General features: G+C 49.7%; 2 protein-coding genes and 1 long non-coding RNA gene across 4 annotated transcripts in view; 1 reads left to right on the top strand and 2 right to left on the bottom strand.

Annotated features, from left to right (window-relative positions):
- Positions 1-13,101: 13,101 nt before the first annotated feature.
- BMAL2 (basic helix-loop-helix ARNT like 2) lies at positions 13,102-42,372 on the bottom strand (the record flags this gene model as incomplete). The annotated part of the gene is made up of 9 exons (XM_084766851.1): positions 13,102-15,033; positions 16,939-17,061; positions 18,503-18,601; positions 23,845-23,931; positions 24,557-24,636; positions 25,387-25,544; positions 39,105-39,261; positions 40,035-40,149; positions 42,340-42,372. 9 exons carry the CDS (start codon positions 42,370-42,372, stop codon positions 14,860-14,862), a joined length of 1,026 nt encoding a protein of 341 aa, XP_084622977.1. The 3' UTR covers positions 13,102-14,859.
- LOC311588677 lies at positions 32,759-34,470 on the top strand. Its single transcript, XR_014776293.1, has 3 exons — positions 32,759-32,906; positions 34,041-34,395; positions 34,450-34,470. It is a non-coding gene; the product is annotated as an uncharacterized lncRNA (long non-coding RNA).
- A 2,572-nt stretch (positions 42,373-44,944) lies between the features above and the next one.
- STK38L (serine/threonine kinase 38 like) overlaps positions 44,945-71,067 on the bottom strand; it is a 52,138-nt gene continuing 26,015 nt past the window's right edge. For both annotated transcript variants that reach the window (XM_084766584.1, XM_084766583.1), the window contains exons 2-14: positions 63,206-63,350; positions 60,938-60,989; positions 54,246-54,368; positions 53,924-54,007; positions 53,393-53,516; positions 52,256-52,410; positions 51,665-51,767; positions 51,455-51,516; positions 49,300-49,417; positions 48,805-48,928; positions 47,866-47,961; positions 45,936-46,027; positions 44,945-45,831 (exon numbers count right to left, since the gene is read on the bottom strand). In XM_084766584.1, the coding sequence (XP_084622710.1) occupies positions 45,704-45,831; positions 45,936-46,027; positions 47,866-47,961; positions 48,805-48,928; positions 49,300-49,417; positions 51,455-51,516; positions 51,665-51,767; positions 52,256-52,410; positions 53,393-53,516; positions 53,924-54,007; positions 54,246-54,368; positions 60,938-60,989; positions 63,206-63,339 (1,395 nt within the window). In that variant the 5' untranslated portion in view covers positions 63,340-63,350 and the 3' untranslated portion in view covers positions 44,945-45,703. The remainder of the gene's footprint in view (positions 45,832-45,935; positions 46,028-47,865; positions 47,962-48,804; positions 48,929-49,299; positions 49,418-51,454; positions 51,517-51,664; positions 51,768-52,255; positions 52,411-53,392; positions 53,517-53,923; positions 54,008-54,245; positions 54,369-60,937; positions 60,990-63,205; positions 63,351-71,067) is intronic.

Genomic DNA, 71,067 nt, shown 5'->3' on the forward strand with positions numbered 1-71,067 from the left:
CAGCTGGTACTTCTCCTCCCATTGCTCATGTGGCCCATAACCTGTCCACACCCACCAGTGGATGCCAGAAGAGGAGCTCAGAGCTGAGTTCTGAAGCTAAGACCTACTTATTAAAGCATCGTGTTTCCCCCAAAACAAGGGTCTGTGTAAAGGAGTCCTGGTGTGAGAGGTGGGGAGGCTGCGGGAATGCTTGGAGTGGAAGAGAGCCTCAAGGGCGGTGGTTGGCCGTGGAGAGCCCTATCAGCTGGCCTTGATCAGCGCCACAACACGGCGTGGATCACACCCAGCTGCTGAAGCCCACACGTGCTGAAGTCAACAGAGATGCAAAAAAGTTTTGCTTAGTAACATTGAGAAACGGTGTGGTTGCTCATGCTTGCAACCTCAGTGCTTGAGAGGGTGAGGCCGGAGCTATAAAGGACCCTTGCTCAGAAAAATAGAACAAAACTCAGGAAATTATATTTGCTGGGTGTGGTAGTTCACATCTGTAATAATAGCCTTGGGAGGAAGAGGCAGGAAGATCAGGAATTCAGAACTAGCCTTGGCTAAGTAGTGAATCTGAGGCCAGCCTGCGCCACCTGAGAACATGTCTCCAAAAATTCTAAATCATTATCATTGCCACCCATCCCCACTGCCACCCCCTCCACCATCACCACCCCCTCCACCATCACCACCACCACCTCCACCACCATCACCACCACCACCTCCACCACCATCACCATCACCACCATCACCATCACCTCCACCTCCACCACCACCATCACTACCACCATCATCATCACCACCATCACCTTCACCATCACTACTACCATCACCATCACCACCACCTCCACCACCACCATCATCAATCATCACCACCATCACCATCACCATCACCATCACCACCACCTCCACCACCACCACCACCATCATCACCACCATCACCTTCACCATCACCACCACCACCACCACCACCATCACCACTACCACCATCATCACCACCATCACCATCATCACCACCTCCACCACCACCCCCATCATTACCTCCACCACCACCACCACCGTCATCACCACCATTACCACCATAATCACCACCATCACCACCATCATCACCACCATCACCTTCACCATCATCACCACCACCACCACCACCATGAGATCCCAGTTTGAAGAGTGACTACAGTACAGTGTACCTAACGGCATGGCCCCTGAGGCCACACTATCTAGATTTGGGCGTGAAGCACAGATCCCTCTCCTTGAAGAACTGTTTAGAAAATTAGCTTATATACATACAACACAAAGAAGAATAGCTGACATATTAGTGAACATTCAGAAAGCGTTTGCTATTATTGTGGTGATTAAGTTAGAAGAATTGTGTGGGTTTTTCCCTTAAAGAGCCATGGAGTGCTGGGACACTAAGAAAAGGGCATAATTTGTTGTTGTTGTTTGTTTAGGTTTTTTTGCTTTTTCTTTTTTACTTTTTTTTTCTTTTCAGATTCTCCCTAGGAGACGCTGTCTCCCTGAGGGTGGGGCACATTTAAGGACACACATTAGTGGCATTGGACATACAAAGCCAGGAGAATGGCGCCACCTACAAAGACTGAGCTTACCTGGACGCTCTCCTGTTTATCTCATTTTTATGTGACACGTTCGTTTGCTTGAAGTTCATCTTCATCTCTCACAGAGATTTTTATTGCACTTATGTATGTAGAAGGGGCCACGCCGTGTATATGGAGGGCGGCTTTTGGAGGGGGTTCTCCTTCCACCCGAGGAAGCTCAGGTGCCAGGGTTGGCGGCAGGCGGGCGCCTTTATCCGCTGAGCCATCGCACCTGCCTGGTGGGCGTTGTCTCTCGCAGCACCTAACTAATTAGAGGACTCCCAGCTTGAGACTTGGCTGTGGCCTGGCAGAGCTTCTCCGTGAGAACTTTGGCTCATGGTAATTCACTCCCTTCGAAGAATGGATTGAGTGTTCCTTTACGGCATCACCCTCAGCAGTAAAGTAATGCCTCCACTAGGTTATAAATTCCCCGTGGAGCAAGTTCGCAAGTGGGGTGCTTATTATGCACCGGAAGGCCAGGCATGTGCTGCCCCCTCAGCCAGCACAGGGTGAGTAGGCGTGTGGAGAAGGAGTACGGAAAAACAAAACAAAACAAAACAAAAACCAAAAAAAACCCTCAGTGCTTGCCTCAAGCCCAAGGACAGGATAGGAAGGCTGGAATCGGGGCCAGCCACCAGTTATGACCCTCAGCACAGCACCCACAGGCTGGCTTCCGGGGAGATGACCTCCATGGGCCTGTGAGACCTGGCTTAAGTACATGTCCCTGCTCATGGCTTCTGGAGGTGATGATAAGATCGGCTTGAGAAAAGGCTCTCTGGTCAGCACCAGGGTCATGACCTAAGATGGCCAACGCTGAAAGATGAGAGAGAAAAAGCCCCATGCTTTCAGATCTCTGCAGAAGTAGAGTCTCACTGAATATCCCAGACTTGCTGGGCGGTGGTGGCAAACGCCTTTAATCCCAGCACTTGGGAGAGGCAGAGGCGGGTGAATCTCCATGAGTTCGAGGCCAGCCTGGACTACAGAGCAAGATCCAGACAGCCAGAGCTCAGAGAAACCCTGTCTTACAGTGGAGGGGGTGGGGTGGGGGGAGAGTATCCCAGACTGGCCTTTAATTTGACATCTCCTGGCTGTGGCCTCCCAAGGCACACACCACCGTGCTTTGGCTACAGACTTTAGACACAGGTAGCCAGGCAATGAAGCTCAGGAAGTTGGTTCACGTTGGAGAACTTCCTTCTCTTGACTCTTGTGGGAGCAGCACAGGTCCAGGCTGGGAACCCGAATGTCACCGAACCAAGCCAGGAGTGACGGGCGTTTGTGTTGCCAATGGACTGCTCAATTGATTTATATTATATAATTTTTACTTATTTGACACAGCGTCTTATGTAGCTCAAGATGGCCTCAAACTCACTTTGTAGCCAAGGATGACTTTGAACCCCTGATCTCCCTGCTCCCACCTCCCCAATGCTGAGACTACAGGAGTGCTCCACCACACACAGTTCCTGCATTTTATTTATTAATTAATTTTTAAGACACGTTCTCACTATGTGGCCTGACACTCATAGCAATCCTCCTGCCTCAGCCTTCTCAGATTCGAGCCGTAACTCCATCCGAGGCACAAGCCCTTTTAAGGTAAGTTCTCCTCTGTGCAGAAAAAGTTTCTACAAGGAAGAGGAGAGTTCATTCGTCTTGTAACTAACTCACTGATGGCTTGATAGCTGGCTGACCTGTCCCTCACTTTGCTTTCCGGAAGCCCAGAGCGCAGATTGCCTCTTATCCAAGTGTTCATGCAGAGACCCACGCAAAGCATGTGCTTGGATTGAAGTTACAAGAAATATCTTTATGGCAGCGGCCTTGGCTAATGACGGTGGAGTGCAGGACACACATCATAATAAAAGTCTTCAGGGTAACAGGGCGCCTGAGGAGGATGTAACTTCAGGTGGGGAGACACAGCCGACTAACCCACAGGGCTCTCGCAGGGCGGCTGGGACCTGGAATCACCCTGGGACCTCAGGGTGAAGGGTCAAAAGACTGGAAACCTTTCTCTGTGCAACTCTAGCCTGAGGCTGGTTGCGCTAACCAGACTCTTCTGTTCAAAGCTCATCTGCAGACCTGGGGCTGGAGCTCGGTCAGCACTGTGCTTGCCTAGCAAGCGTGAAGCCTTAGGTCCCTACCCATCCCCTTAAGAACTGGGCGTGTGCACCCATAATCCAAGCACTTGGGAGGCGGAGGAGAGAGGGCAGGAGGAGATCAGAAGTTCATGGTCAGCTTCCGCTAGGTAGCCAGTTCAAGGCCAGCCCAGGCTACGTGAAAACAAACAGATAAATGGATGACTAGTCCATTGTTTGCCATGAATTCTATAGAGGCTGGGGAGAAGATTAAAAATATCAATTCCAGAGGCCCTAGGGCCTGACAACTGGCATACGTGCCCTTAAGAGCACACCCGGAGCTCAATGGTCTTGTCACCCTAACCCAGAGAGAAAGCATCGAGCTCCACTCTCCTCTTCCTGTTTTTCCTTCCCTGCAGAGAGAGGACAGCAGGGTGGGGGACGGCTGTGGACTCACAAGCAGCACCAGCTGAACGCTGTAGAGTCTCTGCGTGGGAACCCCGAAGGAGGGGCACCTTATAGTGACCTGCTGGCGTGTGTTGTCCTGAGTCCCTACTGTTATGACACTAATCCTGATGTGGTGAGTTAGAGCATCATGCAAACCTCATGCTGGGGCTGGACAGACTCACCGTCCCGGCAGGGTCCATGAGTCGGGGCTCTCTAGCAGCTCAAGTGAGTGTGGTGAGGCAGCACCCCAGCTACCCTGGGTGAGTGTGTTGCTCCTGACTTGGTGGTGAGAGTTGGGTCAGGCATGGCTGATGTTGGCTGGCTTTCTTGAGCTTGTGGGGTCCAGGCCTGGTTGTGGCAGTGGTGACGAGGGGCCTGAAGCACTTTGTCCTGTCCCCAGTGTACAGGCTCAGGTGCTTCACAGGAAGAGGGTGGGTGGCAACCGTGACGCCCACTGTGGTGCTCACACAGGCCCCGATAACACTGGTGGTCAGAAGAGGTAAGCAGTGGCAGGGACTGCAAAGGAGTCCAGGCAGTAAGACCTGTGCTGTCCCTTTCTATGGCTACTGCTGTGGCACCTGCCTGGGAACAGGACTTGAGGTGACTTCTACACCATGCTTGGGGATGCACCAGTGGCTGGGACTTTTTTCATCCCAGCTCTTAGCGAAATGTCCACAGGGAAAGAGAGAGAATAAGAGTTGGGAAGAATTTTGCAGAACTTCCCTTGGTTATGGCTTCTCGGAGTTAAGGCAGCAGCCCAGCTTGCTTCCCTCAGCTCCTTCAGGCAAAGTGTCACGATGTTCAGGTGTCACAATGTCACAGTGTTTATGTGTCACAGTGTTCAGGTGTCACAGTGTCCAGGTGTCACGGTGTTCAAGTGTCACGGTGTCCAGGTGTCACACGTGTTCAGGTGTCACACGTGTTCAGGTGTCACAATGTGACAGTGTTCAGGTGTCCAGGTGTCACACGTGTTCAGGTGTCACAGTGTTCAGGTGTCACAATGTGACAGTGTTCAGGTGTCCAGGTGTCACACGTGTTCAGGTGTCACAGTGTCCAGGTGTCACAGTGTTCAGGTGTCACAGTGTTCAGGTGTCACAATGTGACAGTGTTCAGGTGTCCAGGTGTCACAGTGTTCAGGTGTCACGGTGTTCAGGTGTCCAGGTGTTACGGTGTCCAGGTGGCACGATGTTCAGGTGTCCAGGTGTCACAGTGTTCAGGTAAAGTGACAGTGGTGACAGCTGGCTGTATTTGTCAATGGCTTGATTGGTTTTTCTGAGGCAATGTCTTGCTCTGTATCCCTGGCTGGAACTCACTGTGTAGACCAGGCTGTAGGCCATCTGGTGAGGAAGTAGAGGCAGGAACTTCAGTCCTGTCACTCCACAGTCAAGAGCAGAGAGATGAACATGTGCGCGCTTCCTGGTGCTCCCGCTGGATTTGTCCCTTGTGCTGCTCACACCTCCCTGCCTAGGGAGTGGCTCTACCTCAGTTAACTAAGAAAACCCCTCGAGGCACACCGGCTGGCCAGTCCTGTCAAGGCAACTCCTCTTTGGGCCTTTCTTCTCAGGCAATGCTGGCTGTGTCAAGCTGACAAGTAATGCTGACCATCACGGGGGACAGGTGTGTGTGTATGCTGGTGTGTGTGTGTGTGTGTGTGTGTGCGCTGGTGTGTGTGTGTGTGTGTGCGCGCTGGTGTGTGTGTGTGTGTGCTGGTGTGTGTGTGTGTGTGTGTGCGCTGGTGTGTGTGTGTGTGTGTGCGCTGGTGTGTGTGTGTGCTGGTGTGTGTGTGTGTGTGTGTGCGCTGGTGTGTGTGTGCTGGTGTGTGTGTGTGTGTGTGCGCTGGTGTGTGTGTGTGCTGGTGTGTGTGTGTGTGTGTGTGTGCTGGTGTGTGCGCGCTGGTGTGTGTGTGTGTGTGCTGGTGTGTGTGTGTGTGTGCACGCGCTGGTGTGGGGGAGAAACCCTTACTTGACCCATTGAGTCCCTGATGTCACAGCAGGTTGGTCCCTGGCCTTGCTCCTTATCAATTACTTCCTTCCCCATTTCTTTCTTCCCCGGAGCAGGAGACTCCTAACCTCAGATGCCAGCCCAGTAGAAAAAGACTTCCATCCTAGGGAGCCATGAGGAGGGCTGAGAGAGAGCGAAGGGGCAGTAAGGAGTGGGAGTGAGGTGAAGGAAGTGCTGTGCCCCCCCCCACCCCCCACCCCTGCTGTGTTCCACAAAAGCAAGCAAAGGCTTCACGGTAGTGGTTCCACCCCCCTCCCCTCAGGGCCCTGGGCAGCGTATAGAGGCTTGTTTGTTTGTTTGTTTGTTTGTTTGTTTGTTTTGGGTCACCACACTTATTTGCTAGTGACATCTGGTGGCCAACACCTCTAGGTGCCCAGGCCAGATTTCCACGCCACAGCAGGACTGTCTCAAACGCTCACAACATGGAAACCCCAGACTGTCATGGCGACCTCAACACCGTGAAGTATCCCCAAGTGGAAACCTTGCCGGCAAAGCTTACACTGCACAGCAGGGCAGCTGGGCTGGGGAACAGGTGCAAGGTGGTGGCTGTGACTAGCTAAGTGTGACTAATGGCCTGGTGCCAAGCACCACCTCTCTGTGGCAGGCACCCTCCTGCAGACGCCCACCTCCTCTGCCCTAGAGTGTAGGATATGCCCAAGGTGATGGTGTCCTCTTGTGCGACTCCAGGCAGCACCCACCTCTCAGAAGGCATCTGTTTTTATAAGCTTGGACTGGGTCACAGCTGGGAATGGCTATATTGTTTTTTTCTCCCCTTTAGCTATCACAGTCATTAGCCCTGTAGTTAAATCTTTAACCCTGCTGTGCCTTTAGTGTTATTTATAGGCAAAGTGTCTAATTCTAGAGGTAAAAGAGAATGCATTTTAAAGTTTATTTTCCCAAAATGCCAGCCAGTTTTCTTTTTCTTAGTCTAAAAATACAAAGAGGACGTGTGTGCTTTGGCAAGGGGGTCATCATTGCTTGCCAGTGTGTTCTCTGTGGGAGCTCTCTCTCTATTCTGATGCTCAAACTGTGGGGGAATTATATTGTTTTTTAAATTATCTATCATTTATTTATGGAGGCCAGGGCTTGCTATGGAGCCCAGGCTGACTTTGAACTTGTGGGCCTCCTGTCTTGCCTCCCAGGCATGAGAGGATCTCAGGCTTGCCCTCCCACGTCCCATGGGAGAAGTCCCTGACTACCAAAGTCCCTACCTCACGTAGGAGGGTCCTGGAAGGAGAAGCCTTGGTGAGCTCAATAAGCTGTACCAATCTCACTACAGAACCAATCTCACCACAGATGCTCCTGTGGCCTGGAGGGGGTTGCTGGGCGCTGGGTTCTGCTCGTCAGCCAATGGAAGAGTCCCATGTGTGTGTTTCTGAAGTGATCCCATCGGACACGGATGGCACAGTCCTGGGACCACAGACAGGGTCACTATGGCTTTTACATCCCTTTCTCCCTCCGAGCCACCCTGTAGCCCAGGCTGGCTTCAAACTCACCGTCCTCCTCTGAGGCACAGGCACACCCACACCTGGCCTTACATTTCTTTTTGATGAGTTCTGTTCCACTGTTAAATATGTTTACTGTGACTCTTGCTCTTCAGCAGCACACGGTACATGCTGGAAGGAAGGAACAGCCAGCCAGGCGTGATGGCCCAGGCTGTCATACATACTACTACCCAGAGATAAAGGCGGGGGGGGGGTGTCAGTATTCAAGGCCATGCTCAGTTACAGACTGAGTTAAAGGCTGTACAGGGCTACATGTGAAAAAACAAAACAAAACAAAACAAAACAAAACAAAAAACAGTCAAAAAAGGCTGCAGTAACTTTTAAATAGGCATTTGTGTGAACTTAGGTGAGTGAGTGGAAGTCCTAAGCGTAAAGATGTCTTCCTGCCTTGCTGGGCGCGTAACTACTGGTGTCACTTTTAGTGACTTGTCTCCTCTGAGCTCTGAAAAGGACCAAGCTAAGAGATGCTCTCCAGAGCTGTGGGAACACACAGACATCAAGACCTGGAAGAATCACCAGGCCATGGTGGAATATGCCTGGGGTCTCACAGCTCAACATTTTTAAATAAAAAGAGGGGCTGGAGAGATGGTTCAGTGCTTAAGATCACTGGCTGTTCTAGAGGATTCTGGTTTGGACTCAGCTGTAGTTCCCAGTGACCTGATGCCTTCTTGTGGCTTCCCTGGGCAGCAGGCAGGCATGTAGTACACAGACACGCATGCAGGCATGTAGCACACAGACACACATGCAGGCATGTAGTACACAGACACACAGGCAGGCATGTAGCACACAGACACGCATGCAGGCATGTAGCACACAGACACGCAGGCAGGCCTGTAGCACACAGACATGCAGGCAGGCATGTAGTAGACAGACAAACATGCATGCAGGCATGTAGTACACAGACACGCAGGCAGGCATGTAGCACACAGACATGCATGCAGGCATGTAGCACACAGACACGCAGGCAGGCATGTAGCACACAGACACGCAGGCAGGCATGTAGCACACAGACACACAGGTGGGCATGTAGCACACAGACACGCATGCAGGCATGTAGCACACAGACACGCAGGCAGGCCTGTAGCACACAGACATGCAGGCAGGCATGTAGTAGACAGACAAACATGCATGCAGGCATGTAGTACACAGACACGCAGGCAGACATGTAGCACACAGACATGCATGCAGGCATGTAGCACACAGACACGCAGGCAGGCATGTAGCACACAGACACACAGGTGGGCATGTAGCACACAGACACGCAGGCAGGCATGTAGTACACAGACACACATGCAGGCATGTAGTACATAGATACACAGGCAGGCATGTAGCACATAGACACGCATGCAGACATGTAGCACACAGACACGCAGGCAGGTGAAATACTCCTGCACATAGAATAAACACTGTTAAATACAGTGAGCTCCAAATGTCGTCAGAGACCCTGAAGATGTATTTATTTCTCCAGAGAATGTAGCCCAACGGCAGCAAGCATGGGAAAGACTCTCATTAGATTTGCACAAATCAAAACCACAGTGGAGAAGTATTAACAGCCTTCAGGACGAACCCTGGTGGGGAAGGAAGTCAATACCAGAGTCGGCACGACCCTGGGGGATGGGCAGCCTTACGTGCTATTGTCAGATAATAAAATAGGGAAACCGTGTGGGTCCCTCAAAAATGTTTACAATGGAACCCCACCTCCCTGTCTCTATAGATAGAAATGAATAGATAGATTATCGATAGATGACATAGAGGGTTAGCTAGATAGATGATAAATAGGTTACAGATAGGTGATTGATAGATAATCAATAGATAGATGATAGGTTGATGGATGATAGGTAGATAGATGATAAACGATAGACAGACAGACAGACAAGATTCAGGTTTGGACTCAGCACCCACATGACAGCTCACAACCATCTCTAGTTCCAGGTGACCTGATGCCCTCTTGTGGCTTCCCTGGGTACCACAGATAGATGATGGATAGGTAGTGATAGACAGACAGACAGACAGACAGACAGACAGACAGATGATAAATAGACATGGATAGAGGTTGGTGGATAGAAAGGCACGCACGCACTGAAAGCAGGACCTGAGGCGATCTCTCCACGTGCTCCTTCATCACCTTCACGGTAGCCAAGAGAGAGAAGCCCCGACTATCCACCAGCAGATGAGTGGGTGAGGTGGGATGTGCACGCAACACAATGTTACAGCCTCAGAGAAGAGGGAAACCGGGTCACATGGGACAACAACAGACCTTGAGGTTTGTGTGCTAAGTGAAATGAGCCACTCAAAAAAGACAAGCACTTCACACGACAGGTTCGTAGAGTATCTGACAATAGCCTGACTCATAGACACAAAGTAGGGGTCACCAGTGCCTGATGGCAGGGGTCACTCAGAGCATAGACACAAAGTAGGGGTCACCAGTGCCTGATGGCAGGGGTCACTCAGAGCATAGACACAAAGTAGGGGTCACCAGTGCCTGATGGCAGGGGCCACTCAGAGCATAGATACAAAGTAGGGGTCACCAGTGCCTGATGGCAGGGGTCACTCAGAGCATAGACACAAAGTAGGGGTCACCAGTGCCTGATGGCAGGGGCCACTCAGAGCATAGATACAAAGTAGGGGTCACCAGTGCCTGATGGCAGGGGTCACTCAGAGCATAGACACAAAGTAGGGGTCACCAATGCCTGATGGCAGGGGTCACTCAGAGCATAGAAACACAGTAGGGGTCACCAGTGCCTGATGGCAGGGGTCGCTCAGAGCATAGACACAAAGTAGGGGTCACCAGTGCCTGATGGCAGGGGTCACTCAGAGCATAGATACAAAGTAGGGGTTGCCAGTGCCTGATGGCAGGGGTCACTCAGCATAGACACAAAGTAGGGGTCACCAATGCCTGATGGCAGGGGCCACTCAGCATAGACACAAAGTAGGGGTTGCCAGTGCCTGATGGCAGGGGTCACTCAGCATAGACACAAAGTAGGGGTCACCAGTGCCTGATGGCAGGGGCCACTCAGCATAGACACAAAGTAGGGGTCACCAATGCCTGATGGCAGGGGTCACTCAGCATAGACACAAAGTAGGGGTCACCAGTGCCTGATGGCAGGGGCCACTCAGCATAGACACAAAGTAGGGGTCACCAGTGCCTGATGGCAGGGGCCACTCAGCATAGACACAAAGTAGGGGTCGCCAGTGCCTGATGGCAGGGGCCACTCAGTGCATAGACACAAAGTAGGGGTCGCCAGTGCCTGATGACAGGGGTCACTCAGAGCATAGACACAAAGTAGGGGTTGCCAGTGCCTGATGGCAGGGGTCACTCAGAGCATAGACACAAAGTAGGGGTTGCCAGTGCCTGATGGCAGGGGCCTCTCAGTGCATAGACACAAAGTAGGGGTCGCCAGTGCCTGATGACAGGGGTCACTCAGAGCATAGACACAAAGTAGGGGTCGCCAGTGCCTGATGACAGGGGCCACACCAACACGCAGCCAACTCTCCACCTAGGTCTGGCATGGGCCCCAGGGACACAGGGGACTCAGGAGATGTTGGCTGGGCCACACCCCAGTGCTGAGCCCAGAGATCCTGCAGACTGGGATGGACAACTTATTATTTATTCGGGTTTCAACGAGGCATAGCCTCATTGTGTAGCTCAGACTAGCCTCAAACTCATAGTGATCCTCCTGCCTCAACCTCCTGAATACTGGGATTGCGGGTGTGGCTTTTTAAACGAGACACTACCAAAAAAATCCCCCCTCTTTACCCTACCAGCTCCTGTTCCTTCTGTGTTTCCTGCTGTCTTCCTGTCTCCCAGTGCATTCCTGTGTTTATTGACCACATGGTAACAATATTGAACTCAAGTTTCATTTGACTTCAAGGTATCAGCACATAATAAAATCTCACTCTGTAGCCCAGGTTGGCCCAGAATTCTCAGAGATCTTGACTCAGCCTCTAGGGACCGGGGCTACAGGGGTGAATCATCTCGTCCCTCAACCTTTGGTCCATGTTCATAACACCCACCGAGTGAATGTGCCAGTGTGGTGCTGCCCAGTAGAAACACACACTCACCAATATGGCAGACCGAGCCAAAAATAGCATAAAGCTTAAAGGCTGCAGGTACAACAAATTTTAGTTTTTAAAAAATCCCATATATTCCAAATAGCATTTGAATAGTGAATACAAACTTGTTAAGCACCAGTGTCAGCCACGGGCACAGTCCAAAACCACACACGGCAAATGGCAGCAGGGACGGGCCTTGGCCTGTGTCCACCTTTGCCTCCACACTGGGCCAGGGTCACAGAGACCAAACTTCTCACCACGAGGATGCAGGCGGTCTGTAGAAAAATACTTGGTGAGCTGAAGGCATCCACAGAGCAGGGACACAGCCCTGTGCTGACAGGTCTCAGGAATGGCCTGTTCTCTGGCTGAGAGAAAGGTAGTCACGGCCCTAAAGCTCCTCTCAGACCATGACGGTTTGTTCCACCCACTTCTGTTTTGAGACAGGGATTCATCCTGTAGCCCAGGATGATCTAGAACTCTGAATGTAGCCCGGGCCGACTTCAAAACTCACAGCTGTCCTCCTGCCTCAGCCTCCTGGTGCTGGGATTACAGATGTGTAACACCCGCTCTTAAGGACGGTCACCGTGACAGCTTGTCCTCAAACACTGGCCAAGACAGGCTGCTGCGAACCTGCCTATGTGCGGCGCCCTAAGGAGGCGTGTGGGCAGACCCTCTCCGCTGGACCCCACTGTCTGCATGAAGCGTTTCTTCAAGGCTCAGGCTTTCGCACCCCCAGCCTTGGGTGGGGTCGAGTAGAGCTCAGGAGGGGTGCCAGCGCCTCAACATCAAGGACACCGAGTCAGCTCAAGTGGACAGTGTGCCAATGCACCCGGTCACTGCAAAACTGCACACCGGGGACGCTGGCAGGCTGCTGCCACTTGTCACCGAGGGAAGGTCCACTTGATCATCTATACAGTTGGCCACTAGGGGCGCTAGGGTGAGGGGCTCAGAGGGCCATTCGCTAGGAAGATGTAGCACCACAGAGAAAAAGGGATCTGAACCTGCGCGAGAGCCAAGGGCTTCCCTGCTCCTTCCCACCCATCCGACTTGTGTCTGTAAAGCAGAGAAGCGGACATACGTGAGTGTACGCAGCAAAGACAGTTAACGCACAAGGTGATAGGTATGGCCTGGGTGGGTGGGGCCTGAGGGAGGGTGGGGCCTGGGTGGGTGGGGCCTGAAGGAGGGTGGGGCCTGGGTGGGTGGGGCCTGAGCAGAGTGGCGCCTGAGGGATGGCTGGGTATTAGGAGCTTCTCTTCCGGAAGATCCCTATTGCAACTCACAGCTGTCTGTAATTCCAGTTCCAGGAGATTTGTCGCCCCCTTGTGGCCTTCACAGGCACAGGCATGCAAGTGGTGCGCGGACACATACGCAGGCAAAACACCCATATGCATAAAATAGGATAAAAAATGATTCTTCAGAAAGGCAAACAGGGAGAAATTTAAGTACTCTTTTTATTTTCCTTACTTTTAAAGACAGGGTTTTATGGATCCCAGGCTGACCCCCAAATTGCTATGTAGTTAAGGCTGGCCTCGAACTCCTGACCCTTCTAAGTCTTTACCTTGTGGGTGCTGGGATTACAAGTGTGTATGACCACATCTGGTTTACCATGCTAGGAACGGACCCCAGGGCGTTGTGTGTGCTAAGCAAGCCCTCTGCCAGCTGAGCTACATCCTAGGCTGGAATTTTAAATCATCTATTTGAGCTATCCCTGGGTTAACTACTGCTTTAAAATGCCTTCTAAAATTTAAATTATTACTAGGAAGCTGACTTATGAGTGATTTCTCATTACCTCATGATTAAAGGACTGAATTTAAGCTGGGAACTATGGTGTATGGCTTTAATCCCAGCACATGGGAGGCAGAGACAGGTAGATCTCTTTGATATCTATATGGGGCCAGCCTGGTCTACACAGCAAGTCCAGACCAGCTAGTGCTACATAGATTCTGTCTCAAAAAATAAACAGCAGCAGCAGCAACAACAAATAAAACCCATAAACGAAGCCAGTAACAAATAACTGTATTTGCCATTGGTTTCATTACTTTGGCTGAAGGTGAGTGGCAACTACCCAGCAATTATCCAGCAGGCTACCACGGCCACCTAAGTCTGCTCGTTCATCAGGGGCTGAGCAGTGTGTCGCCTTCACACGTGCAACTGGCTTGTATACGATGAACGTTAACAACCTGTGAGTCTAAGGTGGACCTTCCACGGGGCATTTAATCTGCATAGGCCTGTTTTATCCTCCAGGGTGACTGTATCGCTAAGCCATCTTCAACACTAGCAGCCAGCAAGGCAGTTCTAGCTGCAGTGGAAACCCTTGGTGCTTATGGTGCTGTCTTGCAAAGATTCAGCCAAGATCAAGGGCTCAGCGTCCAGCCTCCTCGGTAACCCAAGCTGGAGCTTTGGCTTTTTCTGTGTTTTGAGAAGTCCTCTCACTCAAGTGAGCCTCAACATCCGGGAAACTCTTGCCAAGTCCTACAGAGGCTGAAGGTACTGTGTCCAGCATTCTGGGAACATAGGCTGTGCTGTCCCTTTAAATATTCGGGTGCTCACCACATCCCAGAAGCACCTACCTGGCTCTTTCCTCAGTTGAGGAAACGCTCAATGTGTGGGCATGTGCCGCAGCCCACAGCCCACATTATCAGTCTCTTAGACCACAGACAAGGAAATGTCAATCTATTAAAATTCCCAAACTCGCCAGGTGGGTGGTGGCGGCACATGTATTTAATCTCAGCACTCAGGAGGCAAGTGGATTTCTGAGTTTGAGGCCAGCCTGGTCTACAGAACGAACCAGGGCTACACAGAGAAACCCTTAAAAAACAAACAGAACAAAAAAGCAAAAGCAAAAACAACAAAAAAAGTAACACAAGACAAAACAAAAATTCCAAGCTCAAAAAACAAAATTATATGCAAAACCAGAAACAAAGCCCAAACAATATGGTTGGTAGCAGTTTTTGGTTAGAATATTTTAGCAAAAAATATGGCATCCTGACACCCACGCTACCTCACAGTGTAAGAGAGGGATCAATAAACCTGGCCGCTTCTCTTGGGAGGAAAATGTCTTATCCCCACCCCCACATCCCTGTGAGAATAAGGTGAAGATATATACAAATTAGTTGACTATTAATTAGGTAAACACTGTCAGTCAGTGCCGCAGAACAGGGCGCTCTGTAAATGGAGCGCTCCGAAGTGATTCTCACTTTAGAGTTCAAAGGTCTAGAGTGTCCACTGGGTGTCGCTGAGGTCCCCGGGGTCGTCCAGGCCCCCCTCTGCTTCGAGGTAATTCATGAATGCAGCCACGGCTGTGTCATCATTGTCACACAGTACATCAACATCCAGCTGGGCACCGCCACCTGCAGGTTGAAACAGGAGGATGTACGTGCTGGGAAGCTGGGAAGAAGCCATTGCTAAGTAGCTAGTCAACGAGGCTGGAGAGACGGCTCAGAGGTGAAGAGCGCCGCTTGCTTTTGCAGAGACTGCACATGGGGGTCACAACCATCTGTGACTCCAGTTCCAGGGGAGCCATGCCCTATTCTGGCCTCTAGACACTAGTGGGCGCCAGACACACGTGTGGTGCACAGACATACATGTAGGCAAAACACTCATACACATAAAATAAATATAAACATAGCTGTAGTCAAGAATAGCAAGGGCAAACTGGCAGGGGCGAGTGCCTTGCCTAGCATGTAAAGTGCTTTCCCAGCATGCATGAAGCCCTGGGTTCGATGCCCAGCACTGCATGACTCAGGCATGGTGGTGCACACCTGTAATCCCAGCAGGAGGCTGGGGGAGCCAGAAGTTAGGACTGACCCTTAGCCCAACCTGGGGTAGGAGAGGTCCCGGGTGAAGTTCAGCTGTAATTGTCACCTTGCTACAGTCTAGAGCCTGGGAAGGCCTCAGTGAGGATTGTCTGGACCTGTTGGCGGCCTGTGAGGAACTTCCATTTCACCGGCTGAGTCCTGCATTGCGTAAGCATGAATAAGCAAGCCCAGCAAGTGCATGCCAGGGAGAGGCCACGCAGTGCAGTCTGTGAAGGTGAGAACCATGGGTCAAACCACAGAAGCTGAATTTTTAAAATGCTATTTTACATATTTAGGTGTTTTTCCAGAATGTATGTCTGAGTCATGTACACGCGGTACCAGAAGAGCTGCCACGTGGGTGCTGAGAACTGAACTCTGGTCCTCTGCAAGAACAGCCAGTGCTATTAACCACTGAGGCATCTCTCTAGGGCCCTGACATAACTTCAGTGAGCTAGTCTCATGCATTTCCTAGTAAAAAACAAAGTAGAAAATCACACTGCGGAGTGAAGGGCAGACCCGCAGATTGTTGGGAGCTAGAAGCCGGGTATCCAGGAACTCAGAACACATTTGCTTCATCTACACTGTGAACCAAGCTCTACAAGTTAACGCTGAGACATGAAGCCGGGCACAGAGCAACACATTCTAAAACGCTGACGTTTTCATGTGAGAAGCCAGAGATTGAAGAAGAAAATAAGAATCCAGTGTGGAGGCGCACGCCTTCAATCCCAGCACTCGGGAGGCAGAGGCAGGCGGATCTCTCCGAGTTGGAGGCCAGCCTGGACTACAAAGTGAATCCAGGACAGCCAAGGCTACACAGAGAAACCCTGTCTCAAAAAACCAAAACCAACCAACCAAAACAAAACAAAAAAACCTTGCTTCTTCAGAAATCTCCTGTGTTTAAGAACACAGTGATGGCCCAAGGCCTCGGGTGCCTCGAAGTGAGCAAGAGGAAGCTGCAGCCCACACAGGCGACTCTCACAATGACCCCCTCAACTGTGAACAAGATAAAACAGCTTCTTAAAGACAAGCCGGAGCATGTGGGCCCGAAAGTTGGCGTGCGAACCAGGGGCTGTAACGGTATCTTATAGCCTGGAGTATACAAAGACAAAAGCAGTTTCTAATGAGGAAGTTATTCAAGACGGAGTCAAGAATGTTCATTGAAAAGAAAGCACTCTAACACTTTTAGGAACAGAGACGGACTGTGTGGACGACCAGCTATCCAGTGAGTTTATTTTCAATAAACCCAACATCAAAGGTAACATGTGCTGTGGTGGAGCTTTAACATGTGAAACCTCAGGACTCCAAGCTCCAGGAGAGCCGGGATCCACCTTTGCAGCTTACTGAAGAAATCACGTGACTGTCACACGCTCACAATTTATGTTTGGCTGCCTTGTGGGGAAAAATAAAGTGATGCATTTGGAAATTAAAAAAAAAAAAAGAATACAGTGATGAAGAGGGAACGGTCAGGTAGTGGCCAGCGACAGGGCCAACTTACTGAGGAGCCGTCCCTGTGAGGAGCCATCCCTGTGAGGAGCGGTCCCTGAGAGTCGGCAGCTTCAGGGCTCTGGTGCTGGCCGGCATGCTCCAGGCGCTCTGTTTCAGGACACAGTGACAAGTCCTGGAAGAGCAGGACAGGAGCAGTCAGCAAGCGTAGTGAGAACCATGGGGTGGTGTCAGTGGACCGGCATCAGCACCTCCATCCCTAGGTGCAGGAGCACCCCGAACTGCATGTCCCGCACACCAGGTGCGCCTTCCATTTCTGAAGCTTAGAGAACCAAGAGCCGTTCCCTCTCTCCACCAGATTCCAAACCAAGGCCTCTGTCTCCAAACCTAGAGTCACGTGCATGCCTGTGGGGTGTGTGTGTGTGTGTGTGTGTGTGTGTGTGTGTGTGCACATGTGTATGCACAGCTATGCACATTTGAAGGCCAGAAGATTTTATTATAGTGGCTTGTATGGCATTTCTATGAGGTTATTTTATTTACTATATAAATAATAAGATAGGAAGCCCACTTCTATTTCCGTACAAGTGTCATGTGGTGCTTGTACTCTTGGGTGCCTGATCCCCTCGTCACACGGCATCTTCTTCTTCTTCCTTTATTCTCAGGACGCACAGCTGACTCGCCACCTCACGCTGTTTGCTCTACACCACACTAGAAATATCACTTATTTCAGACTTTGAGATAGCACCGCAGACCCCAGCTATGAGGATAAGACCCAGCTCCCCCCACATGCCAGCCAAGAGCCCTACCACTTAGCTACAGATCCATCCCTTTGGATTGTTTAATTTTTAAAACCTTTTTAATTTTGAGGCAGGGGCTCACTAAGTTGCCTAAGCCAGCTTTGCAGTTTCTCATTATGATGCCTGCCAGGCCTGAGCCCACCAGGCTCCGTCTCTCCTGTTGTGGGATGGCAGGTGTGCGCCGCCAGCCCACAGGTGTAATTATACGTGCGCCATGTGCTTCAGCTTGCTGGTGTTCATCGATTTAATCCAGTGGCCTCCAGGACTTACTTCATGGCTTATTTCAGTCTCTTTCTAACTACGTGAGTACTCAAGCTACTGAGTTAGACTCTGTGACATTCACAACAGCTCCCACTCTCGGTGGTGACCACCATTTGGAGAGCTTGGGTTTTATCTGGTGAGGTGGTAAATGCCTGTGGTCCCAGGAGTTGGGAAGGGGAGACAGGGAAATCAGGAGTTCAAGGCCGGCCTCAGCTACACAGTGAGTTTAGGGTCAGCCTGGGCTACATGGGACCCTATCCCCAAAATGGTTTTTACTTTGTATTCCACCAGCTAAGTCTCACATTCACCTGGGGATATGTTGTTATTACATCTGCCTTACAAGTGAGGAAACTGAAGCAGGGTTCAAATTTGGAACCCAGAGTTACACAGATTAGGTGTCTGAGCCACACCCTGGAGCCCTTCCGTGGGCCTCTAACCTTGTCCCCCGTAACCACTGACCTACTCTGCCCCTTAAGGCCACCAAGGCAGCAGGAAGGTCTGTTTACTTTTATAGAATGGCCCCTTTCTCAAAGAGGATGATGAACAATAGATATTTACTTCACTCGCAGGCACGCTGGCATCCTGCAGCTCACGCCGCGGCAGTGATCTCTCACCATTTCTGAAGGATGTGGTTCTTCTGCGGATGAAGGGCGTGACCTAAGGAAGGAATCAGAGAGATTCATTGCTCTGACAGGATTTTAGAAGGAATTTTCTCCTCTGAATGCATCGTAAGTGACTGGCTGATAACGGCAGCAAGGAACCCCACACTGAGTACCCCAAGTCTTCAGGAGCAGCTGACTTCCTAGTCCAAGTAAATAGAAACTAGGGGGTGGCTGTGGGGGAGCAGGAGAGTGGGTACGCCTCAAGATCAGGTAGTAAGGCCGCACCACAATGGGAGTGTACTGAGTGCTGCTGAGCTGTGCGTTTCAAGATTTTACTTTTGTTTATGTATTTATGTGTGTATGCGCATGTGTGTGCAGTGCCTCCAGAGGCCAGAAGAGGGCGCCAGCTTTCCTGGAGCTGGAGTTACAGGTGATTGTGAGCTGCTGACGTGGGTGCTGGAAATACACTTGCTTGGGCCCTCTGAATGATCAGGAAGTATTCTTAACCACTGGACCATGTGTATTTTAAGATGGCAAATGCTGATATGTACATTTTATTATGCTTAAAAGTGAAATGCAGAGGGCTGGAGAGATGGTTCAGCAATTAAGAACACTGTCTATTTTTCCCGAGGTCCTGAGTTCAATTCCTAGCAACTACATGGCGGCTCACAACCATCTGTAATGTGATCTCTTCTGGCAAAAGGGTGTACATGCAAATAGAGCACTCATATACAATAAATAAATAAAAAATTTTAAAGTTTATTTTAAAAAGTGAAATGCAGGCCAGTGAGATAGCTGCCACCCATCCTCTGCCCCACACTGTCACACGCTTGTGTGCATGCATGCACACGCACGTGCACACACACACACACACACACACACACACACACACACACACACAGAGGAAAGATTATTTGCAGTAACAAAGCCTTACCTCTGTAAACTCAGAACCTCATTTGCAATATCAGTTCCAATACTCCCAGCACCAAGTACGGTGGTCCCCGAGGACCTGCCAGGCACACTGACGCAGGATTCCTACACGAGTCTAGGTGACAGCACAAGAGAAAAGCCAACGGAGGACAGTAAAGAGTGCGCGGCCTGTTGGTGGTTTTCTTTTTACTCAGATAATTTCCTAGTTTTCTCCTGAAAAGAAGTTTATGAGGCAGAAAGACCCTATTTTCTGCCTCATAAACCCCAAGTTACTCGGCCAATAAGTCGTCCTGTCTAGGCTGGGTCTGCTCCACTGGGCTACATCCTGTCTCCGTGTGTGTGTGTGTGTGTGTGTGTGTTTGTGTGTGTGTTTGTGTGTGTGTGTGTGTGTGTGTGTGTGTCCCGTGGGAACCAAAGCTCCGCCCACCTCTGTTCTACCCAGTGTGTGTGTGTGTGTGAGTGTGTGTGTGTGTGTGTGTGTGTGTCCCGTGGGAACCAAAGCTCCGCCCACCTCTGTTCTACCCTGTGTGTGTGTGTGTGTGAGTGTGTGTGTGTGTCCCATGGAAACCAAAGCTCTGCCCACCTCTGTTCTACCCAGTGTGTGTGTGTGTGTGTGTGTGTGTGTGAGTGTGTGTGTGTGTGTGTGTGTGTGTGTCCCATGGTAACCAAAGCTCCGCCCACCTCTGTTCTACCCAGTGTGTGTGTGTGAGTGTGTGTGTGTGTGTGTGTGTGTCCCATTGGAACCAAAGCTCCGCCCACCTCTGTTCTACCCAGTGTGTGTGTGTGAGTGTGAGTGTGTGTGTGTGTGTGTGAGTGTCCCATGGGAACCAAAGCTCCGCCCACCTCTGTTCTACCCAGTGTGTGTGTGTGTGTGTGTATGTGTGTGTGTGTGTGAGTGTGTGTGTGTGTGTGTGTGTCCCGTGGGGACCAAAGCTCCGCCCACTCTGTTCTACCCTGTGTGTGTGTGTGTGAGTGTGTGTGAGTGTGTGTGTGTGTGTGTGTGTGTGTGTCCCATTGGAACCAAAGCTCCGCCCACCTCTGTTCTACCCAGTGTGTGTGTGTGAGTGTGAGTGTGTGTGTGTGTGTGTGTGTCCCATGGTAACCAAAGCTCCGCCCACCTCTGTTCTACCCAGTGTGTATGTGTGAGTGTGTGTGTGTGTGTGTGTGTCCCATTGGAACCAAAGCTCCGCCCACCTCTGTTCTACCCAGTGTGTGTGTGTGAGTGTGAGTGTGTGTGTGTGTGTGTGAGTGTCCCATGGGAACCAAAGCTCCACCCACCTCTGTTCTACCCAGTGTGTGTGTGTGTGTATGTGTGTGTGTGTGAGTGTGTGTGTGTGTGTGTGTGTCCCATGGGGACCAAAGCTCCGCCCACTCTGTTCTACCCTGTGTGTGTGTGTGTGTGAGTGTGTGTGTGTGTGTGTGTGTGTGTCCCGTGGGGACCAAAGCTCCGCCCAACTCTGTTCTACCCAGCTACAGGCTCCAGCCTTTCGTTATCAGCCAATGAGCGATGGTTGGGGAACAAAGTCTACGCATCACTTGGTGTGTGTGAGAATGTGCTTGTCTGGACCACAGCCAGATCTTGGGGGCAAGCACCTAGCACCTCAGTACACAGCAGCACCAGACCAACCCCCAACCCTGGCTGTCCTGGATCACGCTGTAGAGGAGGCTATCCTTGAACTCACAGATCAGCCTGCTTTGTTTGGTTGGGACAGTGTCTCAAGCAGCTGAGGCTGGCCTCTTACTCCCAACCTTCCTGTCTCCCTTCCACGTGCTTGGATTGCACATAAGGCACCGCCGTAAGTGTCTTAGCTACGGAGTCACCTCTTGCCACTGTCTCTGTCCCACAAGTAATCGTTGGACACTAAGCATTTCACAAGTCAAGTATCTTTGGATAATGAATATATATCCAAGCCCAATTATACAAGATCTTTCATGCCAGGAAAATCTGGGCCATATAAAAAGGAGAGAGAACATAACTCCAACAACTTTTTAACCTCAAGTAATAGTGTCTCATAAGGACTGAAAACTATAAGCAATCATATATTCCCACACGGTCACCTCTATGTGAATACACTTACTGTATATGTCTATGAAGGAATATTCTTTCTGCTTCCCTCCCTCCCTCCCTCCCTCCTTCTTCTCCCTAAGTGTGGATAAAAGTGTCATCAGCCAGCTTCCAGTCCCTAGTGCCACCATGTCTTCTCCACCACAGTGGACTCTGTCCCTCTAGAAGAGAAAGCTTAAAAAATAGCTCTTTCTTCCTATGGTTGCTTTTGGCCATGGTAATTCACCATAATGACAGAAAACTAACCAGTACGGAGACTGGTGGGCACACCGGAGGAGGAACTCACTTTTGGTGTCTACGGGTTTTAGTGAAACATCACAAGAAAGTTGTCCCTTCACTTTGGCTACATCTTTTGGGTGTAAAAAGTCAAACAAATTCTGTCCCGTCAAGCTAGCCTGTTAAGGAGCGGGACAGACAATATCTGTTATATCACTTTTGGAGATTTCTTCACACACACAGCAGATAGGTACCCTTTCCTTGTTAAAGGTTGATCCCCCCCCTCCCCAGTGCTGGGGGGCTCTGCCACTGAGCTACAACTCCAGCCCCCAAAGGTGGACTTTTCTTAAGCTCAGATACACATACAGTGCACCATGTGACATTAATTCGGGTTCTGTCTGTAAACACAAACAAGAATGCATTCTGAGGGGGGCAGAGATGGCTCAGAGGTTCCAGAGGACTCGGGACCGTAGGGAAGCTCACGCCACCGGGACTCCAGCCCCAGACCTCACCCTCCTCTGGATTCTGTGGTGCACATGCATGCAAGAGGCACACAGACATACAAGTAGGCAAAACACTCATACACACAAATAAGCATTTTAAAAATGCATTTGAAAGCGTATCTGGATAGATACATATAAACTACATATAGACACCAAGTTCTGATATTCTTTTAAATCTTGTTACTGTGTAGTTTCTAAGGCAGTAGAATTTAGGCTTTGTCATCACTTTCTGTATGTGTGTGTTCATCCGTGTGTGTGTGTGTGTGTGTGTGTGTGTGTGTGTGTGTGAATCCATCTCTGTGTGTCCATCCATCTCTGGTGAGTGTGCATGCACATCATACAAAAAGAATGCAGTGTCCCGCCTTTTGTATGTATGCAATGCGTATTGCATGTTTTGTTAGTATAAGCCCACATGGAGAACTCATGCAGCTGGGTCAGGTTTCTGACTCTGAAAAGCCAAGAACTAGACTCAGCATCCCGCAGAGCAGACAGGGAGAGACATAGTCACTGCCCAACACCACTTGTGTGGAATTTAAAGTTATCTTGAATTGTTGGTTACCAATGTATGTGTGCATTTTGTGTGCACATGTGTGTATGCAGTATGTGTGTTGTGTGTGCACATGTGTGAATAAGCAATTATCTGTGCACCTGGGTATGTGTGTGTGTATGCATGTATGTATGTTATGCTCCAGTTAGAAGATGGATCGCGTGTTCTTGTACCGTGTGACCCCAGCTGCCTCCAGCTTTGCCTTCGTTGGTCTCCGGCCTCCCACACAGAGGTTCGGACACCTCCTGTCATCAGTCTCATTAGCTGCGCACCCTAAAACTGAACGCAGCGGAAGCCAAAGAGAGGCAACTTCCCACCAAAGCTGCGCTCCGCCTGGGTTCTACAGCTACGTATGTGCTCTGAGGGACTGCTTTGGGGACAAGCTTCCGAGTAGCTGCCTGGGGAAAGTGGAGCTGAGCTCGGAGGAAATGCGTAGCAGGCTGGGCACATGAACGACGTGGCCTGAGCGCATGTGCTGCCGGCAGTTGCATCAAAGCTTTTATTCAACGCATGTAACTTAGTAATGAACAGTGATGCTGGAGAGGCCGAGAAGGGCGACCAGCGCTTTTCAGAGACTTGAGTATGACAGTGTATTCAGTCGCTACATCGTGCCAATGGGGACAAAGCGAAGGTTCAGAAAATAATGTCCCTCTCCATGTCTGCAGGAGACAACAGTGACAGGCATAAGATTTCACTGTCCTCACTGTCTGCCATCTCTCTCTGAGCTCTAATGTAGTGACAAAGGGAAGGAGAGGCCAGATACAAATTTAAAGCAGGATTTGTTAAGAAGAATTCAGTAGAGTTTTTGTTTGTTTGTTTTGGTTTTTGAGACAGGGTTTCTCTGTGTAGCCCTGGCTGTCCTGGACTCACTCTGTAGACCAGGCTGGCCTTGAACTCACAGCGATCCGCCTGCCTCTGCCTCCCAGGTGCCAGGATTGAAGGTGTGCGCCACCACCACCTGGCCAAATTCAGTAGATTTAAAGCAGGATTCATTAAGAAGAATTCAGTACCACATGGAAAACACTGCAGCTTGATACCTGATCATAATGCAGTATCTTGGACTTAGAAACAAAGAGAATTTTCCCTCTTTCACACCCGACCACAAACAGGAAGCCTTCTGCTGTCTAGGGTTAAAACAAACAGAAATTGAGTCATTTCTCTAACACTCATTTAGCTACGAGGAAATAGCTGGGGCACCAAACCCCTCGGGGCCGCTAGGAAGCTGGCAAATCTCAGTCTAAAATTTGTGTATGATGTGTAAAGGATGTCGAGTTGAATTCTCGTCCAAAGCCTTTGGCGTGAAAGATTTAGCTATAGAATATTTGGCTGAGGTATCTCTTGCGGTCGTGGAAGTAGAAAGCAGACTGTGAGAGGAGAGGAGACGTTGGAGGGGGACATGGAAACAGAATGTGTGACGTGAAAGCCGAAGTGGGGAGCCAGAGAGAGGGGAGCAGATCCTCTGGCACTGGGAATACGGACAGCTGCGAGCCACCGTGTGGGTGCTGGGAATGGAACTTGGGTCCCTCTGGAAGAGAAGCCAGTGCTCTTATCCTCCAAGCCATGGCTGAGCCTTGGCGTGAGGGGTCTGCAGTGGAGAAGTGCACCCCTCTTCCTGTGGGAAGTGTCCATTCTCCCAAACTAGTAAGGTTCCTTCCTTACCTTCAATGTCTGAGTGAAGGAGGATGTGAGGTGTGGCTCTCTGATGTCTACAACAGGGTGACCCATCCAATTCCGGGGGTAACCACTTACCCTGAGGACTAGGTGACTAAGCTCCTTGTCCTGAATAAATGAAGGTCTAGAATTTTCTCCTACGTGAGACTCTGTCAGGCCTAGAAACAAACAGGCCAAAATTACAGGAAATATAGTGACAGAAATTTAGTAATTGTTGAGTCAACACTGGCCTCACACTGCTGCTGCTGCTGCTGCTGTTGCCATAATGACCTGAGGTGGCGGCTACAATGTCTTGGGACCCTTTGTGGCCATTCACTCTTCCTCCCTTCCTGTTGGGGTGACCCTCTGTGCACTGTGTGAAGGTTGTCTGTGTGTTTTCTTTTTTCTCTTTTTTTATTTTAATTTTTATGTAATTAATTTATTCAGATTATAACTCAATTGTTATCCCATCACTTGTATCCTCCTGTTCCTCCCTCCCTCTGAAGGAAGCCCAGACAGCTGTGCTCTCTACAGCAACCCCAGCCTGGCGAGGTCGCTGAGGAGCCCACGGAGCTTCCTGTTCTCTGAAAGCCTCGCTCTGTGCTTTGCTTCACTGAAGAGATCTAAACAGGAACCACAAGGCAGCCAGCATGCATTCCCTTTTTACACTTTTGTTTGTTTGCTTGAAACAAGGTCATGTAGCCCAGGCTATCCTTGGACTTCATATGTAGCCCAGGTTGGCCTCCACCTCCCGGTGCTGGTATTTTTTTTGGTGTCTGACACCCTACCTTCTCACATACAAACAAAAGTTCAACTGAGCATGGTTCAGGTAAGATGGACAGACATCTCCACAGCCAGGAAACCACAGGGCAACAGGACTCTGGTACAGAGTGGACACCTGGCCCGGAGCAGCCATCGTCCTGACCTACCTCTCAGAGACCTCAAGTACTGTACCGCCATCTTCAAGACGCTGAGCTTGTCCAGTTTGCAGGCTGTGGGGCTGCGTGGAGGGATCAGAGACAACAGCTCCTCAGTCAGGTGGCTCATCCTGTCTCTGCGCTGCTTTTCCGTGTGGCCGTGAGCTGCCCTGTGAGAGAGGAAGAGCCTCATGGGTAATGTCCACCCAGCTCCTCAGTCAGGTGGCTCATCCTGTCTCTGCGCTGCTTCTCCGTCTGGCTGTGAGCATCCCTGTGAGAAAGGAAGAGCCTCCTTGGCTAACTTAGCACTACTGTTGCTGAGGTTTTTACCCCAAGCCTCGGCCTCCAGCTAGCTCCCTGAAAGCCCGTGGTCTCCACGGCGCTGTCACTCCCCAGGCCCTGCTCCATGTTTAAGATCACGGCGGCTCAAGCCTGTCACCCTGCACTTTGGAGACTGATGCAGGAAAAAAGACTGCAAGTATGAAGCCAGCCTGGTCTACACAGCTAACCCTGTCTCAAAAGCAGCAAACCAATTATAAGTCCACAAGCTGTCCACAGTTTTAGAAAGTATTTCACAACTTGTATTTCATTTACTGCTGCTGCTGCTGCTGCTACTCATCAGCATCATTGTCATTATCATCACCACCATCACCATCACAACTGGGGGTACATGCCTCAGCACGCAGATGGAGTTCAGGCGACAGCTCTGTGGAGTCAGGCCTCTTTGCACTTTTCACGTGTTCTAAGACTTGAGCTCAGGTAGTCGGGCTGGCGAGACCTTGGCCCTCTGCGTCTGCACTGGCTTGGAGGTCGTCCTCAGCCCTGGCCTCTCTGACCCTTCTACTCCTCATTTTCCTTGGTTTTCTTTGCTCAGCTCAGCGCCTTAAATGATTTGCTCAGCTTCCCTTGGTGTCACCACGATCCCCTGCTTGGTGCCTTGTAGGCTCAATTTTTTTAAATTTAATATAGTTTATTATAACTTATTAACCGAGTGTGTGTTTCTTATAACCCGATTAACCAAAACAATAGGAAAAGAGAATTAAAGAACACAATAACAACACCGTAAGGATATTAGTTTTAAGGAGGGATTTTTCTGGCTTAATCAGCAGGATTTCTTCTGCTGAAACCTGGAGTAACCAGAACCCAGAACCTCAGCAAAAGCCGGATCCCTGAAGCCTTCCCTCAAGCGGTTCTCTCTAGGAGCATCTGGGGGGAAGTCTCCAAAAACCCTGCCTCCTGTCCTGGCTCATTTATATATCTCCTCCCAGAGTCTGTTCACGGGATCTTTTCAGCTGACAACAATGAAGCTCCCGCAGGAGGTGGTTGGTCTTCTAGTGGATTAGCCTCACCTGTTCTCTCACAAGACCGTTCCAATCCCACACTTGGGATCATAAAAAACAGGTTTATCTTCTCTTCAGTGCCTGTCTTCCCTTTGCAGAGCACGGAAGGCTTTGCATGGCTCCCTGGCTCTGTAGCATGGCAGCATCTGGGCTTGGAGGCAGTCCTGCCCCTGAAGGCCTCCCAAGAAGTTTGCACCTAAAGAAACTCCAAGCCAAATGCATTCCCTGCACCCGCCCCCTCGGCATCTCCTTCATCCACTCCCACGCACCCCGCCCTCGGTGTGGTGGATCTTGGCTGGTGGCGCACAGAGATTCATTCTCAACGCTCCCTCTTGTTTTCCTCAAAGGGTCTAATGGCCACGAAGCTTGGTAGAGTCTAGTTTTTACAATACTCCACAATCACGTGTGCTCCTCTCCAGCCACCATCAGCCTCGCTCTGGCACCTTGCATGGCTCTCCCAACCCTTTTTTAGTGGTGCTTTCTTCCTGTGTCCTCCTCAGCTGCTCTGTGCTACCCGCACCTTCCAGACCTAGCAACCCTCACCCAATGGCTACTGCTCTCCATCTGAGACACAGTGTGTCTCATCTGTGTTTCAGCCTCTTACTCTACCAGGTTCACATAGTGGGTCCTTTTTGTTTTTAAATTGAGAGCTCGAGAAATGGCTCGTTGCTTACGAGCACTGCTGTTCCATAGAGGACTTGAGCTCAGTTCCCAGCGCCCACAGGTGACTCATAAATGCCTTCCCACTCACACACACTGCCAACCTAACATTTGTCTCTAATACTTTTACTGTGTAATCCTAGATATGGGAGAGTAATTAAAGAATATCTCAGGGGCTGGAGAGATGGCTCAGAGGTTAAGAGCACTGGCTACTCTTCCAAAGGTCCTGAGTTCAATTCCCACCAACCACATGTTGGCTCATAACCATCTATAATGTGATGTGGTGCCCTCTTCTGGCTTGTATGTGTACATGCAGACAGAGCACTTTGTACATAATAAATAAATAAATCTTTTTTTTTTTTTGGTTTTTCGAGACAGGGTTTCTCTATGTAGCCTTGGCCATCCTGGACTCACTTTGTAGACCAGGCTGGCCTCGAACTCACAGCGATCCGCCTGCCTCTGCCTCCCGAGTGCTGGGATTAAAGGCATGCGCCACCACGCCCGGCGCTAAATAAATAAATCTTAAGAGAAAAAAAGAAAAGAATGTCTCAGGTGACATGTAGTGGATGTAAAGATGTTTTTGTTTTGATCCCAAGTGTTGGATGTGAAACAGACTTGTGTGATGGTGTGGAGTGTTTTCACACTGGAAACAGACTTGTGAGTGAACAGGTGATGTTTGTCCACTGGAAAAGGAACCGCCTCTTGCAGTGGTGGGGGGTGGGGGGTGGGGGGATGGGAGTTGGTCTTTGCCAACTGATAAACATCCTAGTATGGACTCTGATAGGAAGTATGCACATATATTATGAGCCCTGACACAAGAGAATTAGATTTTTTGGCGTTTTGGTCTTGGCATCATTTCCTGTTGATTGGCTGTTCATCGCTCCCCTTCGAGATGCTGCTAAAGAGAACAGTTCCAGCAAACGCTTCAAGGTTCTGGCTGCCACTTTGGGTTCCAGCGGCTGCGGTTGCTGTCACCTTTGCTGAACTGCTGGTTTGCTGTGTAATGGGTCTGCTGATATCCTGACTATGAAGACAGGAGTCGCCCCAGGAGCTGAGTCTAAAAAGGTCTCTTCTGTTCCCACTAACCTCTCATCTCTCCTATCTAGGGTAGGTGGGTTGGAAGGGAGGTGTAAGCATTAAAGAACCCCAAATAAAGCAGGTTTGAAAAAGTTTAAAGGCTACAGTGACAAGCTGTATAAGAGGGAGGGAGAGACAGATAGACAGACAGACAGACAGACAGACAGACAGAGTGGTGGTAGGGTGAAGTGTGGCTCAGTGGTAGAGCACCTGCCTAGAATCCTCCAGTGAGGAGCTGGGGTGTGGCTCAGAAACGCAAATCTCGCCTGTTACACTCAAGGTCCTGGGTTTATTCCAAGCAACAGAAAAACAAACAAATAACAAGGGATTGTTTTATTTTCTTTATTATCTACATGACTTATATGATTAAACTGACCACAGATCTCCAAGGCTGGTTACTCTGTAATTGTCAAGTCAGTGGTCAGTGAGGGGAGAATTATTATTATTATTATTATTATTATTATTATTATTATTATTATTATTATTTAAAGATTTATTTATTATTATGTGTACAGTGCTCTGCCTGCATGTACACCTGCAGGCCAGGAGAGGGCGGCAGATCTCACTATAGATGGTTGTGAGCCACCATGTGGTTGCTGGGAATTGAACTCAGGTCCTCTGGAAGAGCAGACAGTGCTCTTAACCGTTGAGGCATCTCTCCAGCCTGGGAAGAATTATTTTTAAGCCAAACATTGATGATGAAAGAGAGGAGTCAGCAGTGACCATGAGCATTGCGTATTGATTATACCCCACCATCTTCTTCTGATTCCAGCTGACCCTCCTGGACGCCATCAGCACCCGCACTAGAAGGAAGGCATCGATCCGGGTGACCAGCTCCATGCTGCCACAGACTTAGTGACTTAAGCACAGTTCATGGTGTTAGAACAATAGCCACTTCCTGGGGCAGCTCTGAGCCACTTCCTTTGCGTTTCCTTGGAAACTCCACTACAAGACAGTTGACAGGCCCAGGAGCTGTGACTTTTGTCGCTGGGGTCATGTGACTAGACACCGTCCAAGCAGGTGTCTGGCTCTCTATCAGCCCTCTACCTGGGAGTGAGAAAGCACATGAAGACGTGTTTCAGGCACCAGCTCTCAGCTTATGCGTTATTGTATTGTACAGGATTTAAACAGCGGTTCTGTCTTGATATCTAACCCGGGTGGGTAAGAAACACAGCTCTGAAATACACAGCTGAGATCAGCTGCTCTGACACACCTGTGGTCAACCCAGGGCTGATTATTACAAGGGAGAATTACTGAATTCAACACCAAGGGTAGGACAGGGGGTGTAGATCAGGGTTAGGGTTAGGGTAGAGACAGAATGAGAGGTTAGCTAGAGAATTAAATATTAGTTTGAAATATGTGTGTTCATCCATTGTTGAAATCTCACTGTCCTCACCTGACTGTAAAAGACAATAAAACAAGGAGGGCACACAGCACACAGGCAGCTGGGATGACGGAGAAGGGTAGGGAGGGAACACAGCACACAGGCAGCTGGGATGATGGAGAAGGGTAGGGAGGGAACACAGCACACAGGCAGCTGGGATGATGGAGAAGGGTACGGAGGGAACACAGCACACAGGCAGCCGGGATGATGGCAGTTAGCAGGGAAACAGCAACGAGGTAAGATACATGGTGGCCTCACGTCCCAGCTCTGAAACACACAGCTGAGATCAGCTGCTCTGACACGTCTGTGGTCAACCCAGGGCCGATTATTACAAGGGAGAATTACTGAATTCAACACCAAGAGGTAGGACGGAGGGTGTAGATCAGGGTAGAGCCCTTGCCTAGCACCCACACACGGGCTGCGGGTTCCACCCTTAGTACCCCCAAAACCTACTGTTGTGGTCACACCCATCAATCAGTTAATACTGAAAAATACAGATGAAGGGGCCTTAGGGAGGGTGAGAGGAGAAGAGGAGCCAGCCCATCATTTCCCATGACTTTGGTAGTAACGAAAATTGTTGTAAATTTTTAGCAGGCAATCTGGAACACAGTATCAAGGACCACGGAACACACTGCCCCCGAGCCGGCGTGCATTTCTTTGAGTGACCCTAAAACTACAGAGAGTTACTAAGCCTTTGCTCTGATGGGTTCATCAAGACCTTCCCACAATGCCTCAGTGTGACATGAAAACCTATAACCCCAGCATGCGGGAGGCGGCAGCAGGGAGTGGGCAAGCTTGAGGCCAGCCTGGGCTACACTCTCATCTGACATCTGACTGTGGGACCACATCCTCTATCATCCTTGGATAAACCACAAGACCAGAGGAGAAGTCAAAATCAGGCATCGTGTCTGTCAAGATTCAACCGTCAAGCCGGGCGTGGTGGCGCACGCCTTTAATCCCAGCACTCGGGAGGCAGAGGCAGGCGGATCGCTGTGAGTTCGAGGCCAGCCTGGTTTACAAAGTGAGTCCAAGATGGCCAAGGCTACACAGAGAAACCCTGTCTCGAAAAACCAAAAAGAAAAAAAGATTCAACCGTCACATCCTGGAGACAAGATCAGGTGAGAGGTAGAGGTTGGACCCTCACCAGACAGCAGCTTCCATGTGGACCGTCATGGAGGCGGAAGATGCGGCCAGGGGGAGCAGCCAAGGCTCCTTCACTGATCTCACTTTGCTTCCCTTTGGGTTCACCAAGCACCAGCGCAGCGCACAAGCCACTTACCGGCCAGTGAGGTCAGAGGCACACCGGGGAGCTTCAAGTTCACTGGATTTGGTCAGTTCGGAGCCCACACCTGCCGCCCTGACCTGCGGCCTGCAGCAATACTTCATTGTTCTGTTATGGGAAGGGGACTTAACTGGTGGCTTCTTGGCAACCCATCTTCACAGAAACCTTCCATAAACCTCAGTTACGTTTGAGGTCCTATTAAGCCTGGTTAGTGCACTCCGCAGCCTCAAGTCACCTTCAGCTGAACTCTGCTCTGTGCAACCCAGTCTTTCCCCAGCAGGGTTAGTAGGTCTTGCGTAGCCTTCATTACTCCTCATGTGTTCATCGCCTCTGACACATGAGAAACGTCTGAGCGAAACGGATAAACCCCTCCCACAGTTTATCTTTTATCTTCCTTGGAGGAGACACTGAGGGGGACCACAGCAGCAGGGCCCCTCAGCCTGCCTGTGGCCAGTCCACCGAGCTAGCCCCACCACTTTGTAAGCCAGCTCCCTGCTGATCCTCACTTAGTAAATGCCTCCCACACCTCTGCTCCTCTGCCTGACAGCCTGACACTTGCACCTGCCAACACCACTCCTTTGTTAGGATGATTTGTGCAGTGTGCATTCAAATGCTGATTCCTGTGCCCAGAGCTCTGGTTGTTGTCGGACTTTGGCACTGTCCTTACTGTGAAGCACCGCCTGCCTTGGTGTGTGGTAAGCATTGTACTCCACCACCTTCTGATTGGTCAAATAAAGAGCTGAACAGCCAATAGCTGGACAGGAGAGGATGAGGAGGAACATGAGCCCAGTGAGAGGGGGGTCTCAGGTAGGGAAGGGAGGGAGGGAGAGGGGGCAAAGAGGGAAGGGGGAGGGAGAGGAGGGAGAGAGAGAATTGGGGGGGGGGAGAGGAAGGAAGAGAAGGAACAGCTAGGGTGAGACTAAGCTGGCAGGTAACGGCCATGCGGCAGGAAGTAGGCCAGGCCTGTATTACTGGGTTAGAACAGCTGAGTGTCTGCCCAGCTACAGTGCCTGTAACTTTTAATAAATACAAAAGTCTCTGTGTCATCATTCGGGAGCTAGGGCAGGCATAGAAAGTCTTCCCTGATACAGTGAAGGCCAGCACTCCACTCTCCCTGCAAACAGACAGGCTCTGCCTCAGGTCACAGCAAAGACAGCGGAGGAAGGACTGCTGTCCAAGGCCAGGCAGAAAGGTCACGTGCTCCGGGGGCCAGTTCTGGGTTCATATTCTGGTTCCGCATCCTTCCCTTTCAGGAGAGAGGCTAAGTCCTCAACTCCTCAGTTCCTTATCGGGAACAGAGAATAAACCGGCACTGTTGTCACACAGCTGCTGTGGAGCCCATGAGCTACAGCGCGGAAGGTGCTCACCACTCACACAGTAAGAAGCAGAGGGTGAGCTGTTAATTTCCGGTGAGAATCACTGCCTGAGACAGATCCATGTTCAAAGGGGAGGGTAAAAGCCCTTGATGTCTGTAAGGAAACTGAGTCATGAGGAACCACTCAGTTGGCATGCATGAGTCAGTCAGAGTGGCACAGCTCAAAGACCGTCTCTGATGACGACGTCCACCCAGGACAGACGAGAGCAAGACAGAGCTGCCTCCACCCACTTCCAGACGTGGTGGGCCCCATAAAAGACCTGAGGCTGTGGCAGGTTTCCAGAGGGCCTGGGGCGGCTCTCAGGGTTACACGGGAGCCATCACCTCACACGAGAAACCCAGGCCCACAAACACAGCTCCAGAAGACGGCCGGATACTCCAGTGGCCACTCAAGGAGGAGGAGTGCTCTGCCATGTGAGTTAAACCACATCAGCGGCTGAGGAGGGATCCATCGGTGCGCAGAAAATACTTGCATGTCTTTTCAAAAAGCGTCAATTGTAGAAGTACGAAGGGGCCTAAAGAGAAGAAAAGGAAACCTCTACTATCTGAAACTGTGTGAGCCTTGAGAGTGTGAATGTGCGTGTGCGTGCCTTTGTGTGTGTGTGTGTGTGTGCGTGCATATGTGCCTGTATGTGTGTGTATGTGCCTCTGTATGTGTGCCTGTGTGTTTGTGTGTGCCTGTGCCTCTGTGTTATGTGTGTGTGTGTGCATGTGTGTGTGTTTGTATATTTTGTTGAGAGTGTATGTTTATTTTTGGTTTCTGTTTTGTTTTGACACAGGATACTGTGTATTGCAAAGCTTGGCCCTGGCCATGAACTTGAAATCCTCCTGCCTCAGCCTTCTTAGTGCTGTGACTGCAGTGTGCATGTGCAGGCTTGTGTGACCAGACCCAGCATGATAAATATTTTAAAGGCAATAAGATAACCCTATCATTTATATCTTTAATACCACGGTTACCATAGCAACAGTAGTGCCCAGACTCTAAAATTGCTGTCAGTCCCTAGAGGAAAAAAAAAAGCCATTTCTAAATCTTTCTCTAACTAGCTTGTGCTCACAGCGTTCTAAACTCTGAGGTGCAGATCTGACATCCCCTCTCCATCAGCCATTTTGCTTCCCGTGTCATGGTGTTTCCGGCTTCCTTAAATGTTAGCATTTATTGCTTATTTCTTTTTAAAAATTTTATTTGTGCATGCTTAGTGTGTTTGTGTGTGTGTGTGCACATGTATGTACATGTGTGTGTTCAAGCATGTCCCAGAGGTAACTGTGGTGATTGTGTAAAGGATGGCCTAGGGCACAAAGCACCTGCTGCATCAGCCTGAGGAGAGAATTGACCTCTGACCTCCAGAAATGTGTATGTCATATGCTTGAACCAGGACACAAGGCAAGCTGGGTCTGGTCCCTATTCTCTAAGTAAGAGTGGTTGCCCGGAAGACCCACTGAGGCTGTCTGTGGTGGCCTGTTGGAGTTCAAGCCTGTGTCTCCGTGGTAATGCAAGAGTCCTGGCCTTCAGCTGCCACACAAACTCAGACAGGACGTTTAATTCTCCAGTCAGGGAGCTCGTACACATCCAGAGAGTGACAGCTGTTCCTGTGGCTCACGCCCAAGATTTCATCAGAATCATCTGTTCCTGTGGCATCTTTCTACAGAGCACTCACCCAACCTCAACTGTGTTGACTGCATGCTAGCTTTAAACACCTGGACCGCCAGGTGCAGTGGTGAGTGTCTGTAAACACAGTGTTCTCCAGGCTGGGTCAGGAGAACATGGAGTTCAAGGGCAAGCTGTGCTACATCATGGATTCCAGGAGAGGCTGAGAAATGTAGAGAGATCCTCTTGACTAAGAAGAAAAGGCAGTGTGTTTGTGTGCGCGCGCATATGTGCGTGTGTGCGTGCGTGTGTGTGTGTGTGTGTGTGTGTGTGTGTGTGTGTGTGTGTGCGCGCGCACGCACGCGGGGGCAGAATCCATGTCTATTTTGTGTCTATGTGTTTGGTGCACTAGTGTGTGCAAGCCGGAGGACAGCCTCTGGTGTCCTCAGCTGACATCACCTCTTCTGGCCTAGAGCTCACCAAGTTCACTAGGCTGCTTGGCTGAGCCCCTGGATTCTCCTGTTTCTGCCATCTCAGCACTTTCACCAGGCTCCCCCCTACCCCCAGGAGCTCTGGAGATCTAAACCAGGCCCTCCTGCTCTCCCTGGCCCCCAGAAAGACATTGGACGTTTCTCTGAGTGTAGCAGGGTTCCTAAAAGCCTCCTACTGGCAGCTGGGTATGGTGGCACACACACCCAGCACCTTTAATCCTAGGCAGAGGCAGGTGGATCTCTATGAGTTCAAGGCCAGTCTGGTCTACAAAGTGAGTCCAGGACAGCCAGGGCTGATGCACAGAGAAACTCTGTCTCGAAAAAACCAAAACCAAACCAAACCAAACCAAAAACCAAAACCAACCAACCAAACAAACAAACAAAAAACTCAGCCTCCTACTAAACAACTAGCTGAAGGTGATTTTGTTCATGAATACCACCCTCCCCAGGCTCCTTGTTGATAAACCTTCATTATGCACTTAGATTAGAAGTCAAAGCTAAGGGTCTCAGCTCTGCCCTACAGAGCTCTGCAGGAAGGGTCTTTGGGTACCATGTGTTTTGGTTTGGTTTTCTTGGTATGAGCCCAGGAACCAAAAAATAAAAGACGCACGCATCTTTCATTCTGGAAAAGTATGTGTCCCTCAAATGGGCTTTCTGGGCTAACTGTTCACATGGCCCCACAGACCTTTTTTCTGGGGAAGTCCAACACAGCGCGGCAACCTCGGCCAAGTTGGTCTTCCACTCCCAGATTCAAAAATCAAGGAATACAGATGCCACGCCCTTCAGTCACCCCCACTTTCCAGTCTGTGACCTGAAAGATGTGTTTGTATTCTTGGAGAGATAACTACCCAGATGCTAAAATGTGCCCTCTTCATAAGTTACACGGTGTCTCGCTGATTTTGAGGGGTGGGGGCTCATCCTCAGTGGCTGTTTTGTTTTGTTAACACAACGTGATGCTGAGGCCCATGTCTGATGTAGTTTGAAGGTGACGCAGTGTCTCCTGTAGGCTCTTGTTACTGAACACTTAGTCCCCGGGTCGCTCAGTGTGCGGTTTTGGAAAGTTGCAGAATCCTTCGAGGTGGGGACTCTGGAGTGGCTCACGGGGCTGTGCCTTAAGGTTTTAAAGCACAGCCATACCTTCTGTCTGTCCTCTGCTTCCTGTGGACTCATACTTGCTCTCCCCACCATGGTGACTGTATCCCCTTGAACTGTGAGCCACAATAGACCTGCCTCTGAGTTGCTTCTGTGACATGTTCAGTCCGGGGGGGGGGGGGTGGGGGGGAAGTAATGACTAATATCTCACAACCCTGCTGAGCTCTCTAACCTGGATGCTGGTTTGTCTGGATTGTCTGGATGCTGCCTGTCTAGTCGGCACAGTGAACTTGATGTGTCCTTCATGGGCGCGTCGGCCCTGTGCGCTCCTTAAGCAAAGCCTCATTCCTTTAAGAGCTACAGTTTCTACTGGGCACTCACTAGGAGAAGAAATCAGAGAAGGGAAGGGTGACAAGAGCTGACTCTGCCCCCCTGAGACCAGCACGCTGAGGTGGCGGCACAAAACCAACACAGATAACTTGTGACAGACAGGAGAGCTCCCGAGACAAGAAGACTGCAACGTGAAAGTAGGAATAAGAAAGGCTTTCTGTGGTAAAGATGGCGCCCTGGGGAAAGGTCACGAGGAAAAAGGAAACTGAGTGTGTGGAAGTTGGAACACGTCACAGTTTGGAACCATTGCCTCTTTAAGTGCCACCTGCCACCTGCAGAGTCGGGGATTTTAAGCTGTAAGTCTTACAGATAAGGGAACTGAGCTCACAGAAGCTAAATAATTTGGCCCAAATCACACAGCTGGTAAACAATGATGTTCCTAAACAGATCCCCACCATAAGCAAATAAGAAAGAAATGATGCTGTGGCTCACAGTTCAAGTCTGGGAAGATTCCACGGGCCTTGGGGGTGGAGCCTAGCAGTAGGGCATGAGCCTGGCATGTGCAAGGTCCTCAGGACCACCAGAACACGCAAACATACACACACCTGAAAAATAAAACTCCAACAGATTCTGCATGGCTGTGTGCAGATTTTGTGTGTAGTATTTTGCCTGTGTGTGTGCATATGTACCACGTGTGTGCCCTCTATGCCCGCAGAGGCCAGGGGAGGTCATCAAACTGCCTTGATCTGGATCTGGTATCAGAGACAGTTGTGAGCCACCATGTGGATGCTGGGAATTGAACCCAAGCCAAACCCTCTGTAAGTGCAGCCAGTGCTCTAACCACTGAACCATCCCTCCAGCCCCTAAATATGCATCTCAGTCTCACACAGCCCCAGGGATGGCATAAAGGAGAAGCTTCTGTTGTCCCCGGTTTACAGAGATGTTAGATGCTGGAAGCTGGGAGGGGCCAGGGACAGGCTGAGGGCAAACACCGGGGCAGGAGAGAGAATCTGCAAGGCAGATGCAGGGTATGCAGGGTAACACTCGGTCCCAGATAACGCTAAGTGGGTTCTGGGCTGACCCATGCACCCAAGCAACCCAAGCACAGAGCCCACCCTGGATCAGCTTGTGAGAGGCATTCCCCGAGGCGGTCCTGGAAGGGCGCTCTCCAAAGCTCCAAGGGTTCTGAACCATCTTCCAAGAGGATGCTCAGTAACTGGGCAGCAGGCTCAAGGGTTTTGTTTTGGTTTCATTTGGTTTTTCCAGACAGGGTCTCTCTGTGTAGCCTTGGCTGTCCTGGACTCACTTTGTAGACCAGGCTGGCCTTGAACTCACAGTGACCTGCCTGCCTCTGCCTCCCGAGTGCTGGGATTAAAGGCGTGCGCCACCACGCCCGGAGCAGGCTCAGTGTTTTATCCATAAGCTGGTCTCACAAAACGTTGAGTGGGCAGGCAATTACGTTTGGCTCCACCTAAGGTTTTGTGAACATTTTCAAAACAGCCCTGCAGTTGTAAGGTTCTGTTGTTGCTGTTGTTGTTTTTCATAGAGTGTAAGCCAAACTGTGCGTTGTCCCACTGTTAGCAGCAGCAGCAGCAGCAGCAGCGGGCACAGGACGTTTTAGATTCTATTTTCCCCTGAGCACCCCAGTATCAAACGGAAGGACTTGGGAGTAGAAGCGTCCCGTGTAAAGCCCTGTTTGGTTTGGGGTTTCAGTTATCAATCTTCACTCTCCTGTAATCAAACAAGCCCACATTTCTGCAGTGTAGCCAAGCCGTAGTCACAGTTACACAACGCTTGCACACTGGAGACAAGGTCCTTAAACTGAAAGGTGTGTACAGCTGATGGTCACGGGGTTTCCCAAGGTTTGGGCTCAGTACTCCAAATGCGTTTGTAGCTTATTAGTCCTTGAGGTTGCATAATGTAGACATGGTGGTAGCTATTATGCCTGCCCCACTTTACAGGGAGGAAACTGAGGCACCAGAGGAGAATGAAGCAGAGCTCAGAGCAAGAGGCGACCTTCTTCTCAACAAAAGGCTCTGAGCACCATGTGGAAAGGCCACACGAGCCTTTGAAAGGTCACAGACAGAAATGCCACCATTTACTAAAATTCTACCAGTCACAATGAGAGAAGCCTGGACGCAAGTCCAGGTCAAGTTAGTGGTATAGCAAGCCCCAGGATAGCCAGGGGCTACACAGCAAGAAATCCGTCAATCAATCAATCAACCAATCAACCAATCAGCCAATCAGTAACAGTCAGTCTGTGAGTCAATTTAATAACTGCGGCCTTGATGTCCGGGCCTGTCTTTATTTAATGGTGAGCTTTTTCCCCCTCCTGCACCCTACCTACCTTAACTAACAGCTTTTTTGTTTGTTTGTTTGCTTTGCTTTTTGTTTTTCGAAACAGGGCTTCTCTGGCTGCCCTGGGCTCGCTTTGTAGACCAGGCTGGCCTCGAACTCGCAGCGATCCGCCTGCCTCTGCCTCCCGAAAGTGCTGGGATTAAAGGTGTGCACCACCACAGCCGGCTTAACGAACAGGTTTTATGATTATCCTCTGTGAAGTAATGGTCACAGTATTTATTCCAGGAGGACACAACTCCCAAGTTTTACCACAGATTGCAAGAGAGGCCAAACGAGGCCAATCTCCTAACTCACAAACCGAGAGGAGCACGCTGACGTCACAGCGCTGGCCCAGGAGTCCTAGGTTCGATCCCTGATCCCCAGTCTAGAGAAGATTTCCCCCACCCCAAGTCCACTGCGTGCTTTATGGAGACCGTGATGAGAAGGCTGCCTGAGCTCCCCGCCCTCCCCAGGCCGGGAAGTAAGGGGCTGTGCCAGCAGCTCACCCTCTGCAGGGCCCGACCCACACCCAGGATTGGGTCCAGGAGTCGCTGCTGCACCAGATCCAGGGCTGCGGGACCCACCGCTTTGACTGCAGCTGTCTTCAGATGAAACCCTGGCATAGACGTGCGGGGACGACCCACTCCCACCCCTCCTCCCAGCATAGCATCAGGGGATCCCGGCTTCGCCATCAGGGACCCCCAACATGGGATGGGAGTGCTGGCTCGCCGTCGTGGACCCCGGGGCACAGTGTTGGGGTCTCCGTAAGCCACTCACCTGGCGCGGGCGTCCCGGTTGCAGCCATCGCGCGCCCCGTAGCCCCTCTGCTCCCCGCAGGCGGCCCGGGCACAGCCGGAGCAGGGTGCGAGCTCGGCCACCGCAGCCCAGCAGCCTTCGCCGGCCCGGGCAGGACAAGCACCCGCACGGGCGGAGCCTCAGCCGAGCCGGGCGCGCAGAGGCTGGTGGAGCCGGGGCTGAAGACCCGCCCTGAGCCAACAGGCTGCAGCCGGTACGCCCTCGGTGGCGCTGGAAAGGTGTGTGGGCCCGGCCCTTTCCTGTCACCAACCGCCTCAGGGACTCCTGCAACAGTTAGGCACCTTGGAGCGATCCGTCTCCCTTCATCCTACGGTGATACTTCTAGAACTCGCTGACTGGCTCTAGCCCCACTGGCCGCAAGTGGATTCCTCGGTTACAGTTTGCCCACGTAAAGCAACAGGAGTGAAAACACGTGGGTCTGGCAGGCCAGCCCTCTGGACACAGCGAGAGTTCCGCTGAATGGGGCGGGGGGGGGGAGGGGGGGAAGGGGGCTTCCCTCTTACTGGCGGGGCTGAGGGTTGCCCCGGAAAGAGTTTAAAGGAGGGACAGATCTGCAGTCTTTAGCCCAATCTGGCATCGAGGGCATGGGGTGCGAGGTGAAGAGGATAAGCCCCGCCCCCTTGGGCATGCACAGTGGAAATGGCCCAGTTGGCCGCACCCCCAGCATGTATGTTTTTGAGAAAGTTATCTGTTATCTATAGCCAGGCTCTGCAAAGAGGACGCAAGAGCCTCGAAGGGTGCCATCATGAGGTTAGTATCTTTGGCAGCAGTGAGCCACTTATGAATATCTTCAGTGTGGAATGGTTGCAATGACGTTCCAGGCTGCTGTGGAGGCTCCTTCCCACACAAGCTGTTTAATCAGAGCCTCTCTAGCTGGACCGGGGGAGGTACATTGGTCCACCAACTCCGTCACACAAGTAATGAAGATGGCAAAGCCCTCTGCGGGCCCTTGTACAAGGTTGCAGAAAAAGGTTTCTGGCTTGCTAGGAAGGCAGGGCTTAAGGATCTGTAAAGAGAGAGATTTAACTTGGTCAAAGTACCCCTGAAGGCCAGTGGTGGCCTGGGTGACAGGTACATGGACCCGCATCCATAAGTGTGTCCAGGGAAATAGGAACCCCAAGTTGGAGTGTGCTGCAGCAGGCCTGGGTGTGTGTGTGTGTGTGTGTGTGTGTGTGTGTGTGTGTGTGTGTGTGTGTGTGTGTGAGACAGAGAGAGAGAGAGAGAGAGAGAGAGAGAGAGAGAGAGAGAGAGACAGACAGACAGACAGACAGACAGACAGACAGACAGAGAGAAGACACTGGGAGCCACGTGCGTTCACAGGAGAGGGGAGAATCTGAGGGATGCAGAGGAACTCGAGGAAGGTCTTTTAAAAGGGGGACACTTAGGGAGTTCTACTGGGTAGTGTGAACCCCGTACTGCTCACAGAGCTTGTGTTTTCAATGTCTTTAGAATTGTTTTTATTAAAAGCCAAAACCATTTAAAACTAGTCTTAGCTACGGAGCAGGGCCATCCGGCGCTTACCGTGTGCTACGCTCCGTGGAGGCTTCTTCTGCTCCTGTTGTACAGAGCCTGGGACTTTACACGGTTGTTCTCACAACACACAGTACTTGCGGAGAGTCTGCCCGTGGCCTCTCTCCATACCCAGAGGACAAGAGCGTGGTCGTCTCAGCTCCACCCCACGGGCTCTGGTCTTAGGGTGAGACACACTGCCAAGTTGTTTCAAAGAAGGCCCAGCAGTCCCGTGCACTACTCCAGGGATGCAGTACCCCAACTGTTAGAAACGGAAATTTCCTACACTAGGCTGTGGGCAGAGCAAGGGGAGATTGCTTCTCCAAACAAGAGGCCAATAAAGTCCTGAGAAAGCCACAGGCAGGTAGACTCAGAAGGAGATGATCCGGCCGCGACACGAGCAGCTCCAGCTCCTCCTGAGGACGGGAGTTTGGCTCCCAGCACCCACCTCGGGCACTTCACAACTGCCTGTGAACTTCAAGGGACCCGACGCCCCCCTCTGGCCTCCGGGGACACTGCACTCTTAGGTGCAAACCCACACATACACACTTTTTCTGTACAGAGAGGTCTTCCAGTTTTGCTCAAGAGGATACTTTACCAACATGGCCAAGTACAAACAGTGCTAGGTCGCACAGCAGCTTCCCTTTCCTGGTAACGTGTCCCTTGGGAAGAGACGTCAAAGCCATCTCTGACCATGGTTGCTCCCGTGAGAAGGTTAGGAACGCCCTCCTTTCTAACCTAGACACAAGCACCTGAGTCAACCGTAGTGGGACAACCAACCTTGCTGGGGCGAGGAATTTAGTGTGTGTGTGTGTGTGTGTGTGTGTGTGTGTGTGTGTGTGTGTGTGTGTGTGTGTGTTTGCTATTTCCTTATAACCATTTTAGAGGGAAGGAGCCCAAAGACACCACCTGGGCCGGAAGACAGACACGTTACCACCTCACAGCACAAGGAACCTGGCCCTGAGCACCCAGCAGTGGTTCTCAGGAAGAACAAGGAACAGCCTGCAGCTCACCAGCTGTGACAGACTGAAGTGTTGCGGCTTTCTCCTTCCTCCACCTTCCTTCTTTGAGGCAGGGTCTCACTGTGTAGCCCAGAGCAGGCTTGCATATGTCTACATTTGTTTCTAGGGCCCTTTGACTAACTGAAGACTCTTGCAAGGACCCTGATTTGGTTTCAGGCATCCATAGGTGTGTAGCGAGGCCTACCTTGGTACTAGAACCTAAATCCTTATTTAAGTCAACAACCAGCCCAGGTGCCAGTTAGTTAACAGTTGATACAGTCACAGCCAGTAGGGCACTTTCTGGCACAGCATTTTCTTTGCTCTTAGGATTTTATTTTTGTTTTGTCTAGTTACGTGAACGTGTGCCTGCAGATGTCAGGCACCCGATCCCCCTGGAGCTGGAGTTTGCAGGTGACTGGGTACTGGGACCCAAATTCATGTCTTCTGTAAGAGGAGGGCTCACTCTTAACTGCTCAGCCATTTCTTCAGCACCCTCAGGCCCTCTTCAGAAATGCTGTGCGACACTGAAGTCTCTGCAGCAAAGCAACATGGATGACAATAGTAGTAAAAAGGGCTCGCGTGCTTCATGTTTTGCCACCCTGAACTAACCTAGGAGAGCTTGTGATCTTGTGTGACACGAGGCCACTTCCTTACTGACGAAACCACTTCTGCCTGCCTTGTATCACCTGCACTCGGTACTGCTCCACGGCACCTGTCATTTCACTTGGATCCGCCAGTGGAGCACGCTCTGTGCTCTGGAGCCAAGGAGTCCTGGCTCGGGGCTCCGGGGCACTCCCATGCTCTGGTGACTCGGTTTCTTCGAAGAGCAGTTGTAAAACATCAGTAAGTGAAACACTTCTGAGAGCTGGGAAGTTTGCACTCCTCATATTCTGACCTCCAGTGTTGACACTGTTCTCACAACAGCATCACTGATGCATGCTGGGACACAGAGCACAACTAGGCTGGAGTGGTGCTGTCGGGGTCCAGGGGATTCTGCCTGGCTCTCTGGGCTCAGTGGCAAGTCTGGGGTTGTGGCTCCCACAAGTCCCATTTCAGTTCTTATGAGTACAGTTCTGACCCACTTGAGAGGGTGCATAAAAGATCTATGTCCAGCAAGTACCGTGGGTCTGAAGAATTTGGTTGCTGATGTTTTGTGGTTTGTTTTGTTTTTCAAGACAGGGGTTGTCTGTGCTGCTCTGGCTGTCCTGGACTCCCTCTGTAGACCAAGCTGGCCTGGACCTCAGGCCCACCTGCCTCTAGACCTCCCAAGTCCTGGGATTAAAGGCATGCACCTCAATGTCCGGCTAAAGATCTATTTTTATTTTATCAACACTGGTGTTTGGCTGCACATGTGCCTGTGTGAGGGTGCTGGGTCCTGGGACAGGAGTTAGGGACAGCTGTGAGCTGCCATGTAGGTGCTGGTAATTGAACCTGGGTCCTCTGCAAGAGCAGCCAGTGCTCTTAACTGCCAAGCCATCTCTCCAGCCCAGATCTGAACAATTTTAAACCCAGACTTGCTCAACTGTCTTGATTCAAAACTTTAAATACTTTAATCTTTTCATGATGTAATCTTTAAAGTGTCTGGGTAATTTCATTCACAAAATAGTATTTCTTGAGTTTTGGATTACACCAATCTTCAAACTCAGCAACAAATCAAAACACATTGACAGAACTTTTGTAAACATGGTTTTATTCTCAATGTGCTGTCAGTGAAGAGGCTCTCGCTGCCCCGCAGTCTTCTCAACACAGGACTTGGGAGTCTGATATTCTGGACAACTGCTGGATTATATTGCTTTAAAAATAACTACAATACACTTTTATTATTTATTCACATCTTATAATAAAAATCTAAAGTATTTCTAGTAGTCTCAAGTGTCTCATATTCATTAAGTGTTGGCTTCCTTAAGATTTTTCAGAAATAAGTACATTTCTGCAGAGAAAATAAATTTGGGTTAAAAATAATCATGATTGTGGCAAAATAGTTGCTTCTGAATTTTCTGAATTTTAACAACTCAAAGAGAGAATGTGTCAGGTAGTCAAGGACTCTTTTTATGACCCTCAAGTACCTTACTTGTAGACCACCAAAAGCCAGGTGGCTATTTCTTCTGCCAGCAGAGAATGGCTGGTGAACGGTCTAAAGGTTTTCTACACCAAAACACCAAAAATAAGTATGTTTCAAAATATTTAAAAATGTACAGCTTGTAAGTTATGCATATGCTAAAAAGCTATGCTGACATGGGAATAAGTGAACCCGACCTTATGTGTCTATAGCGCATAGCTGGCACTGAACAGCGATGGGGCGCCTGTGTAAGTGGTCAACGCCAGGGAGTCAGACGAAGCTCTCTGTCCCTCTGTCCCTGCGTCATGGACACATAAGCTGGGTGATCTCAACCTACCCCAGTCACCTGCATGTGGCACACTGTCATCCTGCAGTAGCAGGTGGTGGTCACACCTGAGCTAGAGAGCTCAGCCAGGTCTCTGTACCCAGCTAGTCACCCTCATGCTAGTCAAGTCCCGACAGCTGCGGCCTCTGCTGCTCTTTGGAACAGATGATTTGGAGAAGCTCATAGCCCTGCAGAAGTAAGGCAGCTCCTTAATCACAGCCACCATCTTCAGTGTCTTTCTCTGAATAGTCGGCCACGGGATCAGGCTACTGCAGGCCCAGTAGGTCAGTGGGTGAGCAGTCAGCTGACTGAGCAACAAAGCGGGACACACCAGCTCTAAAAGACTCTGCAAAATACGTCAAGTGCTGATGGCCTTGAAGAAAGAGGGTCACAACGCATGGCTCAGTCCCCTCAGGAGAGCCCATCGCATCAGAGGAGAAATACAAGCCCTTCCCTGAGAAGCACAACTCACAACATTGACGATCTTCAGAAAGCTGTCTGAGGATCAAACGCTGAGCAAGAAAAGATGCTGTGATCCTCAGGGGGACACCAGAGAATCCTACGGCCGTGCCCAGCACACCCTCACCCAGAAAATCCGACACTGGAGTCCCTGCCGTGGCCCGCGCACCCTCCTGTGCACCCGCTCCCTTTACGTCACTGGCTTTAACCAAGGGATGAGCTAACGGTTAACGGGCTGGCCTGTCAGAGGTCTGTACGGCGGGGTGCAGCACCCCTGGAAAGTGGAATTCCACTCACCGCCGACAGCTACTGTTCAGGGTCTTTGGTTCATTGGAAACAACAGCACTAGTGCTATCAGAGGGTCCCCAGCAACGGTATGTACCGACATCTGCAGAAAGCAAAGCAAACCACGCTGTGCCCTCCATGTGTCCATTGACAAAATCACAAGTTTGACATTTAAAAAAATAGTTTAATAAAAATACACTAGGTTCTACAAGCAGCTTTCACGGTCATTTCTGAAACTCAACTCACTGCCATCCAATTAAAATAATGCTATGTCCACTTGTTAAAAAATAAGTCCTTGTGTCACAAAAAAAGTAGCCGGCAACTGCTCAGGTGCAGCAGCTCATCTCCTACGCTCAGCACAGCCGGCCTCCGGGGAGTTCGCTGGGGTGAGAAGGTCCCATCTGGACAGAAGCTCGTCTTCCCTACCCCAGGGTCAGCTGAGAGCCTGACAGGAAACTAATGTTGAAGACAGTGCACTTCTCCTTAAGTTCCTTAGAGCCATCGCAGAAACTGTCCTCGCGTACAGCCTAGTGTCCAGAACAGCAGTTCTAACGGCAGCTATGGAAGATGGCTTTTTACTAACTCTAGACCCAGGAGCTTTGCAGTAAAGCAGGACACCAGGAGCGGCTCAGGCTGCCTTGGCCATCAGGCTCCGCAGGTCTGGCTGGATTAGTGTTGCAGTCGGGAGCGCACGGGCAGAGTGGACCTCAGCGTGCACGGAGGCGATGCAGATAGGAGGGAATGTCTGCTCCTTTGTCCCAGTACCTTTGTATAATAAAATTAATTCAAATAATAAAATCCTAAAAAAAAAAAAAAAAAAAGCAGTGGCCTCGGAATCCCGCGTGTGCTGCAGATGCTCCTCTGGCCTGGAGCCTGGGAATGCGGCTACCTGAGCTCTCTCGGCTGAGGGGACTGCTGTCATTCATAACTTCCCAGCTTTCATGTACGTGGGGATGGAGCCCCGCTGAGTCAGCCCTTCAAACCTTTTGTAGGTGTAGTTGAGAAAAACCCAGTCTTTGGATTTGTAGTCAGGCTCCGTGGTATTCGGCACTAGAAAGAGAGAAAAGTCAACCGAGGAGGACAAAGGGATTTCATAGCGACACGTGGTCACCGCTCAGGTGGCTGCAGTGTGGCTGTGCTCGGGAACCTCTTACCCGGCTGTAAGATATCAGACTCAGGGAAGTCATCGAAGTTGGAGGTGTCGTCGATGCTCCTGATCTCTATAGGGATGGCTGCCGGCCGCTCCCTGCAAAACACACGTCAGCAGCCACGGTAAAGTCCTTGGACTTGTAACTGTCCAACGAAGCACTCTTGGGAAGTCCTGCACCACTGGACAGGAAACCCTCGGTGTCTGCCACGGAGCTCAACACAGCTAAGTGGATGTCAAGATGGCTGAGTGCAATTTTACTGAAATGTTTTCATTTACTTGACGTTCTATAGTTTTGCATGAAGACTTTCTCATGCTTCCCAGTTCACCACTGGGAACTGAGTTCTTACTCAGATTACCTGCAAATACTCTACCAGTGAGCTACAGCCCCAGCACTTCATGGGCTAATTTTATTTTTAGGTGAATGAAAAAAAAGAGAAGAAATTTTACTGAAAGGGAGACAGTGAGTTACGATTTATCTAAGTGAATTAAGGCTAGAATTCTAGTGATTTAGTAAACACAAAGACATCTGCAAAAAAAGGGGGGGGCACACATATTTGTGACAAAATCTGAATGCAAACACTTGTCAGTCATATATATTTTTTGTTTGTTTTTTGTTGTTGTTGTTTTTTTTGTTTGTCAGGGTTTTTTTTGTGTAGCCTTGGCTGTCCTAGACTTGCTTTGTAGACCAGGCTGGCCTCGAACTCATAGTGATCCACCTGCCTCTGCTTCCCAGGTGCTGGGGTTGAAGGTGTGCGCCACCACGCCCCGCTAGGCATATAAATTTTAAGAGGTCCAGACAGGTCAGGTTAAAAAAAAAAACCTATTCATGAAAATGCCTTCTTATGCTAAAAACATTGAATTATAGAAATAGTTAAAAGAAACTATCACTTGAAACTTTTAAATTAGCCAGGTGGTGGTGGTGCATGCCTTTAATCCCAACACTTGGGAGGCAGAAGCAGGTGGATCTCTGAGTTCGAAGCCAGCCAAGTGAGTCCAGGCTAGCCTGAGCTATAAAGAAACCATGTCCTGAAAATCAAACAACAGTAAAATCCACCAAAATCCAAACAAAACAAATAAATAAAAAACATTTTAAGTTATATTTATGTATTTACACAAACACACACAGCAAGCGCGGCGGTCAGGGGACAACACTCAGCAGTTGGTTGTCCCGCTGCCACGCAGGACCCGGAACTGAGCTCAGGCCCCACAGCCACGAATCCACTTCTGTTTCCTCAGCAAGTATTTAAAGGATCTGCTAGGTGCTAAGCATGCCACGTTATGAAAAAGCATGTACTGTCCATGCTTGCACAAGAAATATTCCTTTCTTGTTTTGTTTTGAAGACAGTGTTTCTCTGCGTAGCCCTGGCTGTCCGGGACTCACAGAGATTCAGCTGAGTGGAGAGAGCCGCAGGCCTCTGTGACTCAGTTTTCCTGTCCCTAACTAGCAGTGTGAGCTTAGGCAGCAGGGCCCTGCTCTGTGAAGGCTTCCATGAACAACATGCCCTGTCTATAAATTCCAGCTCAGCCCCCTGGACAGGACACTAACAGCTCCTCAGGGTGAGGTGAGAGATACACAGGGCACACAGTGGGAACCCTAGGGAAGACACACACTGAGAAGCTGCACAGGCGATGGCTTCTCAGGTGAGGCAGCACTGGCTCTTGTACTTAGCCTAACGGCGGCTCTCACCCTTCCTAATGCTGTGGCCCTGTACTACAACTCCTCATGCTGTGATGACCCTTGACCATGACATTGCTTCTGCTGCTGTTTCGTGACTGTAATTTTCCTACTATTATAATCGCAATGTACTTTGTTTTTCGATGGTCTTAGGCAAACCCTGTGAAAGGCCGCAGCCCCAGGTGGAGAACCACAGCTAGAAGAGACAGCTCACGGTGAGCACCGAGTGCAGACGTTCAGGGGCTCTCTGAACACGTACCTGATGTGCCCCCAATCTACGCCCTCAAAGAAGGGGTGGCCTTTGATCTCTTCTACACCTCCGTTCCCAATTCTGCTCTCAGAGTCCGTACAGAACCTAGAGAAAGGGAGACAGCTGACAGGTGGGTCTCACAGGACACTCTGCTGTCAGCTGCAGGGTCGTCAGAAAGCACTGCAGAGATCATCAGACTGTTCTAACCACTTATAAAGGCTCTCATAAGTTTCAATTTTTCACAACTAAAATAACACAAAAAAAACATGACTAACTAATCTATGTGGTTATATGTGCAATTAAATTCCTCAAAACAAAACTGCTAGGTCAAAGGACATGCACAGTGTAACAATTTTACACAACATGCTGCCAGCTGGCCAGTCACAAAGCTTGTCACAATTCGCCCCCACCCCTTGCAGCAGTGCCGAGCCACCTCCTCCCAAACACAGGTGCACCGGTCACTTTGGTGGCAGGAACTTCTGCTCCTAGCACATTTAGTCTCCTTTGCTCTGTGACGCACAGAGTCCTGGAGTCCAACAGAGACACTTTCCAGTGTGTCTAGCAAGAACTCCTCTTTCCTCTGAGCCTCATTTCCCCCACAGACTTCTAAGTGTTTGCATTTTGTGGGGCTAGAGAAACAGGTAGTGAGGAGTACTTACTACTCTTGTGTGGACCTGGGTTCAATTCCCAGCACCCATGCTGGGCGGCTCATGTCTGTCTGTCACACCAGCTCCAAGGGACTGTGTAGCCTCCATGGGAAAAATGGCACCCACACACTTACACATAACAATAATTTTTTTTTAAAAAAGAAGTTTGAATTTTGTAAAACCCTTTTTCTAAGCTGACCTTCTTGATTAACCAGATCGGTGGTGTTTTCCTCCCAAACACCTGCCCAGCCTTAGAGACACAGACCGCTCATGCTTTTGTGAAGTCTTAAGAGTCACTAACCTGAGAATCAAGTCCTTGGCTTTCTCAGACACGGGCACTTCTGGAGGAAACGCCAGCGTCTCCTTCCAGCTCATAACTTTTCTGTATGTTTCTTGAGGTGTCTCAGAGCAGAAAGGTGGAAAGCCTGGGCATCCGAGAGACAAAATTCCTCAGGTTTGTGACTGTTCCGCCAGACCCACAGGCATGTGCCATAGGAAGCAGCCGTGCGTGCAGCCAGTCACCACACAGTCACCAGTGATGTCTCTAAGGGTTAAAGCCCCACCTCGCTGTAGCTGAGTCCTGCAAAGCCAACTTGGTAAGGAGAGTCAAGCGAATCAACTATTTCCTGCCACAGAATCCCCAGAGCAGTCACCAGGCATTATACACATGTACTTAACACTGAAGAATAGGGAAACAGGTTGACAATGACTCTGCTCTTTCTGTCCTTAATAGCTGTAATGTGTGCAGGCACTGGCCCCAGAAGAGATGCCCATCAAGCAGGTGAAGAGAACCTACCTATCAGCATCTCATACATAATCACCCCCAAGGACCACCAGTCACAGAGCTTGTTGTAGCCAGTCTGCATGAACACCTCTGGAGCGATGTAGTCTGGCGTCCCGACTGTGGAGTAGGCCTATAAAGAAGCAGCCTGTCAGCCGGGCATGCTGCGCCGCACATAAAGCATCTGTGGATGATTTACAGAGGAAGCACTAGACCCCGGAGCCAAGGTTTCCCTGTGGGTGACTCTGCGTCACACGTAAAGCTGACTGGCAGGTGCTGAGTGGGGCACTGCGCATAGAACATAGGATTCTGGCCCTAGGAGAGGCCCTGCCTCTACTTCAAAGAGAAATAAAAGGCTGAGTGAGCGGGCCTGACGGCCCTGCTCACTACTCATGTGCTCCACAGATCCAGCTGGGGATCTACAGCAGCTTGACCTGAGTCTAAAACAAGAAAAGGCACACGCCCTGTACGCGCAGGCAGCTTCCTTACAACTAAATCCAGGCGTCACATCAGGGGCGATGTGAAATCCTACAAAAGTCTCTCTAGGAATCCTCCAGAGTGTCGTCTTAAGGACCTAGGAATTGTCATTGTCACCAGGTTGGCAGCTGGTGGCTGGATGAAGGCTTCTCCCTTGGGAGCCACGGACCTAGATGATGGCTCCTGGCCAAGAGAAGAGTGTCTGTGCACCGTGCACGCTGCTGCACCCGGTCACTGTCACTACAAACCCTCTCCTGTGTTTGTATCTGTCTGAAGACGGGGTCTCACTGTGACGCCCAGGCTGCTCTCAAACCTCAGGACGCCCTGCCTCAGCCTCTCAAGTAGTGGGATACAGGTGAGCGCCAGTGCCTGCTGCTCACAAATTTTAAGCGGTATTCGATTCTTCCCCTTTAAAAACAGGAAGACTGTAATATTCTTCTCAAACGTAAAATCTGATCAAAAATGACACATTTAAAAATAAAATGAAGGTTTTTTCCTTAATGCACAGCTAAGCACATTTTTAGAACTCTGAAAGCTTACTAGAATATGAATCTGCCGCTACTTGGCAAATGAGCTCAGAAATGCAAAAGGTCACTTAATTCTGTCGGAGGCGCAGACTATCATCCCCTCTTAGCCTAGCTCGTCCCAGGGGAATGGGGACGTCAGCAGCTTCTTCACTGTTTACTTCAGCTAAACAAATCCTGACAAGGTGTCTGCACATGTTGGGCATTGTATAAGAGACCAGGAAAACAAAGTCAAAGCCACATTCCTAATCATAAATGTTCACGCCCCAGTTAACTACATAACTGCAAAGAGGAAGGGAAGGAAGCAGCCTTACATTCACTAGAAAACAGAGCGCAACAGCACAGGCTGAGAAGCAGCTGTGAAGTCCAGCACTCAGGTCTGCCCACTAAAGTGCCACTTCACACCCCACCCCGGACTTCCAGTCCCCTAGGTTGGCTGTAGAGATTGGTGGTGGATGACCAGGAGCTACACTGCACCCAGGCAATCAGAACACCTGCCACACGAGAAGCAGACATGTCTCCTGTTCAGGGACTTAGGATCTGAAGGAAAAGGCCAGTGCTGGTGGCTGCTGCAGCTCTGAGATCTTCCCTTGGGAACCACGTCAGGCTCCGCTGCTCTTTCACGAATGCCTGCTTCTGAGGTAGCTAGCGCACACAGTCAGCCCCATCTGTCTCAGGAAGGAGACCCACATCACCCACTGACAGCCAAGCAGACCTGCAGCCTCTTTTCTATGGCCGGAGAACAAACAGCTCCCTGTAACTAACAGCACCCAAGATACCTGCAGTCCAGAGAACTGGCCAGGCTCAGCAACCACCTCAGAGCCTAAAAGACCTGCAATGAGGAATCTCAACACTCCTCCTAAGGGCTTCCACCACCACCACCACTCTACTGGGTTTCTCTTACTTTTTATTAGTTTCTCACTTTTCTGAAATCCTCTGTAAAAGACATGCTGCCCACTCCCACAAGTCTCTGGGTCTTTAGTCCTCACTGGTGGGAAACAGTGAACTCTGGAACTACCGTCCCAGTCAGACTTTGGTGACCCTAGGTCCTTGGGTCAAGTACAGCTGAGCCAAGAAGGGCCGTCCCTCTCAGCCTGCAGCTGTGAGAGCCCTGAGGAGCCGTGCTGAGCCGGGGCCGGGCGAGCGCGCTTCAGACATGGGCGACTCACCAGCTGCCGCCTGTTCTTCTTCCAGGTCTCTGCTTTCCGCTTCGAGTTCATGTTCTGAAAAGCTAATTTCAACAAGACATAAGAGTGACCCGAGGCGGAACCGACAAAAGATGAAACTGCACACCTACATCTAAAACTTAGCAGCTTAGGAGGAGTGAGCCTCTCTTCCTCACAGAACCAAAGTGCAAACAAAGGAAAAACACAACTTACAGAAGTCGCTTGGCGGGTTGTGTGAGAGGTTTCTGTAGAATTCAGTCCTGTGAGCTTTCTTTAACCCCGTGCACAACCCAAAATCTGATAATTTTACATGTCCCTAAAACAACAACAAATTCCAGTGAGTTAAACTATGTTAACTGTGAAAACAAAAGGCCTTATGATAAACTTTTAATGCAGTCATTATGAAGATCCCTAACTTAGAGCACACACAGCTAAAATATGACATTATACATGTTTGAGGATGGTTTTTAAAGTGGAAAGCAGAGGGCGTATTTTAAAAAGCTATTTCTCTATGCCATCAGTCCAGCAGTCACTTGCTCTACCTTCTAGTTAACCCACAAGGACCTAAACCATGGCCGGGCGGTGATGGCACACGCCTGTAATCCCAGCACTTGGGAGGCAGAGGTAGGCAGATCTCTGTGAGTTCGAGGCCAGCCTGGTCTACAGAGTGAGTTCCAGGACAGCTAGAGCTGTTACACGGAGAAACTCTGTCTCAACCCCTCCCCCTCCACAAAAAAAGAACCTAAGCCATGACCACTGTCCCCAGCCAGGAGCCTGGCCGGCCTGAGGCCTCTCCTCACGTGCCTTGGCATCCAGTAAAAGGTTGTCTGGCTTGATGTCCCGGTGGATGAAGCCCAGCTGGTGGATCGCGTCGATCGCCAAGACTGTCTCTGAGATGTAGAACTGAGTTTCCTCCTCTGTCAAGGTGTCCTTCTTCATCAGCAACGTCATCATGTCACCTGAGTCGGACACATGTAGGAGCCTCAGTCTCAGGTCCATTTTTCCTGAGTTTTAGTAACTGTGCTTGGAACCCTAGTACTGGTACTACGGGCATGTGGCAGCACACACCCAGCTTAAGGGGAATATGCTGCAGGATATTTGATCACACGGTGAACCCCAAGATTGTGTTCACTGGAAAAACCTGTTTCTAGTTGTGGTCTGGCTCAGCCCTAGGACACACCTTTAATCCAAGAGCTTTCTGTTTGAATTAAATAAAATCATCCATAGGTCAGGAGGCGGAGCAGGCAACCAGTTGACAGGGAGTGAACATAGGAAAAAACCACAGCGAGTAAGAGGAAGTCAGGAGGACAGACAGAGAGGACAGGAAGTAGATGGGAGGGACACTCAGGTTTGAAGGCTTTTCGAGACAGCTTGGGGAAGGAGAATTCCTTTTTCTTTTGGGACACTGGCTGAGGAGGAAGGTCAGCTGGGTGCTTCCTCTGCCTCTCTGAGCTAGCAGCATTTCACCCCAGCATCTGGCTCCCGAGTCTTTATTGGTAAAATTGAACATCTGAGGTTTTGTTAAAACATTAGGAACACTCTTCCAGACTTCCTCTATATATACAGACTCGGTCAGTTTTGCAGTTTATGACCTGCCCAGTGCGTGCCACGGTGCAGTGGGGAGAGTGGAGTTCTCAGGGCAGAGCTGCAGCTCAGAGGCACGAGGGGGAACACACGCTCCTAGAAGCCAGAGTCTTGTTTTTCTGTATGCAGGCTTCACTAACCTACAGAAGGCTAGTGTACACAGAATGACGGTGTTTAAGATGTCAGCTTAATAGGCCTTCAGCATCACAGGAGTTGTGGCTAAATCATCTTCCAGTATTCCGGAAGTAAATACTAAAAAACAACTGCTATGTATAAAGTCAATAAAAGTCAGGAGTAAAACTCGCTGACATCGTTGCTGCACATGCAGACAGCTCAAGTCGGCCTGCCACTGCTTACCTCCAGGAAGGAACTCCATGATCAGATAGAGGTTCCGCTTGTCCTGGAAGCTGTAGAACATCTTCACCACCCAGGCACCATCTGCTTCCACTAAAATGTCTCTTTCTGCGCGAATATGAGCCACCTAGATGGATGTATTCAGAAAAGATCACAGACCTCTTCCAGTCAGCCATCCCTGACCATCACGCGGGAGATCTGTGGTTTAGCAAGCATTGCAACAGACACATGTTCATGTTCCATTAAACATGCAGGACCACGGAACACTTATTTTAGCTTCTTTCTCAAAGGGGGCACAGATTTTGTAACTGCAAGGTCAGCAGATTCCTGCTTCCCATGTGAGTGTGGAGGGAAGGGAGACAGCAAGCGTCAGAAACTAAAACCCACAGACCACAAGAAGGGAAGGCCGCTGCTGTCTTCAGCCTCCACCCTATGCTGTTTTCTAACAGCAGCTTCTTTTTATAATTTCCACGTAAGCACTACTCGTAGCCCTGTCACAGGAGCCCCTGGCAGTGCACATGCGCTGAGACACACCTGTTCCTTCTCCAGCATGTCAGCTTTCCTCAGGATCTTCATGGCGTAGATGTGCCCCGTGTCCTTCTTCTGGACCAGCCGCACCTACAGCACACACACACACACACACTTATGGGAGGTGGCGTCTCGCACATCCCCAGCTGACCTCAAACTTCTGGTCCCCCTGCCTCCAGCTTTGCCATCACTCTGGTCCCTATGTGCCGAGTCAAATGCAGGGAGGGCTTTGTGGAAACTACGCAAGCGCTCTTGCCAACTGACCCATGACCTCAGAGCCCAGGAAGCGTCTCCTGGCAGCAGTGGTGACCTGAAGGAAGCAGCTCACCTCTCCGAAAGCTCCCCTTCCTATGACCTTCAGGGACTCAAAGTCATCCAGGCCAAGTCTGGTCCTCTTGAGCCGTAAGAACTCTGTTTCTTTACGGGCATGCTGTGATCGCCGTAACTTTTTCTATTTGAAGAAAGATTTTAAAAAGATGATTTTAAAGTAAGGCATGTATAGCTTTAAAAGATGATACACATAAAAAGAAAGCCATGGTGGCTGAAGAGATAACTCAGCAGCTAAGACGCAGGATGCTCTTACAGAGGACACAAGCTCCGCCCCAGCATCCACGCTCAGCTCCAGGGCGTCAGCCCATCCCGGCCTCTACAGGCTTTGCGCTCTCATCACAAATCCACACTCATTCACACACATAAATTTTAGACAAATAAATAAATAAATAGAGGCACACTGTCTTAATTATTATATGTCTGTAATCCATTTGCCCCGATCAAGTATTTATTAAGCAAGGAAAGAATAAAACAGTAATAACATTCTTTAAACAATTATGATGTCTGTAGCTTTGAAAGCAGACTTTATGGATTACAGAATTCTAACCAGTTTATTACAATGTAAATCACTGCCTTCTGAGTGGTAACTTAACTCACAGAGATACATTTTAGGTAATGCAAATGCAGGGGTGTTGTGACATGTGTATGTTTGGTTTTGAGATAGGATCTCACTGAGTAGCCCAGCTGTGCCTGGAACTCGTGGCAATCCTTCTGCCCCAGCTCCTAAGTGCTGGGGTTACGGTACCAGGCCCTGATCCCTCTGACGCTCATTTTTACTTTGTCAGGAGATCTGCACCAGCTCTTTTCTTTTCAAGATGCTGCCACAGCTACTGAAACCTGTGATTCAAACTCATGGGACAGTGGCGTTTCCATGAACATTTAACTGTTTCTTCCATAAATTCACCAAATTGCTTGAAACTTCATAAAACTTTCTAAAGACATGAAATTGCAAAATAAATATTACAAAGTACCAGCTGAGCGTGGTGGCGCACACTTTTAATCCCAGTACTTGGGAGAAGGAGGCAAAGGCAGGTGGATTACTGTGAGTTCAAGGCCAGCCTGGTCTACAAAGTGAGTCTAGGACAGCCAAGGCTACACAAGGAAACCCAGCCTTGAAAAAAAAATTTTTTTTTTAACAAAGTACCACTAAATACCAAAGTTAGCTGGGCATGGTGGCACACACCTTCAATCCCAGCACTCAGGAGAAAGAGGCAGGTGGATATCTTTGAGTTCCATGTCAGCCAAGACTATATAGAGACCCTGTCTTGAAAGAAAGAAAGCAAGCCAGGGGTGGTGGCTCATGCCTTTAATCCCAGCACTCGGGAGGCAGAGGCAGGCGGATGGCTGTGAGTTCAAGGCCAGCCTGGTCTACAAAGCGAGTCCAGGACAGCCAAGGCTACACAGAGAGACCCTGTCTTGCAAAACAAAAAGACAAACAAAAAAACAATTAGTAAGCAACATTTTAAACACCTGAAGGCTGCATTTGGAACTCATTCATTTTCATGTTGTAGACTCAGGCTCAGGCCCCCACAGGGAGAGCTCTCAGTGGGCAGCGCCAGTGGGCAGTGAACGCACTGAAGGAGCTCCTGCTCATGTTCACGGGACCCATCAGTGTTTCACAGCTGGCGCTCAGACACACCTCGCCCTCGTGCGGCTCAAAGCAGGGCCCCTCACCTTCCCCGCTCCAGCCTGCTGTAAAGAGTCAGGTGTGCAAGGAGAAGTCTGTGTATCACAGACACGGAATTCTAACACGAGTCACAGAGGAAGTGGGAAGCCAGAACTGCCTTTTCACTTCACACAGCTCAGTGAAGTGAATTACATTTAAAAATTTAAATTTGTTTTATTTTGTGCATGTGAGCATTTTGCCTACATGTGTATCTGTATAACATGTGCATGCCCAGTGTTCAGAGGTCAGAAGAGGCTCCATTCCTTTTCAGATGGATCAGCTTCTCAACTGCAGGTGCCCAGGCAGCGTAAAGCAGAAAGGGTATTGCAAAGTTCTGAGACAATAAAGGGTCCCGCCCTCAGCTTCATCTCAGCCACTGATGGTTGTACATGGCCACACGGTTTAACCGTCTCTCAGCGCACTCGTGAACGACTCCACAGACCGCTTTCTATGACAGAATGAGCTGAGCAGTGTAGTTCTCATTGAAAAACGACACTTGAAGCTGGCTCAGTTGTAAGTGCTAACTTTGCAGACACAGGGCCTCAATCTAGGCACAGGCGCAGGCGTGAGGAAGCGCATGCAGTCTCAGCAGGGGAGACAGGGACAGGTGGAGCCCTGAGGCCAGCAGCTCCAGGTCAACAGGTGGAGCCCTGAGGCCAGCAGCTCCAGGCCAACAGGTGGAGCCCTGAGGCCAGCAGCTCCAGGCCAACAGGTGGAGCCCTGAGGCCAGCAGCTCCAGGCCAACAGGTGGGGCCCTGAGGCCAGCAGCTCCAGGCCAACAGGTGGGGCCCTGAGGCCAGCAGCTCCAGGCCAACAGGTGGGGCCCTGAGGCCAGCAGCTCCAGGCCAACAGAAGGAGCTGCACAGTGCTACTGAGAACGGGCACTCTAGGCTGGCCTCTGGCCTCTGGCCTCTGGCCTCCACATGCTTAAGAAAAATTTAAGTGTTTTTTTTTGGGGGGTGATGTTTCAAGACAGGGTTTCTCTGTGTAACAACCTAGCTGTCCTGGACTCACTTTGTAGACCAGGCTGACCTAGAATTCACAGAGATCCACCTGCCTCCTGAGTGCTGCAAAGTTTTTTGTTTGTTTTTTTAAGAAACAAGAAATTCCAATTCCTTATAACTATAGTTTCAACATTAAGGTTGAACGGATTTGTTGTTTTACACACAATGTTGTAGAAGACTGTTAATTCAGAACATGGCTGCTTGGCAGGAGATCACATCCAAAGGCCTTCTAGGTCTGTATATCTGGCTGAAATACAGATACACCTTTAATCCAGGAGACATAGACAAGCAGATCTGAGATCAAGGCCAGGCTGGTATAAATCAAGTATCAGGAAAACAAAAGCTTAGATTCAGGCATGGTGGCACATGCCTTTAATCCCAAACAATAAAAATAAAGTGATTTTGTAGAAGGAAGCACCCATGTTTGAAACTGATGTCTGAGTGGCAGGAAAAGTAACGAATCAGCAAAATCAGACAGAATAGGGCCCGCCCACTCTCATGAGGAGAGAGAGGAAAGGGAAGCTACCTAAGAGGCAGGGGAGGGGAGGAGGAGGGAGGGAAAAAGTACACTCTGGTGAAGACCAAACGAGCCAGAGAATGAGAAGGAGCCAGGAGATTAGAGCAGATGGCTGAGTTGGTTTGAGGCCAAGCAGAGCAATTCAGTGGCTGATAAAGAAGCCAGACTGAATCAGTCAGCTGAGAGGAGTTTGCGAACAGCTGAGGTGAGCCAGCCAGCCCAGAGCTCAGGAAGAACAAGAAAGGGTGAGCTTATTCGGCAGTAAGGCTCGGAGGCTGAGAACATTGTAGGCCGAGGTTAGATTGTGTGGAGGCTGGAAGCTTCCAGGACTAGGCCGAGGTTAGTAATCTTCCAAAACAACAGTTGAAACGGGAATAAAAGTTCCTTTTACACAGCATCTTCAAGGTCCTAGCACATGGCCTAACAATAAACACATAGGAATTTAAAAATATCTTTACAGAAAAAACTGGGATGTTTAAAGCAGATATTATGAGCCATCAACCTTTAGAAGTAAAATGAGTTGACATTTTCTATAAGCTATTTATAAGAATTAAGAAAAAAATAGAAATAAATTTAAAAGAGAAGAAAAAAGAAAATATCACAAATGCCCACCAGGGGGCAGCAAAGGCCCGCTACAAAAGGAGCCTTGCCAGACAGTTCCTGACTCCCAAGCTGTTTTTAAAACTCTCTCCTCACTTGGCAATATTTTAAAAAGCAAGCGACTTTATACAAAAGTCCAGACTCCCAGACCTTGCACACAGGACCCTGACCACAGTGGGCTAATGGAAGAGCAACTGCTCTGTAACTTGTCACCTGACATGGCTGCTCCTGAGCTCTTGGTATCTGACAAATGAGCAGGCCTCATTAACATACAGTGTGAGAACAAATGTATTTCAGAAAACATTTCTTCCTCCTTCCTCCTTTCTCTTTCCTTCATTATTTCCTCTGAGGCGAGGCCCTGCTCTATCGCACTGGCTGTCTGGGAACCTCTCCCTAGACTTTAAGCTCCCGTGTTTAGGATGTGGCACCGCATCAGACCAGGTGCTGTACCACACACCTGTAATCCCAGCACTTGGGACACAAGTGGATCTCTGTGAGTTTGAGGCCTGGTCTACAAAGTGAGTTCCCGGACAGCCAGGGCTGCTACACAGAGAAATCCTGTCTCAAAAAACCAAAAACAAACAAAAAGAGATTTCTATTCATCATAATTATTACAGCTATAAGAAAGCTATAATATTAATGAGAAATAAAGAAGATGTGCTCCCCTTTCTCTATGGGCTAAGAGGAAGTCCTTAAATTAGTGCCTCTCACTAAAGTTTAACAAGATAAAATGGTGTTTTAAAATCTTCTTAGTTTTACGTAGATAATAACTGTAAATGTATGTTTGCCTTCCCTAGCCTTCAGAAGACGTCAGCCGCCCGCTGGGCACAGCGCTAAGGAAGCTGCAGGGTGGGCTGGCCCCTTGGTTCAAGCCATCACTTGGTCAGCATTTCCAGTTCAAGCTCCTTTCGAACCACTCGACGGTCACTCAGCCTAGGTTATAACTCATTCTCACCTGGAAAATAAAGCTCTTTTTAGTAAGTGCCCTAAATCTACCTTTCCGTGCCTTTAGCTTCCTCAGTCACTTCTTGGTGCCCGCCTCTGCATCCAGCCACTATTTCTGTGTATGGACTGTCTGGGAAGTAAACTTTCCAGTCAGGGAAGATTCAAATCAGTTGCTAAATTTTCCATAAATCTTTTCTGAGGCCCTGGTTTTTTTGTTTTGTTTTGTTTGTCTTTTTTTTGGGGGGGGGAGATATCTGTGTATTTTCAAAGTTTGTTATATTCTGTAATGCTTACATATTTTGACTTACTGTGTGGAGGCTGCTGGTACTCAAACCATGGCTTTGCAAGCACTCTGACCTACACTAGCAGCCCTATAGTTTATACAGGTTTTCACACATGTGTGAGCCCATGCCAAAGCATATAGTAAGCCCTCTCTCCTTCCCATTCTGAGTCCTTGACGACGAGGAGGTCACTGCTCACCTACAGCAAAGCATCCACCTGGCCGTCTGCCTGCTCTGGGTTGATGCATCTTTTAAGGTTGTCCCAAGGACAGAAACAGCGTTAGGGTGGAAGGTAGGACAAGCACATGAGCGACTAGGGAGGATTTCCCAGTGAAGTGAGACCTACACTCTTTGAGGAAGAACTGCAGTTAGAGAGGAGTTTCAAGCGGCAGAAATAAAATGTGAAAAGGGCCAGAAATAAGCAGGGAAATTACAGGAACTCAGCCCTGGTCAGCTGGATGGGATGCCAAGAGCTAAGGCTGGAGAGACAGAGGCCTGCACTGCATGGCCAAGGCAACTAGGAAAGCGTCCACTCGGGCTTTCAGGTGGAGACCAGTCCATGAGCATAGTCACGGCAGCGGACATTTTGAACCATAAGCAGGAAGCACAGAACAAGCTTGAAACGGGTCTTTAAACTCTCAAAGCCCACCTGCAGTGACAAACTTCCTGCACGTCTCTCATGCCTTCCCAGAAAGCAGCACCACCTAGGGACCAAGCATTCAAACATCTGAGACCATGAGGAGAGGGCACGAGACTTCCCTGAAACCACTACATGCAGGAGGGATGGACGGGGAGCCAGGCTTGTTTTCAGAGTGTGGAAAAACTGGGACGAGAGGACGAGACCATTTCAAGACAGTCACTCGCCAGCGAGATGCAAGGGAACCTAGAGTTTGAGTAAACTGTTTAAAAATATTCAGAAAAAAATGTAAGAGGGAACAACAGATGGTGTCTGGAGCCTGCCTCTGTCCCACACACCCAGGACAGGTGGAAGGACAGTGTCTGGAGCCTGCCCCTGTCCCACATACCCAGATCAGGTGGATGAACGGTGTCTGGAGCCTGCCCCTGTCCCACATACCCAGATCAGGTGGATGAACGGTGTCTGGAGCCTGTCCCTGTCCCACACACCCAGGACAGGTGGACGGAAGGTGTCTGGAGCCTGCCCCTGTCCCACACACCCAGGACAGGTGGATGGACAGTGTCTGGAGCTTGCCCTGTCCCACACACCCAGGACAGGTGGACGAACGGTGTCTGGAGCCTGCCCCTGTCCCACACACCCAGGACAGGTGGACGGAAGGTGTCCAGTGCTTGATCCTGTCTCACACACCCAGGACAGGTGGAAGGACGGTGTCTGGAGCCTGCCCCTGTCCCACACACCCAGGACAGGTGGACGGACGGTGTCTGGAGCTTGCCCTGTCCCACACACCCAGGACAGGTGGACGGAAGGTGTCCAGTGCTTGATCCTGTCCCACACACCCATGATGCTGAGATGGTGACGAACACATGTGTGTTCTTGGGGGCAAAGGCCATCTCCTCCTAAGGTACCCACAATAGCAACACCGTAAGAAGCCATACTCAGATGGAGAAACCTCCACAGGCAACCTCCCCCTCCCCCCCCCCAGTCAGCTGCCACTGCTAAGAGCTCACTGGCCCTTCCCGTTAGCGGAGCTGTTACGTTACCTCCTCATCTGCCAGTCCTTCTTCTTCCATGGCCACTTCTAACTTCTTCTGCCTTTTCCAAAGAAAACGTAGACTTTTAAAATATGCTCTCATTTCCATTTAAGAAATACAGATATGGGATGGAGAGATGCCTCAGAGGTTAAGAGCATTGGCTGTTCTTCCAGAGGTCCTGAGTTTAATTCCCAGCATCCACATGGTGGCTCACAACCACCTATAATGAGATTTGGTGCCCTCTTCTGACACGCAGTTGTACATGCAAATATAACATTGTATACATAATAAATAAATAAATAAATAAATAAATCTTTTTTAAAAGAAAAAAGAAAGAGAGAAAGACAGTTATTTATCCAAGCCAAGCACTGGGCATGCTATGCTAAGAAAATCTTTCAAATTGAGCCAAGATTCAACTATTTCCTATGATCAGTGTTCTTTCTTGAGATTTAGCATTTGATACTGACCAAAGCTTTACAGTTTTATCTCCCAGTATGAAATGACCTTGTATGAGTCTTAAGCTTAACTTTCCCAACTCAGGAAAGACTGGTGGCAAGTGCATGTATTTTATTAAAATTCTTAGGAAACTGAAAAGTCACATACATATATATAGAATCATAGCCATCAATCATAACATTGTATTTTTCTAGGAATGAGCAAGTTCAGCTACTCAGGTTTTTTGTTTGTTTGGTTGGTTTTTGTTTTTTGTTTTTTTGTGAACATGAAGTTAGTTTTGTTAAGCTTTTCTGAGGGGGCTGCGGACGGTAACGATGGCTCTGGAACATGTTTTACCACTCACTTTTAAGTGAATAGTATTTCATTTTCATGTCTACAGTGTTGGGTTTTTTTGGTAACTGTGTATCTGGACAAATCATTCTAATTATCTTTGCATTATGCAAGAAGACCAGCATGCCTGCATTGAGCCAAATAGAGTCAAGGACTTAAGATTTCACCTACTAGAGTGACAGAAGCCAGACTGGCCTGTGACACTGCCATGCGGCAGAGCAGCTACAGCCCAGGATGGCCAGGATCTGCTACTCCTCTTACATGGGAACAGTGCTCTTCCCTCAGAGCACTGTTCAGATGCCATTTGGGAAGTTCTCCCACCGCCCTAGTCAAAACACGTGTCCTTTCTGGCCTCCCCTTCACTCCCCACTCTCTTGTGTAGCATCTGTGGGCACCAGCTCCCTTACCACAGCTGGGGCAAACGGCAATGCCACCCTCCCTTCTTAAGTAACTCTCTCACTGACACAGGCCAGCACCGCGGGTGTGATGCACTAGTGATTTCTACAGTAACTCTCTCACGGACACAGGCCAGCACCGCGGGTGTGATGCACTAGTGATTTCTACAGTAACTCTCTCACTGACACAGGCCAGCACCGTGGGTGTGATGCACTAGTGATTTCTACAGTAACTCTCTCACTGACACAGGCCAGGACCGTGGGTGTGATGCACTAGTGATTTCTACAGTAACTCTCTCACTGACACAGGCCAGCACCGCGGGTGTGATGCACTAGTGATTTCTGCAGTAACTCTCTCACTGACACAGGCCAGCACCGCGGGTGTGATGCACTAGTGATTTCTACAGTAACTCTCTCACGGACACAGGCCAGCACTGCGGGTGTGATGCACTAGTGATTTCTACAGTAACTCTCTCACTGACACAGGCCAGCACCGCGGGTGTGATGCACTAGTGATTTCTGCAGTAACTCTCTCACTGACACAGGCCAGCACCGTGGGTGTGATGCACTAGTGATTTCTGCAGTAACTCTCTCACTGACACAGGCCAGCACCGCGGGTGTGATGCACTAGTGATTTCTGCAGTAACTCTCTCACGGACACAGGCCAGCACCGCGGGTGTGATGCACTAGTGATTTCTGCAGTAACTCTCTCACTGACACAGGCCAGCACCGCGGGTGTGATGCACTAGTGATTTCTACAGTAACTCTCTCACGGTCACAGGCCAGCACCGCGGGTGTGATGCACTAGTGATTTCTACAGTAACTCTCTCACGGACACAGGCCAGCACCGCGGGTGTGATGCACTAGTGATTTCTGCAGTAACTCTCTCCAGGGAAGCACAAGGGCTTACCACAGTGCCACAGCTGGAAAGATCTGCTTAAGACACAAGTGGCCTGTGTGCATGTGTGCACAAGGCTCTGGGAGCCCAGGCGATGTAACAGACAGACACAGGTGTACTGTCGGTACAGGTAACAACACAGAGCAGGGATCCCAAGCAGCCACAGGAATCTAAGCCAACTTTTAGCCTTTACCGTACCTGGTTTCTCTTTCTTCATGCTGCAGAATTAGATTGCTGTAAAAGTTCTCCAGTGTGAGCTTGGCCACAGTCACTCTTTCTCGGGTATGGTTGCTCATAGGAAAAGCAGTTGCTGCCCCTGCTGTCATTGCCATAGTAACAGGAACTGAAATGACATTTTAAAGGAACTGAAACGTCATTTTAAAAGCAAGTTCTTCATCAGTTAAAAAAAAAAAACAGAAAACAAACAAAATCAACCTTCCTGTTTATTTTATCTAACTTGAAAATTTTTAAACTTCTACTAAGAATAATTCTATTAGTTCACAACCCAGGTTTCCTATTATAAATAATGCAAAACTTATAATAAATAGGTACGAGCCAGGTATGGAGGCTCACACATGTAATACCTAAGCGCCCCCAAAAGGTGCACTGGTCCCAAAGCCAAAGAAGTTAATTCAGCCCCGGCAAGCCCAGCAGTCAGTTATGGAAAGGTGTATTAGTGGCCGTCCACACATTAACAGACACACTAGCTCACAAAAGGCCGTAGGTGGCGTGCTCAAAACAAGGCAGCATCAACCCATTTTTCGGACCACATGCTAAACTTTATAAGATTCTGCCAACAGTTACATTCCCAACAAATATGTCTCTTAAGATAAAATGTGATTTTAATTATAAGCATAGCTTCTGCTGCACAAACCCTGTGAGACTTGGGGTGTCTATCAAACATGCATTGCAGGCGTATGTGCGCGCAGGCGTATGTGCATGCAGGTGTATGTTTTAAGCACAGGGTCATGAATGCTCTGTCCATTCTGAATTGCTACTGGGACGGCAAAGGTGTAGCATATTTTTCCAGACTATGAGGCACATTTCATTCTCAAATAGAGCTCAAATGAGTGGATGTATGTCCACTCAGTGGTATGCAAGTGGCACCTTTTGGGACCCACTTGTATGAAGATCATCTTAACTCTTAGGAAGGCCAGGAAGCTGGTAAACAGCTACTCCACAGGCGCTGTGGTGCGGCTTCTGCAGCATCTGCCTACCGCAGACTCAGATAAGCCAAAAAAGCAAGAGTAGCTCATATGTTGAAGGAGTTTTGGTGCCTCGAAGAGCATCCTAACAGACCACTCTGGACAAGAAAAAAGAAAGTTTGTCAGGTGAGCATCCCAGGTTCCCTTCAGCTGATCAGTATTTCCCGCAAACCTCCCAGCACCTGCCACTTTAAACAGAGGAAGACAAGGGGCTCTGCCCGTAGCCCTGGGCAGAGCTGGAGGCGGGGCGGGCACAGGTTAGAGGTGTGTGCTTTAACCACGATGGACTCTCGTTTCTCTTGTGTCATAAACTAAAAGTGATAGTGCACTACACAAGCTCCAACCCACTACAAAGCTGTTCTTCTAAGAGTGGTTGATTCTCCATGAGAGGCTGTCTCCAGCCCTTGTTAAAACCTTCCATGGCTTTCCCTGCACACAGCACACCAATTAGATAAGAGCGCAGCTGGCCCACACCAGGATGGCCATCAGGACAACTGGACTGCATTCCTTGACCAAGGACTTAGAGCAGCCTTCACTTCAGCCAAGCTCACACACGGGAGTCAGGACTCAACCTCAGCTTGCTTTTGAGCATTACCCATGGTCTCCCTCTTGCCTAAAGTCCTTCACATGACCTCCCTGACATCACTTAGGAGAGTGGGAATCTGCTGGTCTTCTGTGGGCCTACCTTGTCTCTAACCTTCTCTATGACAAGGCACTGCTCGTTCTTGGGTGGGCAGCCTCTGCATCTGCACAGCTCATGCACTGGTGAGCCCAACACACTTGCCCAGTGCTCTAAATTAGCACTTCTCTGGGCACTATCTCCCTAACGCCTTTGAACATCCACCACCACATCATCTCTGACACAGAGCAGACAGTAATGAATGAAGGAAACCACTTTATAAATCAGAACATCAGAGGAGATGAGAGAGTTAGAAAGAACAAGGTTCTCTGACACTAAGGATAAGAAATCCAGTTCTAATACTATTGAAATAACTTTCTAGTGGACTGTGCACAGGTTACCCTGCTCATCAATGCTGGCTTCTCTAACCCACTATCTGGTTTCAATCCTGGACTGTGGAGAACCACAGATAGCAGCGCCCCCTGCAGCTTCCCCAGTGCAATGCGCCCTTGAGTGAGCCCCTTATGCGCATGCCTGAAGGCATAGCGGGAGGTGGCGTGATCCGAACGCACCAACCAAGAGCGACAACGTGGCAGTCTCTGATAGGACCAGGCACACTATAAAGGTTCTGTGGGAGCTTTTCCCGGGGTCACTTCGGTAATCAAGGTTCCTGAATAAACTGCTGCAAGAAGAGTTCCCGGTATTGGTATCTTTCCTGCTGGCCAGGGGCGGCATCGACACTGGACACTAAATTGTGATGTTTATTCTAAGTATCCCTGTCTCAAGTTTGTGCAAACATGCCACCATTTGTCCTCTGTATTGCCAATAAAAGCCAACTAGCCAATGCTGAGCAAGAACAGAGAATAGGGTGGGACATCCTAGTGCAGTGAGGGGAGGAGAAAGAGCAGGAAGGGGGAAAGGCACATGGAGAGGACAGGGAAGCACCAGGAGGAATGAGCTGGAACTAGGATAAGAGTAAAAGGCAAATATAATGTGGGGAATCTGAATGGGAGGAAACTATACTAGCCTGAAGGTTTGGGATGCAGTAATTATTGTGCAGCATTGTGCTCTAGGGTAATTAAATATATCTTAGTCTCTCTGTGTGGTTATTTGGGTATAAAGCTGGTTAAGGAGTTACTGCTGATTTATTAAAATAATAAATCAATATTAAATATACCATTCAACATAATCCCATTCAGATCATGAGGCCTGAACACAGGCACCTTTCCCCAGAGGGTTTGCAACCTGTGCTCTGCTGACTTCCCAGGCTTTTCTGAGGCCACATGAGACTAAGGCCCAGGAAATCCTTGGAAAGTCAGGGTTGCTCATACCAAGGTAAAGTACCTATGTAAGCACTGCATGTAGCTTCATTTAAAAATAAACTGCTGCACAATGTAATAACAACATTTCTTTTTAAATTAATAATAATAACAACAACAGTAATAGAAAGTGCCTCAAGAGTTTTCACAGCCACAAGATCTGTGAGGACTCCACTGCTTTAACTGAACCCTAAGTAAAGCTATTTTTTCCAACATAATATTTTTATTGATTATTTGAAAATTTCACATAATGTATGCCAATCACACTCACTTCCCAGTCCTCTCAGATCCCTCCAACCCTCAGTAATACTCGCCACAAGTCCAATTTGTGTTGCCCATACAGTCACTGGAGCGTGGTCAAACTCCCAGGAGCCAGCCCCTTAAAGAAAACCAAGCCCTTCCCACCCGCACCCCAGCACCCGCACCCCGGCACCTGCACCCCCGGCAGATGCCATCAGCTGTGGAGAACAGCACCTCAGCATCAGCATCATCACAATTAATAAGGCTTTCTTCAACGGCCTCCTGTTTATACTGTTAATTTTTTTTTTTTTCTTTTTTGGAGGGTGGTGAGGGTAGGTGTTGTCACAGAAGCCTTCCACAGCTCTCTTTTTCAGCTGAGTCTGCAGTCACAGACATCACGGCAGAAGTAGCTGCCTTGTCCTTTACATTCAGGGGCAAACGGATCGTGGACGTCTACAGTTTCTGGTGACAGGATGGACATCCACATGGCTTCCAGAATCAGCACAGCCCACTGGCCTCAGCATGGTCTCTGGTGGCCATGCAGACCACAAACCAACACTATCCTCTGCTGTATACAGGCCACAGAATCAATGTGGCCTCCATGGCACAGCCAGACACCAATATGGTCCCAGGCAGTAATCCAGCCTATGTGGATCAACGTGGCTTCAGGTGCCATCCACGTGGCCTTCATTGGCAGTGCGGGCTATGGCCCTCAGCACCACCTCTGATGGCAGCTCAGACCACAGACATCAAATACAACCCCAGAATCCTGGGGCTCACGCTCTGTTTTGAGATCAGCCATGGAAAAAGTTAAGAGCTGAGAAAGAGAAATGGCTGTCACACAGCCAACATCTTCCAAATCATGTCTGCTGTCAGGACTTAAAGGAGGGAGGAAGGACCAAGGAATCAAAGCTTTCCAGTAAAGGACATTGCTTGGGGCAGGGCTTGCCAGCTTTCCTATGTCAGGACATGTTCACCCTCAAGGGCACAGGAATGCCATCTGCAGGAGTGTCCCAGAGAGCTTCCCCAGGACACATGGGCTCATACACCTTCAAAGCTTAAGGAAGCAAAATGTCGGCTAATTTTCTCAACAAACACTATTTTGGGGACAAGGGCCCCTAAAAGCTCCAACCAAGTGAAATCCTTAAACACGTAGGATGCTTTTTTCTCTGGCAACAAGCAATCATGAGCAAGGAAGTGTCCAGAAGATGGCAGGCAAGAGGACATCACCCAGAGGAAAAGCCAGGCAAGAGCCAACTGTACTACTCCAGGCCAACAGAAGCCTTTCACAAAGCTAAAGAAAAAACAAGCTTTTCATAAGGCCTCTTTAAAATCACAAAATGAGCTGGGTGGTAGTGGCACAGCACTTGGGAGGCAGAGGCAGGTGGATCTCTGAGTTTCGGGACAGCCAGGGCAAAACCCCATGTCTTGAAAACAAAACAAAAATCCCAGAGGTGACATGACTCATGGGATTACATGACTTGTAAGTATGCTTGGAGAGGGGGGTGGGGAGGCACAGTGCGGAGGAAGCAGACTGGCTGCAGCGGGGAGGCGCAGACTGCACTCTTGCTCAGTTGGCCAACATGCAAGATCCGGTGGCCAACCAAATTCTGGAAGCTGCTTTATGCTGACCAAGCTTACAGAAGACTGGCACACAACACAGAGAAGCAGTAAGAGGTGAGCTAAGGAGGAGCAGGGCCTGCATGTTGCGCAAAGTGCTCTATCCTTGCAGGCCAGCAAACGAGAGCTCTGAATTAGGATGGGACTGTTGCCAGGAAACCAGCATGGTGTCCAGAGAGAACAGGCACTCAGCATGAACATTCAGTGACTTCGGGATGGACCGAAGGGCGTGGCCAAAGATGGACTGATCCCTGGCTCCCTGGGGCCCCAGCCACTGCTAGTGCTGAACCAGATGGTAGTCTCCCTTAGGTGCAGGTCTGTGGGTCAGGGGAGAAAGGAAGATGGCTGGTCAGACCTTTGAAAGCATTCTTGCGTAACACAAAAAATGTGCAAGGGAAATGTAAAACAACCCCCAAGCCCTAGAGAGCGCCTGCATCAGATGCAGAGGCAGATGAGGTCCTCAGACACACGCTTGAGACTCTGGTATAAAGGAGCAAGCAGATGAAGCCTCCAGATGACGTAATGAACTTTACTCCAAACCCCAATGTCAATGAAGACAGTAGTTTTAGGCACTTTATAGTTGTCACTAGCATGCTCCTGCCATTCTTGTTGGACACACCTGAAAGTCTGTACAGCTTGATCAGAAACCAGGTCAGAGCAATGCTGCCCGTCGCCTCTGTGACCAACTCCGCAGCAGTAGGTAGGCATTCCGCACGCCCTGTGAACAACCTACTTGAATTTAGTGACGTTCAGGTTGTGACTATGGCCCACATAGTTTCATGGGTTCAAGGCTATAAAACCACAGGGTGCTGCATAGCTGGGTTTTGCTACTCTGTGGATTCACGATCAGGCACCTCCACGGCCAGCTCCAGGGACTTGGTGACAACAGGACACGTCATCACCAGCTGCCAAGATGGCACACACGTCTACTGCCGCCCGAGCTGCATCACCTTGTAAAGGACAGTTCCCTTCCCTCCCGCTTTCCCACCACTCTTCACCCAGGGACGCTCTCAGTGTCCCCTCCCTTAATACGCCTCCAGTGACACCTGCTGCATGGTGTGACTGTGGATTCTGCCGTATAGTTCTGCCGTCTAAGTCCCAACAAGAGATCTGTAAATCTAACTTCTTTCTTCTTTGAGCACGACTAACAACTGCAACCAGCTCCCCTAACAACCACCAACCCCCAACACTGCCTACCGGGCCTAGCATTTATGCAGCCTCTGAAAAGTTCCCAGAACTCCAAACATCACACAGCTGCAGAAAGCATCTGCGGCTGGCAAATCACAGCCAGCTGCTGTGGATGGTCTGAAGCAGTCCGACACCCATACACCTCGGATTAAAATATATTCTTATACTACTTCTTCTGTGTTTGTTAAAGAAGCCAAAATTCCAGATTCTCACTACAGCTGTGGTTACATTACAAGGAAAGCCTCCTTCTGAGATGGGTGCGCGTGAGCCCAGCCCAGTTCTCTCCTTCAACAAGCAAGAACTCTTCTCTGCTAACCAGACACAGTCTACATTTTTGATTATACAAAAACTAAGAAGCCCTCAAACTTTTCAAAGAGTGATCTAGATCAGCAGCTGTTACACTGCAAACTCACACCTTTAACTGACTTAACACTAGTATTAAAGCCAGAAAAAGACAGAATACAACCCATAAGCCTAGAATTCCACAACTGAAAAACATAACAGGAGTGATCTTTAATTTCCTGCTCACTTACACAAGTGACCCCCAGTCATCAGGGAGCAGCAGCAACAGTGAAGGACAGCGTCGTCAGCTGGGCGATGGAGACACACACAGACACACATGCATGTCTATGAACAGAGCATGCTCCATTACCAGCAGCTTCAAAGGCAGAAAGCAGCTGCTGGACCCGTCAGTTTTACCTCAGCATTTTCAATGCCACTTGTGAAGTCTCCTAATCCAGCCTGACTGGCGCTATAGATTCCTGAAGCTGCAGATCCCCACACTGCTGGCTCCCCAAGGGAGGAGCAGCCAGCCATGGCCTCTTCCCCAGGCATAGAAAAGGAGGCCAGACAGCCAGTGTGCGTACATCCACTGCATACGCTAAGGTGTGCACTGCCGTGCCTGTCCGCCTGACTTAAGTCTTTGGCTCCACTTTCCTATGGAAAAGTTCGTTCTCTGTCAGAGACTGAGAGCACATCTGGCCACAATGACTATCACATCCCATTTAAGTAACTGAAATTGTGCCTTAATGCTAATAGTTAAGTAACTTCAGTGTTCCCAAAGTCTGAGCTCCCAGACCTTGTTTCAGGAGAATGGGTACTTTCCCATAAGTCCACAGCATCACATCAAAACTACTACAACATAATTAACAGACTTAAAAGCTTAAGTAAAAATAGTTGTAAATTAAGATTTGGGTACCAAATATTAAAAGTTTATGAATCATTTATTTGAGCCAGCATATGTAACTTACATGTGTGTATAAACATGTATGCCTTTGGTTGGCGTGAGTGTGGGAGGTATGAATGTGCATGCCAGGCCTCCCGGGCACTTTGTTTGAGGCAGGCTCTCCTTGCTGTTCACACTGGCTATGCCAGGCTAGCTGGGTGCCACCCAAGGATCCTTTTGCCCATGTCCCAGCTCAGCGCAGGAGAGCTAGGGTTACAGTGTTCAAGCTACCATGTTTGGGTTGGTATGGGGTGAGGGTCTGACTTCAGGGTCTCACACTTGCATGGCAAGAGCTCCATCCACTAGGTCATCTCTCCAGGCTGTTTACTTATTAGTTAAAGCTCTGCTGGCCATCACCCAAGCATCCTCCCAGGGCGGCAGGCTTTGCTTAGCGCGTTCACGGCCTCTCGTGTTCCAGCCCCTGAAACTATTCCAGAGCTCTCTAATAGACACTGTCCATGCTCTGTGGCCTCATCCACTTATCAAAACAAGGGAAAGGTTTCTGAGTGCTCTACTGTCTGAGCAGGACGTTTAGTCACCACTGAAGGGAGATAGGATCTCGGCAAAGACGCCACTGCCAGGGCTAGGGGTGAAGTTCAGGACTGAGCTGCCCACAGCCTCAGGGGCCCACAGGGAAGGACATT

The sequence above is a fragment of the Acomys minous genome (assembly GCF_964271855.1).
Source record: "Acomys minous genome assembly, chromosome: 17".
NCBI lineage: Eukaryota > Metazoa > Chordata > Mammalia > Rodentia > Muridae > Acomys > Acomys minous.